Here is a 72089-nt window from a genome sequence, read left to right as displayed (position 1 = left end):
GACATGGACGTGGGGTTACCGCACACACTTCTCCTCCCTGCTAGCCTGATACCCTTCTTCCACCATGGTGCGGCGAAGAGGACGTGGACGACCTCCAACAGTGGCGACGAGGGCTTCTTCTCGACAACGCCTCCCTCCTCCAGCTGGGGACGCAAGAGCAGAGTCCAGCGCGCAAGGTGGCGCCGTTGGTCGTGGACGCAGCTGCTGTGGCGCACGGGGTCGAGGAGGCCGTGGTGGGGCTCTGATAGCCCCTCCTCCAGCCGTCCCTGCCCCGGACGAAGGCCACGTTGGGGACCAACCGTTGGAGTTCATCGTTCAGCTGCGCGGGCCTCCGCGCAGTCGTCTTCGGCTCCCAACTCCCTTTGTGAGGGTGATGTAGGAGGAACAACCACCCGGACTGAGGCTGCACATGAGGGGTTGCTGCAACGACAGTATACGGGCGAACGTGGAGTTCCCCGCCCCTCACGTCATGCTTCTCCGGCGTGGCTGGAAAACCTTTGCTCGTGCCCATAGCTTGGCGGAGGGGCATGTTCTCTATTTTAAGCTAATGGAGGCACACAAGATCTATCTAGGATATGCATAGCAACGAGAGGGGGAGAGTGTGTCCACGTACCCTCGTAGACCGAAAGCGGAAGCATTTGACAACGCGGTTGATGTAGTCGAACTTCTTCTCGTTCCGCCCGATCAAGCACCAAACGTACGACACCTCCGAGTTTTGCACGCGTTCAGCTCGATGACATCCCTCGAACTCTTGATCCAGCAAAGTGTCGAGGGAGAGTTCCGTCAGCACGACGGCATGGTGACGGTGATGGTGAAGTGATCCACGCAGGGCTTCGCCTAAGCACTACGTGAATATGACCGGAGGCTGATACGTCCGTTTTGCATCATGTTTTCCTACTGTTATTTATGATGTTTTTATGCATAATAATGCTTTCTGGAGTAATTCTAATGCCTTTTCTCTCATAATATGCAAGGTACACACAAAGAGGGAGAATTCCGGAAGCTGGAAATCTGGACCAGGAAAAGCTACGCTAGGCCACCTATTCTGCACAACTCCAAACAAGCTGAAACTTTACGGAGATTTTTTATTGAATATTTGAAGAATATTGGAGCAAATAACTACCAGAGGGGGCCCACCAGGTGGGCACAACCCACCTGGGCGCGCCAGGGAGCCCAAGCGCGCCCTGGTGGGTTGTGCTCACCCAGACCCACCTCCGGTGCCCATCTTCTGCTATATAGGTCATTTTGACCTAGAAAAAATAAGGATGACTTTCGGGACGGAGCGCCACCGTCTCGAGGAAGAACTTGGGCAGGAGCACTTTTGCCCTCCGGCGGAGCAATTCCGCCGGGGGAACTTCCCTCCCGGAGGGGGAAATCATCGTCATCATCATCACCAACAACTCTCCCATCTTGGAGAGGGCAATCTCCATCAACATCTTCAACAACACCATCTCATCTCAAACCCTAGTTCATCTCTTGTGTTCAATCTTGTTACCGAAACTATAAATTGGTGCGTGTGGGTGACTAGTAGTGTTGATTACATCTTGTAGTTGATTACTATATGGTTTATTTGGTGGATGATTAAATGTTTAGATCCAATATGCTATTTAATACCCCTCTTGTTGGGGATATTACCACTGGGCGTAAACCGGCCAGGAGAGGACGGGTTAACTTCATAAGTAGTTCATCTATATCTGAAGCCCATGAAGACAGACGGTGATGCTTCATGAAGGCCCAGGGCCCAAAGCCGGTTTAAGGCATGTAGACACAAACCGACATTGAGATGTAAACTTGTGTTGTAAGATATGCGTAGCAGAGACCGAGCCGGACACGATTATGAGCCGGCCTCGGAGTCTGTAAACCGACGGGCGTCAACCCATTTATATAAGGGGACGACCCTGCGGCGTTTCAAGGACAACAGACAACAACTCGAGACTCAGGCAAAGCGTATTCGCTCCCTGGTCATCGAAACCCCATCAATTCCATCACAACTAGATGTAGGCTTTTACCTTCATTGTAAGGGGCTGAACTAGTATAAAACTCTCTTGCGTCCCTTGTCCGCTTTAACCCCTTAAGGCTAACCCGTAGCGATGGCTCCACGACTAAGTCCTTTCTCTAGGACATCTGCCGTGACAAAACCACGACAGTTGGCACCCACCGTGGGGCTATCGCATGATGGTTTCAAGTTCTTGGAGGGCAACTTCAAAGGACTCAAGGGTTACGCTGTGGGCCGGATGACCAAGAGTCGTCGTGGCAAGCTCTACATCGACGATGCAGGCTGGGCCCCAAGGCCGGCTCAATCGAGTATGGGTACCGGGTCCCCTTTGGTAGCATACACGTTTTCATTGGCAAGATCGGCGAACCGGGCCCTGAGCCGAACATCTGCACCGACCTCGTCGAAACGGCTCAGCGTGCGAGGTCTGCCCGGGTCAAGCCTGTCATGAAGCGTGCCTTCGTGGGAGTTATCCATGGAGGGGAATCTGAGGATAGATCGGAATCTGGTGGTGAGACCGTCGTTTATTCCGGCGACGAGTCATCGACTGGAGAGACCGAGTCGTTATATCAGTTACAAGATGGCCGGATTGGGGGTTGTTCCGATGGCGACAGTATTCCGGACCCCTCTGATCTGCCAAGCCGGGTGGCGATCTTCATGGCCGGCACGCAACCAGCGCTCCACTCTTCGATCGCAGCGGCGATGATTTCCGGATCAGCAGCAGTGGCAGCGGCTGGGGCAGGAGGCCCTGTGCGACCGCCGGCTCAGGTTCTATCTGATTTGTTTGATATGTTGGCAACGCTGATGGCGGAGGTTAACCCGGCGGATCAGGATACACACAATGCGGAAATCGCGAAAGTGAAAGATCAGATCACCCAGGCAAAAGACGACTTAGCAGCAGAGGATACCAGGATAGCCGCGGAGCGGGCCGCTTTGGATGCACAAGCTTACCGGATTATGCTGGATCAGAGTGCGTCGAACGAAGTCCTGAAGAGGAGGCACCAATCTCGCCTGCCGCCGGTTTATGACGCTAGAAATCTCTTTAACACCCCAGGAGCAGGAACCAGTAATCCGCCGGTGGTAAACCGGGCAGAGGCACCCAGAGCAGGGGCGCCGGTTCAGCCACGTTTGGTGGATCCGCCTCGTCAGAACAACGTTGTGGTACCTCATGTCCCCACACCACCAGGTCATTATTCTAACCCAATGGACAACATTGTCGCTGTCGCTTCATGGCTGGCGGCCATCCCGATCGAAGGCGATTCTCCAGCAGCGGTCGAGATGCGTCGGGTTAAGGAGCTTCTTCAGACAACCTTGATTCAACAGGAGGCTTATTCATATTGTTGCGACCGGGTTCATTCCACTCCCCGTCCAAGCCGGAGTTACAACAGGCGTATGGATGAACCGACAGTATCAAGCAATGCGCGGAACCGTGATCCGCCCCGTGGCCATAACCCGGCGGGTGGTGCCGGTGATGCTTAGGAGGTGGTGGACCGGGCTCGGGCACGCAGAGAGGCCGAGTTAGCGGCACAGCATGAGGCCTGTCAGCTTACTCCAGTTCGTTCAACCACATCGGTGGAACCAGGAGTTACCTCTAGTTCCTTGGGAGTGCCATGTCTTGTCCCGGCGTTGCGCACTGTGCGCCTGCCCAAAGATTTCAAGGGCCCGCGCAAGGTGCCGAATTACACCGCCGATTTATCCCCTGAAACATGGGTCGAAAGCTACGAGATGGCCATGGAGATGCTGGACGTGGATGATGCGGCATGTGCGAAGTACTTCACCATGATGCTAGAAGGAACGGCCCGCACTTGGCTAAAGAGCTTACTGGCTAATTCTATCAGGTCATGGGCCGAGTTGAGGGCCCGGTTTATTCAGAATTTCAAGGATACATGCAAGCAGCCCATGTCAATTGTGGACCTAGCTGCCTGTGTCCAGGAGGAAGGAGAGTCAACAACCCATTGGGTGCGTCGGGTTTCGGAGATTTTGCATTCATCAGACCGCATCAACGCTGACACCGGAGTTTTAACATTGGAAGGCAATTGCCGGTTTGAACCATTGAAGTTGAAGTTGGGACGGCTTAAACGTCATTGTAATGGCATGGGAACCCTCATGGCTTCACTAGTGAAGTATGCCGACTCTGATAGTACCAAGGATCCCGAGTCTGACGATGATAAGACAGGGAAGGGAAAGAAGAGCGGCAACGCCAAGGGGCAGCACCACAACCCGGCGGGTCATGGAAACGGCGGCAAGCATAAAGCGGACCATGGTTTAGACTTTGTGGCTAACACTAATACACATGACAAGGGCCAGCGGCGTAAGGGTAAACCGCCCCGGCGCAATGGAATGCCAAATCCTAACCCGGACTGTTTGTCGTATCTGTTAAACCAGCCCTGTCCAAAGCATGGGACGAAGGAGGAACCATCCACACACCTCTGGAAAGATTGTTACATCATGCAAGAGTTCAAAAATTCTGACTCTTTTCGGTATGATCATGGATCAGGAGGCGTTTCAGGCGGAGGAAATTCCGGTTCAGGATTCCATGGCAATCAGGGTGGACATAACAATCAAAGCAATCAGGGTAATCAAAGTGGCTATAATCATCAGGGCAATCAGCAGCAGCAGCAGTCAGGTTACCAGAGCAACCCAAAGCAGTTGAACAGCGGACAGTATCATGTCTTCACCACAAGCTTGGACAAGCGCGATCAGAAGCTTCATAAAAGGGTAGTGAATGCCGTTGAACCGGCCGTGCCCCGTTATTTGCGCTGGTCCGAGCAGCCGATTGTGTGGAGTAGAGAAGATCATCCACCCCGGGTTGACAATCTGGGTCATCTGGCTCTGGTGGTGGCACCTCAGCTGGGAGGCTATAAGTTCACTAAGGTACTCATGGATGGAGGGAGTAGCATCAATATCCTTTATTATGAAACTTTCCGTCGCATGGGGTTAACAGATAAAAATATTAAACCGTCCAATACGGTGTTCCATGGTGTGGTGCCTGGTAAGTCGGCATATCCTGTTGGTAAGATAGCTTTGGAGGTGGCTTTTGGAGATGAGCATGACTCAAGATCAGAAACCTTGACCTTTGAAGTGGTGAAAATCAGCAGCCCATATCATGCCCTATTTGGACGGCCAGCTTATGCTAAGTTCATGGCACGGCCTTGTTATGTCTATCTGCGGCTCAAGATGCCGGGTCACAAGGGAACTATAACCGTGCATGGGAGCCGCAAGATTGCTCTGGAGTGTGAAGAAGGTGATGCGGCTTATGCTAAGTCGGTTTGTGCAACAGAAGAGTTGAAGTTTTACAAGGACAATGTTGATCCGGCAGATATGACTTCGTTGAAGAAACCAACTACGGAGGATGATCCGGCCCTGAAGTTTAAATCGGCTGATGAGACTAAACTTGTTGACTTCGTACCTAGTGATTCGTCCAAGCAGTTTAGCATCAGCGCTAACTTGGATCCGAAATAGGAAAGCGCGCTCATCGAGTTCATCCGTGAGAATCGAGACATCTTTGCATGGAAGCCTTCTGACATGCCTGGTGTACCGAGAGAACTCGCTGAGCACACTCTCAATGTTGATCCTAAGTATAAACCGGTCAAGCAGTTTCTCCGCCGGTTCAATGAAGAAAGACGCAAAGCTATTGGGGAAGAAGTAGCCAGGCTCTTGGCGACTGGATTTATCGTTGAAGTATTCCATCCTGAGTGGTTGGCTAATCCGGTGCTGGTCCTCAAGAAGAATGGCACTTGGCGTATGTGTGTGGACTACACAGATCTCAACAAAGCTTGTCCAGCAGATCCTTTTGCCCTCCCCCATATTGATCAAATTATTGATGCTACAGTGGGTTGTGAGCGTTTAAGTTTTTTGGATGCATATTCTGGTTATCATCAGATCAAAATGGCAGTTAAGGACCAGGAGAAGACAACCTTCATAACTCCCTTTGGAGCCTTCTGCTATGTGTCCATGCCCTTTGGGCTCAAGAGTGCACAAGCAACTTATCAACGGTGTGTACAGAATTATCTTCATAAACAGATCGGCCGCAATGTTCATGTCTATGTGGATGATATTGTGGTAAAATCAAGGAAGAAGGAGACATTGATTGATGACTTGAAGGAAACCTTTGATAACCTGCGGGTTTATAAAATGATGCTTAATTCGGCCAAATGTGTCTTTGGTGTGCCTGCAGGGAAGCTCCTGGGCTTTTTGGTGTCTAACAGGGGCATTGAAGCTAATCCGGAGAAGATCAAGGCCATCACCTCCTTGGCTAAACCAAAGTGTATCAATGATGTTCAATGCCTAGCAGGCCGGATTGCCGCGTTGAGCCGGTTTGTCAGTCGCCTTGGTGAGAAGGCCATCCCTTTGTATCAGATGCTGAAGAAAATAGATAACTTCATCTGGAGTGACGCCGCTAATGAAGCATTTGAGGACTTAAAGCGGCAGCTAGCTAATCCGCCGATTCTCGCTGCTCCGGTTGATAAAGAACCGTTGCTGCTATATGTGGCAGCTAACGCTCGGGCTGTTAGTGTGGCTATTGTGGTAGAGCGCAAAGAGGCAGGAAAGGAATATCCGGTTCAGCGGCCGGTTTACTATATCAGTGAGGTACTTATTGAGTCCAAGCAGAGGTACCCACATTGGCAAAAATTGGTGTATGGGGTTTTCATGGCAAGCCAGAAATTGAAGCAGTATTTTCAAGGTCATCCCATCACAGTGGTCAGCTCTGATCCTTTGGGAGATATAATCCAGAACAGGGAAGCAACCGGCCGGATTGCTAAGTGGGCTATTGAGCTCGGGCCTCACGGGTTGAAATACATGCCCCGAACGGCGATCAAATCTCAGGCACTTGTGGATTTCATCAATGATTGGACAGAGTTGCAAGCGCCAGAAGAGAAGCCGGACCATACTTATTAGACTATTCATGATGTAGGGTGGAACCCTATATAGTCGATCTTTCACGAAAGGAGCGGATCCCAACTAAGAACACGAAGAACACGAGGGGAAACACGAGGGGAAGACATGAGAGAATCACTCAAACCAACAAGAACAATCACACATGTGCTAGATCCTCGAAACACAAAGAGATACACGATCCAAATCCAACAAGGGACGATACATAGGTAACCGGTTCTTCTCCGAAAGGAGGTCTTGAGGGGGGGCCACCCAAGAGGGGGTCTTGAATCCAACGTGGATCGTCTCCGAAGAGGCGCCGCAGTCTCTCTCTCGAGGAGGAGATCCGTATGGATGAGAAATCCTCTATCTCACATATGAGCTAAACCAATGCTAACCCTAGAAAGATGGAGGAGAAGGAGTATATATAGTCTAGGGGGTCGAAGGGGTACACGGGCCTCGGCCCTTACTGTGCGCAGACAGGGGTGGCCGGATGTTCGGGTGACGGGCCGGATGTCCGGGGCTTCAGGAGGGGCCGGATGTCCGGGCTGGAGGGCAAAACTTCTGGATGTTCTGTAGCGTGGCGCCGGATGTCCGGGCTTTTGGCCGGATTTCCGAGCTGGGGCCGGATGTCCGGCTGGACCCCGGATGTCCGGGCCCTGTAGGCTTGGGCGTCTAGGCTGCTGCTGCTGTGGTTGCTGCAGGGGCCGGATGTCCGGGGACTTGGCCGGATGTCCGGGGCCTGGAAGGTGAACTTGCCCGTTTCCGTTGGTTCTCTTCATCCGTGAACTTGGCGGCTTGTCCGTCTTCACGTGCATCCTCGGGAGGCTCCTCTTGACACCTAATCATGCATAGCATATCGGACTTAGGTAGTAGCCATGTCTCGAGTGGATCATATGTGATATCACTAAGGAAGGAAGTCACCTCGTTCTCAAGAGCTCTAGCTCGTGCTCGTGTCATAGGTCCTCTTGGCTCTTGATGATACGATGGTAGGTCCATGGGGATGACCGTAGGATGCTCCGCATCATCTCCCCTCCCTTGGGAAAGATTCGACCTCGTATCATGGGGATGCCATAGTTTGCTCATCATCTTCTTTGACATTGGCTCGTATCATGGCAATCTCCATTTCCTTGTAGTACTCTTCAACGCTCTTGGTTCCTTGCTTGAGTTGTTGGAGTTTCTTGAAGAGGTCGCGGTTGTAGTAGTTTGGCACGAATCGTGCTCTCATGACATCCTTCATTTGTGCCCAAGTGGTGATGGGTGGTTCACCTCTTGCCGCATGGCTCTCAATGACTTGTTCCCACCAAATGAGGACGTAGTCTTGGAATTCGAGGGATGCCATTGCGATCTTCTTCTCTTCTTCGTAGTTGTGCAAGCGGAAGATTTTGTCAACCTTCAATGCCCATGATATGTACTCTTCGGGGTCATTGCTTCCGGTAAACTTGGGCATGGTGAACTTTAGCTTGCCATATCGTTGCTCTTCATTGTGTTGGGGTCAGGGATGATGACGCCCATGTCGGTGAGGATTGGCAATCTCATGTCGCTCTTGGCAAGGAGGGTTGTCTTCCTCATGTTGCTCTTGGTGAGGAGGATTGTCTTCCTCATGATGCTCTTGGCGAGGAGGTGGTCCATTGTCTTCTTGCTCTCGATGGACTTGACGTTCTTGTCTCGCATGAGGAGGAGCTTGTCGATCTTGACAAGGAACTTGTCGATCATGTCGAGGAGCTTGTCGATGCACACGTGCTTCGTAAGTCCTTTCTTGAGCTTCGTTGCGAAGTGCTTCTTGATGTAGTCGAGCTTGTCGGCCTTGGCTACGGCACGACTTGAGTCTTGAAGAGCACGTTGCGCCTCAAGTGCTTGAGCTTCATGTAGTTGTCGTTCTTGACGTTGCGCCTCGGCGTCTTGTGCATCTTGATGTTGTCGCGCTCGCTCCTCTTGTTCTTGTTGTCGTTGGCGTCGCCATTCTTGTGCTTGTGCGAAAGCAGCTTGGTTTGACGATGTCGATGCTCTTGAGAGTCGGTGTCGTGTAGAGGATTGCAGTTAGCTTGACGGTCTTGACGCGCGGCACGACGAAGAGTGTTCAATGTCGGTGTACTTGAACCGGAGATGGTGTCATCATAGTGTCGACTTGAGCGGCTCCGTCTTGACGAGGACGAAGTTGTAGAAGAGCGGACCATCATGGTTCGGATATCTTCTTTGAGGGAACTCATGGATGTGTCGAAGTAGTCTCTTGTACGTTGCTCAGATTGGCGTAGATCGGTGGCGAGGTTGTCGATGCGATCGCCCAAAGCAAGTTGTTCTTGATGCAAAGCTCGGTGTGCACCAAATAGTTGAGTCTTGGTGACGTAGGATGACATGTCGTCGTCTTGCTCCAAGAAGAGTGGATTGGTAGAAGTACTTGGCCTATCCATCATTCCAAACAAAGATATGTGAGTGGGAGAAAGAGAAGAACCAATACCAAATGTACCTTGACCGATGTTGAAAATGGATCAAAGATCACTCCAATGTGTAGCAAGGAAATAGCACAATTGGTACCAATTCTTGTCGGTTCTCGCACCTACACAAGTAAAAGCTTATGGTGGAGCTTGGTTAGGATGGTGGCACAAAATTTGATGCAATTGTAAGTGAGACTCAATAATGTTGGAAAAGATTCACAAATTTGCAAATGCAACAAGTAGACCAATAGCAAGATATGGTACACGGAAACACACACGCAAATAGATAAGTGGGGTTGGGCAACCAAGGGTGAGCCAAAATGTGGAATCCACCAAGATGCTCTTGTTGCACAACACTAGAGAGACGCTAGCACGATTGCACAATAGGCGGATACGAACTTGTGCACAACCTACTAAGCAAAAATGCAACGACTTCTATCCCAAGTATGCTATATGTATGATGTTTCTATGCTTTGATCCAAGATGATCGAGTATGACAATCTTAATGTTGTATGATGCTATGGTTCTTGCTTAAGCTCTTTGCTTATCTTTCTCCTTTTGCTTAAAAGCTTGTTTGGCTCTTTGTTGTTTGAGCTCTTTTCTCATGCAATGCTTCACGAACCAAGATAGCAATTGTGTATGCGAAGACAACTTTTGTGACACAAGAGATGATACCAAGATATGCAACTCAATGATGGTATGTATGCTATAGGAAGTATGAACACTAATGTGCACAAGTCACATTGCCGGCAATACTCAAAGGCTAGTCTCGATGGGTAAGCTACGCAAAAGTAAGGCCATGGGTTTATCAATGCAAATGCAAGAGAGTATGATGATATCGCTATACCAAGATGATATGAAGGTGAAGGTGATACCAATGTAGCCGTTCGTAGTAGTCCTTAGCGAAGATGAGCGGTGGTGATGTTGTTGCCGAACCGTACCTAGATAGCCGAAACACAATAGGATACGGAAACCACAACTCAAATTCTCAAAACAAAACGGGTCAAAATTGTCGGAGTTGGTAACGGGAAAGGCTATGGTGGTGCTATGCGGAAGTGGTGGTGGTATGCGGAAGTGTATGTGGGCACCGGGACAAAATTTGGTGAGAGTTAGGCGGAAAGCCGAGTGGAGGATGGAAGTGATGCTGCCAGGGGCCGGATGTCTGGGCTGATGGCCGGATGTCCGGGCTCGGGATCCGAAGAACACCACGTGGAGAGGTCAAATCCGGGGCAAAAATTCGGAAGAATTTGTGGATGGAATTTGGGGAAAAGATGGGGAAAAGCTAGATCTACCTACAACACACGAAATCCGCGGATCAAATCCAACAAAACTTCATCACACCAACAAATCACAAAAAAATTTGGGGCTATTTTTGTCGGGCAATTTTCGGGTTAGGACGAAAAACAATAAAATCAAGCTAGAAAACAAAGAGAGGGGGCTCCGAAATCGTGATCAACGTGGCTCATGATACCAAGATGATGTAGGGTGGAACCCTATATAGTCGATCTTTCACGAAAGGAGCGGATCCCAACTAAGAACACGAGGGGAAACATGAGGGGAAGACACGAGAGAATCACTCAAACCAACAAGAACAATCACACATGTGCTAGATCCTCGAAACACAAGGAGATACACGATCCAAATCCAACAAGGGACGATACATAGGTAACCGGTTCTTCTCCAAAAGTAGGTCTTGAGGGGGGCCACCCAAGAGGGGGTCTTGAATCCAACGTGGATCGTCTCCGAAGAGGGGCCGCAGTCTCTCTCGAGGAGGAGATCCGTATGGATGAGCAATGCTCTATCTCACATATGAGCTAAACCAATGCTAACCCTAGAAAGATGGAGGAGAAGGAGTATATATAGTCTAGGGGGTCGAAGGGGTACACGGGCCTCGGCCCTTACTGTGCGCAGACAGGGATGGCCGGATGTCCGGGCGATGGGCCGGATGTCCGGGGCTTCAGGAGGGGCCGGATGTCCGGGCTGGGGGGCCGGATGTCCGGGCTGGAGGGCAAAACTTCTGGATGTTCTGTAGCGTGGCGCCGGATGTCCGGGCTTTTGGCCGGATTTCCGGGCTGGGGCCGGATGTCCGGGCTGGACGCCGGATGTCCGGGCCCTGTAGGCTTGGGCGTCTGGGCTGCTGCTGCTGTGGTTGCTCCAGGGGCCGGATGTCCGGGGCCTGGAAGGTGAACTTGCCCGTTTTCGTTGGTTCTCTTCATCCGTGAACTTGGCGGCTTGTCCGTCTTCATGTGCATCCTCGGGAGGCTCCTCTTGACACCTAATCATGCATAGCATATCGGACTTAGGTAGTAGCCATGTCTCGAGTGGATCATATGTGATATCACTAAGGAAGGAAGTCACCTCGTTCTCGAGAGCTCTAGCTCGTGCTCGTGTCATAGGTCCTCTTGGCTCTTGATGATACGATAGTAGGTCCATGGGGATGACCGTAGGATGCTCCGCATCAATTCATTTTGATGGTTCCAGACAATTGGAGGGCTCGGGGGCTGGAGTCGTATTAACTTCCCCACGAGGTGATAAGTTTTGTTATGTTCTCCGTTTAATGTTCCCGTGCACTAACAATGCAGCTGAATATGAGGCTTTACTCCATGGTCTTCAGATGGCTAAGGAGATGAACTTAAGCCGAGTTAAGTGCTTCAGTGACTTGGATCTGGTGGCTCAACAAGTGTCCGGCACTTGGGATTCCAAGGACCCACTCATGGCAGCATATCGTCGTGAGGTGGATATTGTTGCAGGTCACTTTAAAGGTTATCAGGTTGATCATGTGGACCGGCGAAGGAATGAAGCGGCGGACGCTCTAAGCCGCCTGGGTTCCCAACGTAAACCGGTTCCACCTAATGTCTTCTTGGATGTTTTCCATAATCCGTCCATCAAGCTCCCTGGTGAAGAGGATTTGGCTGTTCCTGATCCGGAGGCCCAATTGGTGGCGGCTCTTCATGTTATCCCGGATTGGACGGTTCCATATTTGGCGTATATCAACCGGGGTGAGTTACCAGAAGATGAAACTTTGGCCAGGCAGATAACCCGGCGGTCCAAGTCCATGACTATTATCAATAGAGAGTTACATCATTGCAGTGTGACAGGGGCGTTTCAATGCTGTGTATCTCCTGAGGAAGGCCGTGAAATTTTGCGTGAGATCCATGAAGGAGATTGTGGACACCACGCCGGTTCAAAATCTTTGGTGGCCAAGGCGTTTCGTCATGGTTTCTATTGGTTGACAGCTCATGCTGATGCCGAGGACTTGGTTAAAAGATGTGATGGCTGTCAGAAATCCTCACGGCGTGCTCATGTACCAGCTCAAGAATTGAGGATGATTCCAATCACCTGGCCGTTTGCAACTTGGGGGCTGGATATGGTTGGGCCTTTCAAGAGGTCCAAGGACAAGAAGACCCACCTTTTGGTGGCGGTTGATAAGTTCACGAAGTGGGTGGAGGCAGAGCCAGTTAGTAAGTGTGACGCAGCCACGACAGTTCAATTCATCAAAAAGGTGATCTTCCGGTTTGGCTTTCCACACAGCATTATAACAGACAATGGTACCAATCTGTCAAAGGGTGCCATGAAGGAGTTCTGTCAACGTGAGCACATCCGGCTTGATGTGTCATCAGTGGCTCACCCCCAGTCCAATGGTTAAGCGGAGAGGGCCAATCAAGAGATCTTGAGAGGCATCAAACCCCGGCTTATGGTTCCTTTGCAACGGACGCCGGGTTGTTGGGTTGAGGAGTTACCTTCAGTGTTATGGAGCATCAATACCACACCCAACAGATCGACAGGCTACACGCCGTTCTTCATGGTTTATGGAGCGGAAGCGGTTCTTCCTAGTGACATCCGTCATGACTCGCCTCGTGTAGCGGCATATGTTGAAGCGGATAACGAGAAGGCACGGCAGGAAGCTCTTGACCTATTAGATGAGGAGCGTGACATGGCGGTAGCCCGTTCGGCGAATTATCAGCAAGATCTGCGTCGTTATCATAGCCGCCGGGTTAGAACCAGAACCTTTCAAGAAGGAGATTTGGTGCTTCGACTCATCCAGGATCAGACGGATATGCACAAGCTATCCCCCCTTGGGAAGGACCTTTTGTGGTCAGCAAGGATCTGCACAATGGGTCGTACTACCTAATCGATGTTCGAGAGCACAAAGACTCACGTAAATCGGAGGAGGAGACCAACCGGTCGTGGAATATTGCTCATCTTCGGCCCTACTATACTTGAGCTACAGGCTCTCCTTATGTACATATTATGACATTGTATATATTATGATCAATATAATAAACCGGAACCTCAGCTAAAGCGGGGTATCTATTGTTTTCTTACATCACGTGTGGTTACATGGAGCTTACAAAGCGGCGTCCGGTTTACCCCTTGATTTAGCTTCTTAAAGCTTGATATCAGATCACTTGGGGGCTTGGTCGTATCCGAACCATAGCTACACCTCTTGATCGACGCAATGCCACAGCATCACTTGGGGGCTTGGTCGTATCCGAACCATAGCCACGCCTCTTGATCGACGTAATGCCACAGCATCACTTGGGGGCTTGGTCGTATCCGAACCATAGCCATGCCTCTTGATCGGAGTAATGCCACAGCATCACTTGGGAGCTTGGTCGAACCCGAACCATAGCTACGCCTCTTGATCGACGAAAAGCCACAACATCACTTGGGGGCTTGGTCGAACCCGAACCATAGCAACGCCTCTTAATCGGCGTAATGCCACAGCATCACTTGGGGGCTTGGTCGAACCCGAACCATAGCAACACCTCTTGATCAAATTTGGGGCCTGGCAGCCCGTGAAAAGCCTCAACTACAATGGTTTTATTTGCCTTTTGCTAAGTTTCTTTTTCTTTTGCTAAGATTTGTGATGTTTTCAAACCAGTGTTTATCAACCCGGTTGGGCTGTCAACTACAAGTTGTCAGTACATGACCAAGTTATAATCCGGAGACTATCAGCCTGGTCTGGTTTTGACTCATAGTCACCAGTATGGAATAAGCCGGTGTTTATCACAACCCGGAATGGTTTTGTTGTAAACCGGCATTATATAACAGGAGATACTTTTACTCCGGATTAAGGTTATTACCTTCATTACAAGGTTGGTCAGCCAACACTATGCCTAAAGGTCGCAGGTATCATATATTTCCATATTTGGTTATCTTTTACAACCTTGGTTATAAAACTTGGTCATATATATAGTTGGGTATCATGACCCGCCCGGTGGTAAACCGCCAGGGCGCTTTAAACTTTTTATCTGCAGGAACAACTGGAATAAATAGCTATGGATTATGAACATCATATCTCAAGCATGGCGGATTAACACGCATCAGTTGCACATAAATATGCACGAAGGCATAACAGACCAATTGTTTTAACTAGCCTATTACAAGGCGTTTCAGTGCCCAAAGGAACAATTGTTTCTCAATAAACATTGCAGTATGGGAGATTAAACCGGCCCCCGGGTTATGATCACTGAGCAGCTTGACCTGACGGCTGTGGGTCATCTTGCACCGGTTCATCTTCTTCGTCCCTACCCAGCGGCTGGAAGTCAACAGTTGTCCAGTCGATCCCAGTTAAAGCTTGGAACACAGCTTCGTCGCTTATAAGGGTGGACGGTTCAATATCAGGGGCATAAGTGTGCTTACAGATTGGAGGGATCAGGACTTGAGCCTCAGGAGCTGGTGCAGCAACCTGCTTGTTATTGATATCATAACTCGCCTGATAATGTGAAAGATCAGCCTCTTCAGCAAGTTGACAAGCCCTTTCCATCAAAGCGGCTTTTTCAGTCTCCCAATCCGCCCGCTCTTTGTTGAAACCCTCTTTCATTTTCTCCATAGCGCTTAGAGCGCGGGTCAACTCTTCCTTCGCTTTGGAGGCTTCAGCTTGCTGGGTTTTGATGTTCTTTTGCAGATCAGCGGTTTGGCGTTCCTTCTTGCTCAGCTCCGCCTGTAAAGAGACAGATACATAATGAGTTGACAGTACATATTTGAAGTACCAAGCACATAACAAGTTATGCCCTTAGTACTTGGGGGCTAATGCATATTTGCTTTTACTCAGAAATTTTTACAAGTCCCAAGCACAATACAAGTATTAAGCTTGGCACTTGGGGGCTAATGTGTGTTTTCTCAAAAAGCTGTTGATATGGGAATTCTTCTACAGTCCTGGCTCATCTTTATAAAGTTAAACCGGCCCTTGGGGACTAACCGGCGAAAGAGCAGTATGGCAAATTTTAAGGAAGCGGTTCATCTTAACAAGGTAATCCGGTCCCTGGAGGCTAAATAGGCAAAGTTAAGTTATGACAAAAGTCCCGGTTTAGATTGGTATCATAAACCGTCACTTGGGGGCTACTAGGAGTCGATAAACTGCAATTAGACAAAGGAGAAAAACAGTAGTTACCTCATATCGCTCCTTCATCAAGTTTACCAAACTAGCTTCATAGTCACGGCTGGTATACAGACGGTTCAAGAAGCCAGAGTGAATATCTTGAACATTGAGGTGGGCGAAGCTTGATAAATTGGCATTCCATTTGCCTTTGCCGATAGCAGAGAGATCATCCTTGGCAGTATGCTTTGACAAAGCTACAGGGTTGCCTGGAGTGGAGTGGCCAGTGCCAGTAATCATAACATCGTCATCTTTTTCATCAGCAGCTCTTGCCGGAGTTGGCGGTTTATCAGTGTCCTTAGCTGGACTGACCGGTTTGTCACCAGTTCGGACAGGGCTGGCTGGCCGGTCTGCATGACTTGTAGTATCAACTTGCACTTGTTTAGCAAGGAAATAATGGTCTTGAAGCGGCAGATCATGAAGCATGGCGTCAACGTCGGTTTCTTCTAGATCTGGAGTTGTTTCCGATTCAGCAGCTACATTATCATCAACCGGTTTGTTCAACCGAGCTTTCTTGCTGGGTCTTGGCTTGGCGCTGCGAAAAGATAGACATAAGGATCAGTACAGTATGAAAAGATAACATATCAAGAATAAAGACATGTACACAACTCACCCAGGAACTATTTTGAGGGGTGGAAGCTGTGTGGCCGAAGACTCGCCAGAGGATGAGTGAGAAGTAGCCTGATAATTTGAATCAGACGGGTTAAGAGGCTGGCGAAAACAACCTGCTTTTGGGCATGAAGTATCAATGGGATAAGAGACCTCTGATCGGCGTTTCCGAACTGGACTGTTCGGTAAACCGGCGGAGGTAACTACCTGGCCGCTCTGCTGGGTTGTACGGCAAGCTTCGTGCTGCTGCATCTTCAAAAAAAGTTTGGGTCCAAGTAAGCAAGAGGGTGAGAAAATTTTACTTTCCGGTTTGCTTGACGGATTTTTGGTGTTGGCAGAGGATCTGAATCGGAGGAAAGAATGGTTACCTCTACGTCCTCAGCGTGACTACCTTCAGCGTCATCCTGATAATAATCATTGTCAATGAGATGTACGAAAAATGAACCAAGAGAGTCAAGTTCTACCTCTGGTTCCGGATTACGCACATCATCATCAGCGGGTAGATCGAAGGATGCGGTGGTCCTTCTTTTGGCAGGTTTCTTAACAACATTGGTCTTTGGACGAACTGGCTTGACCGGTTTGTCTTGCGGCTTCGCCGGTTTGTCTTGTGATGGTTTCTTGTTCCAGAACGGATCATCACCCTGTCAGAGAAATAATCGCACTTTCAGAGAGTATTTGGACAGAAGCAAATTCAGATACAAAGGATTATATGATTCTTACAACTGGTGGTTTATTGAAGGTGCAGAAAGGGAGTAGTCCAGTTTGGGCACAGACGGCCTCTGGTTCGTTCAGTATTTTCTTTACAGCCTCAGTGACTTCGTCATCTGTAAGCTGAATGTCAATGTGCCGCTGAGCATCCTTCAAACTCCCCATGTACTCACACATCAAACCGGGGCGCCGGTTTAAGGGCAGAATGCTCCAGCTTATCCAGCAACGAGCAAGATCAACTCCTGTCAAACCGTTCGCCATGAAGGCTCTAAGCTTTGATAGTTGGGGAGCACAGTTGGCCCGTTCTCTTGTTGTCAACCTCTGAGGAAACGGGTGTGTGTTGCTCAGGCGTTCAGGGCGGTGACCCGGCAGGGGTTTTTCGTCAGATGGAGAGGTATCCATGCAGTAAAACCAAGTTTGGTTCAACTCTTTGAGGTGACTGTGGAGTTTGGGATGGGGGAAGGTGACCTCTTTCCTCTTCTGAACCGCCATTCCGCCCAGTTCCGTATTGGGTCCATCTGAGAACTCGGTGCGACGGTTTAAGTGAAAGAAATCCCTAAACAGTTCGACTGTAGGTTCCTCTTGCAGATAAACTTCACAGAATACTTGGAAGTGGCAGATGTTGGTAACAGAGTTGGGACCGATGTCTTGAGGGCGCAACTGAAAATTGGCTAGCACATCTCGGAATTTTTTGAACCGGGAGGGCTAAAACCTCGTCCGAGATGATCAGCAAACACGATTGCCTCTCCATCCTTGGGTGTAGGAGGATTTTCCGGGCTAGGGACCCTCTAGTGGATTACATCTTTCTTGGCTAAAGCGCCCATTTTAACAAGGTTGTTTAATTGCTCCTCGGTTACTCGAGAGGGAGCCCAATTGCACTCATAGACTTGTTTAGCCATGACAAGGAAAATCTGAAACATGAGTATTACCGGTTTAAGATTTACAGTGGACAACTATACAGCGGTATGAGGATACTAGCATATTGGTAAATCAGATTTGGTTATTCGTAAACCGGAGTCTGGCAATGGAACGGTGTAATGCATTGGCGGTTCAACAAGGGACTAATGGTATCTACTGGGTCATCATTTTTCTGTGAGGTTAAACCGGCCAATCTGGTTTCAAAGGGTGTAAGAGAAGGAAGAAAGAAGTTTCCCATCTTGCTATGGTAATTTCAGATCTACCGTGCATAGGAAAAACAAAATATATTATGACCTAAATTCCAGTGTACTGAAGGTTCACCAAGATGAGATGAGTTGGATATCAAACAGGTGCTGAAACTGCTAAAGCGCGAGATCTATGTGGTTTAAACTACTACCGCACGAGACCTATATGGTTTTTGGATCTAACCCATGGATATAAATAAGGGAAAAGAAGGGCGGCGACGAACACTAATGAACGACAGAAACCCGAAGTGCAAATCTATGGTAAGATAAAGGGGAGACTTACGGGGGCTGTTGAGCAGCGGCGGCGTGCAGAGGAGCTCTGGTACGTTCAGGTCGATGCAGCGGCCAGGGTTGGTGCAGCAGTCGAAGGTTGAAGGCGGCGGCCGAGGTCGAAGGGTCGAGCATCGCGAGGATGACGATGAAGTGAAGAGGCACGAGGGGGAAAATGGAAAGACCCCCTGGCCCTATTTATAAGGGAGATAAACAACAGACGCGAAAATCGAGGAGCCGAGTTTTTGGATATGAGGCGATGCTGTCGCCTCGATTGTCGGAGGCTCGTTAAATGACAGGTGACATCACGGCGGTTTACCAAGATCCTAGAAGATGATGTCATGGCGGTTTACAAGATTGTGTGAAGATGTTGAAGAAGAAATTTTCTCAAGTATTGAGGATTGACATGAACCAGTTCAAATCAATCTGGGGCCTAATGTTGGGGATATTACCACTGGGCGTAAACCGGCCAGGAGGGGCCGGGTTAACTTCATAAGTAGTTCATCTGTATCGGAAGCCCATGAAGGCAACTGGCATTGAGATGTAAACTTGTGTTGTAAGATATGTGTAGCAGAGACCGAGCCGGACACGATTATGAGCCGGCCTCGGAGTCTGTAAACCGACGGGCGTCAACCCATGTATATAAGGGGACGACCCGGCGGCGGTTCAAGGACAACAGACAACAACTCGAGACTCAGGCAAAGTGTATTCGCTCCCTGGTCATTGAAATCCCATCAATTCCATCACAACTAGACGTAGGCTTTTACCTTCATCGTAAGGGGCCGAACTAGTATAAAACTCTCTTGCGTCCCTTGTCCGCTTTAACCCCTTCAAGCTAACCCGTAGCGATGGCTCCATGACTAAGTCCTTTCTCTAGGACATCTTCCATGACAAAACCACGACACCTCTGATCTTGAGCATGATTATAATTTGTGAGTAGTTACTTTGGTTCTTGAGGTCACGGGAGAAATCATGTTGCAAGTAATCATGTGCACTCGATATGTGTTCGATATTTTAGTAGTATGTATGTTGTTATTCCCTAAGTGGTGTCATGTGAACGTCGACTACATGACACTTCACCATATTTGGGCCTAAGGAAATGCATATTGGAGTAGCAATTATATGATGGGTTGTGAGAGTGAAAGAACCTTAAACCCTAGTTTATGCGCTATTCCGTAAGGGACCGATTGGATCCAAAAGTTTAATGCTACGGTTAGAATTTATTCTTAATACTTTTCTCGTAGTTGTGGATGCTTGCGGGAGGGTTAATAATAAGTAGGAGGTTTGTTCAAGTAATAGCAGCACCTAAGCACCGGACCACCCACATATCAAATTATCAAAGTAGCAAACACAAATCGAACCAACATGGTGAAAGTGACTAGATGAAATTCCCGTGTACCCTCAAGAACGCTTTGCTTATTATAAGAGACCGTTTTGTCCTGTCCTTTACCTCAAAAGTATTGGGCTACCTTGCTGAACTTTTCCTACTATTATCGTTACTTGCTCGTTACAAAATTATCTTGGCATCAAACTACTCTCTTACTTACAATTTCAGCACTTGCAGACATTTCCTTGCTGAAAACCACTTGTCATTTCCTTCTGCTCCTCGTTGGGTTCGACACTCTTACTTATCAAAAAGAGCTAAAATTGATCCCCTATACTTGTGGATCATCAAGGCTATTTTCTGGCGCCGTTGCCGGGGAGTGAAGCGCCTTTGGTAAGTGGAAGTTTGTAAGGAAACATTTATATAGTGTGCTGAAATTTATTGTCACTTGTTACTATGGAGAACAATCCTTTGAGGGGTTTGTTCGGGGTAACTTCACCTCAACTGGAACCACAATTAGCTGCCCCTCAACCTACTTCACCTACTGAAAATATTGAATATGAAATTCCTTCAGGTATGATAGAACAACTGCTAGCTAATCCTTATGCAGGAGATGGAACCGAACATCCTGATATGCACTTGATGTATGTGGAACAAATTTGTGGATTGTTTAAGCTTGCAGGTTTACCCGGAGATGAATTTATGAAAAAGGTTTTCCCTTTATCTTTGAAGGGAAAAGCATTGGCATGGTATAGGCTATGCGATGATATTGGATCTTGGAATTGGAATCGGTTGAAATTGGAGTTCCACCAAAAAAAATTTCCTATGCATGTAGTTCATCGTGATCGGAATTACATATATAATTTTTGGCCTCGTGAAGGAGAAAGTATCTCTCTAGCTCTGGGGAGGCTGAAGTCAATGTTATATTCATGCCCAATCATGATCTCTCAAGAGAAATTATTATCCAGTTCTTTTATGCTCGGCTTTCTCGTGATGATCAATCCATGCTTGGTAGTTCTTATACTAGTTCTTTTATGAAGGAGACTATTGAATTCTGGTGGGATCTTTTGGAAAGAATTAAACGCAACTCTGAAGATTGGGAACTCGAAGAAGGTAAAGAGTTAGGTATTAAGCTTAAGTATGATTGTGTTAAATCTTTTATGAATACCGATGCTTTTCAAAAGTTTAGCACTAAATATGAACTTGACACTGAGATAGTAGCCTCCTTTTGTGAATCATTTGCTATTCATGTTGATCTCCCTAAAGAGAAGTGGTTTAAATATCACCCACCTATTAAAGAAGAAATTAAAGAACCGGTACTAGCTAAAGAAGAAACTATACTTTATAATGTTGATCCAGTTGTTCCTACTGCTTATATTGAGAAACCACCTTTCCCTGTTAGGATAAAGGAACATGCTAAAGTTTCAACTGTGGTTAACAAAAGCTATATTAGAACACCTAAACCTGATGAACAAATCAAAGTAGAACCTAGTGTTGCTATGATTAAGGATCTCCTGGAAGAAAATGTAGATGGGCATGTTATTTACTTCTGTGAAGAAGCTGCTAGAATTGCCAAACCTGATAAAAAGGATAATCATAGACCGATTTTTGGCATTCCTGTTGTCTCAGTTAAAATAGGAGGTCAATGTTATCATGGTTTATGTGACATAGGTGCTAGCGTAAGTGCTATTCCTTACACCTTATGTCAAGAAATTATGAATGACATAGCACCCCCAGAGATAGAAGACATAGATGTTACTATTAAACTTGCTAATAGAGACACTATATCACCAATTGGGATTGTTAGAGATGTTGATGTCTTGTGTGGGAAAATAAAATACATTACTGATTTTCTTGTTCTTGGTTCCCCACAAGATGACTTCTGTCCCATTATCTTTGGTAGATCTTTCTTGAACACCGTTAATTCTAAAATAGATTGTGAGAAACAAACTATCGGTGTTAGCTTTGGTGATGAGTCTCATGAGTTTAATTTTCCAAGTTTAGTAGAAAGCTTCATGAAAAATAATTGCCTAGTAAGGATGAAATAATTGGTCTTGCTTCTATTGTTGTGCCTCCTACTGACCCTTTAGAACAATATTTGCTAGACCATGAAAATCATTTACATATGCATGAGAGAAATGAAATAGATAAGATTTTCTTTGAACAACGTCCTCTGCTTAAACATAATTTGCCTATTGAAACTCTAGGAGGTCCTCCTCCACCTAAAGGTGATCCTGTGTTTGAATTAAAACAACTGCCAGACACTTTGATAAATGCTTATCTTGATGAAAAGAAGATATATCCTGTTATTATTAGTGCTAATCTTTCAGAACATGAAGAAGAAAGATTATTGGAAGTTCTAAGGAAGCACCGAGCTGCTATTGGATATACTCTTGATGATTTAAAGGGCATTAGTCCCACTCTATGTCAGCACAAGATTAATATGGAACCTGATGCTAAACCCGTTGTTGATCACCAACGTCGGTTAAATCTAAAAATGAAGGAAGTGGTAAGAATGGAAATCATAAAACTTTTGGAAGCAGGTATAATCTATCCTATAGCTGATAGTAGATGGGTAAGTCATGTTCGTTGTGTCCCTAAGACAGGAGGTATTAATGTTGTTCCTAATGATAAGAATGAACTTATTCCATAAAGAATTGTTACAGGCTACTGAATGGTAATTGATTTTAGAAAATTAAACAAAGCAACTATAAAAGATCATTACCCTTTACCTTTTATTGATCAAATGCTAGAAAGATTATCTAAGCACACACACTTTTGCTTCCTTGATGGATATTCTGGTTTTTCACAAATACCTGTTTCTCAACCTGATCAAGAAAAGACCACTTTTACTTGTCCCTTTGGAACTTATGCTTATAGAAGAATGCCTTTTGGTTTATGCAATGCACCTGCTACCTTTCAAAGATGTATGACTGCTATATTCTCTAATTTTAGTGAAAATATTGTTGAGGTTTTCATGGATGACTTCTCTGTTTATGGGAGGTCTTTTGATGATTGTTTAAGCAATCTTGATCGAGTTTTGCAGAGATGCGAGCAAACAAATCTTGTCTTGAATTGGGAGAAGTTTAACTTTATGGATAATGAAGGCATTGTCTTGGGTCATAAAATTTCTAAAAGAGGTATTGAAGTGGACAAAGCTAAGGTTGATGCAATTGAGAAAATGCCATGTCCTAAAGATATCAAAGGTATTCATAGTTTCCTAGGTCATGCTGGTTTCTATAGGAGATTTATCAAAGACTTCTCTAAAATTTCTAGGCCTCTTGCGAATCTTTTTGCAAAAGGATGTTCCTTTTGTTTTTGATGATGATTGTTTAGAAGCCTTCGAAACACTCAAGAAAGCCTTACTTTCTGCACCTATTGTTCAACCACCTTATTGGAACTTGCCTTTTGAAATTATGTGTGATGCTAGTGATTATGTTGTTGGTGCTGTTCTAGGACAAAGAGTTGATAAGAAACTGAATGTTATTCATTATGCTAGTAAAACTCTAGACAGTGCTCAAAGAAATTATGCAACTACGGAAAAAGAATTCCTAGCGGTGGTGTTTGCTTGTGATAAATTTAGATCTTATACTGTTGATTCAAAAGTAATTGTTCACACCGATCATGCTGCTATTAAATATCTTATGGAAAAGACAGATGCTAAACCTAGACTTATTCGATGGGTTCTCTTGCTACAAGAATTTGATTTACATATCACTGATAGAAAAGGGGTTGAGAACCCCGTAGCTGATAACTTGTCTAGGCTTGAAAATGTGCTTGATGACCCACTACCTATTGATGATAGTTTTCCTAATGAGCAGTTAGCTACAATAAATGTTTGTAATAACACTCCTTGGTATGCTGACTATGCTAATTACATTGTTGCTAAATATTTACCACCTAGCTTTACGTACCAACAAAACAAAAATTTCTTCTTGATTTAAGACATTACTTTTGGGATGATCCACATCTTTATAAAGAAGGAGTAGATGGTATTATTAGACGTTGTGTACCTGAGCATGAACAGGGACCAATCCTATGGAAATGTCACTCTAAAGCTTATGGAGGGCATCATGCTGGAGATAGAACTGCTCACAAGGTATTGCAATCTGGATTTTATTGGCCTACTCTTTTCAAGGATGCCTGTAAGTTCGTCTTATCATGTGATGAATGCCAAAGAATAGGTAATATCGGTAAGCGTCAAGAAATGCCTATGAATTATTCACTTGCTGTTGAACCATTTGATGTTTGGGGATTTGATTACATGGGACCTTTTCCTTCCTCTAATGGGTATACACATATTTTGGTTGCTGTTGATTATGTTACTAAATGGGTTGAAGCTATTCCAACCAGTAGTGCTGATCACAACACCTCTATTAAAATGCTTAAGGAAGTTATTTTCCCAAGGTTTGGAGTCCCTAGATATTTAATGACTTATGGTGGTTCACACTTTATTCATGGTGCTTTCCGTAAAATGCTTGCCAAGTATGATGTTAACCATAGAATTGCATCCCCTTATCATCCTCGGTCTAGTGGTCAAGTTGAACTTAGCAATAGAGAAATAAAGTTGATTTTACAAAGACTGTCAATAGGTCCCGGAAGAATTGGTCTAAGAAATTAGATGATGCACTTTGGGCTTATAGAGCAGCATATAAAAATCCTATGGGTATGTCTCCTTATAAAATGGTTTATGGAAAAGCTTGTCATTTGCCTCTTGAGTTAGAACATAAAGCATTTTGGGAAATCAAAGAGCTCAACTACTATTTCAAAATTGCCGGTGGAAAGAGTTATTTGATATTAGCTCATTAGATGAATGGAGAACCCAAGCTTATGAAAATGCCAAGTTGTTTAAAGAAAAGGTTAAAAGATAGCACGATAAAAGAATCCAAAAGCATGAGTTAAAAGTCGGAGAATATGTTCTTTTGTACAACTCTTGTTTTAGGTTCTTTGCAAGAAAACTCCTCTCTAAGTGGGAAGGCCCCTATGTCATCGAGGAGGTTTATCAGTCTGGAGCTATCAAAATAAATAATGCCGAAGGCACTAACCCGAAGGTTGTAAACGGCCAACGAATAAAACATTATATCTCAGGTACGCCCATTAATGTTGAAAGTAATATTATCCAAACTCTGACACCGGAAGAACACATAAAGAGTCCTTCCGGAACACTCCAGAATCGTGAAAATAAGGAGGTACGTGATACGGTAAGTAAACGGACTCCGAAAAATCTGCAAAAACAATTTTTGTCAGTTTTGGAATATTTAGAAAATTAGGAAAATAAGAAACTTCGAGGAAGTGTACCCTCGTGGGCACAAGACACTGCCAGCCGCGCCCAGGTGGGTTGTGCCCACCTGGGACACCTTCCGGACTCCGTTTTTCCTTACGTTTGCTTGTCTCCCAAGATAAAAAATGTTTATATACCCACCGAACCTATTGACCGCTGTATCATGGAGAAATCTTCTGTTTTCTTTTCTTGCTGCTTTCCTGTCAGATCTGAAAATATGTCGTCCCAAGACTCTGAGGGTGAGCTCTATGTTGCTGATTTCATCGCAAACCGCAAGACTTATGGGGATGTGGAGCACTATAGCTGGACCTCCGAAGAGGATGAAGATGAATCAGTTCCTCCCCGTTTCAAAAACGAAAGCATGGAGCACTATAAAAAAAGACACATCTGTGACATTTTGGGCCGAATGAAAAAAAATTGTCATGCTTATGACACTTCTATGACAATAATTGTGACAAAACCTGGTATCATCATAGATGTGTTGGGCTCCTACTTCTATGACAAAAAATCATGACAGAAAACGGGCTTTTCGTCCTCAGCGGGCCGGAGACACAGCTGCATGACATTCTTTGGGCCGTCCATGACGGAAAATACCGTGGTAGAAGCGAGGGCGAGGAAAATATCAGGGAGTTCCCGGTTACGGTGGGTGGTCGGGGGCCGAGCGATGCGCGTTTCTCTCGTACAGGTACGCGCGTGGGTGCGAGGCGTTGGGCTCTAACCGAACCCGAGCGAGGCATTCGCCTACTGAACCCGAGCGATTGCACTGCTGGCTACGCGTTACTGAACCTGAGCGATCGATCGATCTGGCTGTTAACTAAACCCGATCGAGCGATTCCTTCGCTACTGCTGCTAACTGAAGCCGATTGAACCTGCGGCCTCTTGATGAACAGTGAGCGTTGTTGGGGGGGGTTGGATGAACAGTTCCCGATGGGGGGTTGGATGAACAGGACCCTGTGGTAGTAGAGGCCGTTGCCGCTGGATGAACAGGACCCTGATCGACCGAGCCGGTTGGGGGTGGATGAACAGGACCCCGTGGAGGGCTGGATGAATAGGACCCCGTGGAGGGATGGATGAACAGGACCCCGTAGAGGGCTGGTTGAACAGTAGCTGATGGAGGGTTGGATGAACAGTAGCCCATGGAGGGGTGGTTGAACAGGACCCCGTGGAGAGGGCTGGTTGAACAGTAGCCGGTGGAGGAGCAGTGGAGGCTGGATTAACAGGAGCCCGTGGATGAACAGTCGCAGGTGGAGGCTGGAGGAGGTCGACGGTGGATGAACAGTAGCCTGTGGAGGTGGAGGAGGTCGACGGTGGAGATGAATAGTAGCCCGTTGAGTCCCATTTTGCGGTACGCCACACCCCTCCTGATGAACAGGACCCCCGTTTCGACTGTAGCGCTCCAACACAAGTCCATTCCTCCATTTTGCGGTACGCCACACCCCTCCCGATCAACAGGACCCCGTTTCGACTGTAGAAGGTCCAAGAGAAGTCCGTTTCCTCCGTTTTGCGTTACGCCACACCCCTCCTGGTGAACAGGATCTCGTTTCCACCGTAGGTGGTCGAACACAAGGCCGTTTCCTCCGTTCTGCGGTACGCCAGGCCTCCTTCCGATCGACTGTTCCGTCCAAGCCGGTTGGTTCCCGATGAACATGACGGCACAATTTCTCCTTTCCGACCCAGCCGGTTGGCTGCCGATGAACACGATGCTATCGCTGCCTCTCCATGTACACGAGCTCTGGCCGTATGTATGCGCGAGTAGGCGTTCGAGACCCCGCCCGTATGTATGTACGTGGCCGTATATTTTGGCATCTAGCTATACGTACGTGTACACGGTTTTGACTGGACTACTTGAACTGCTATCGCTCCTTACTCGGCCACGGTTAATTGTGGCAGACAGACCGATCGACCGGTATGTACACAGATAATGCTACGTACGCTTCGACCGGGTGGGTCCCAGCTGTCAGGGAGGATAAGGACGCACTTCCTTGCGTGCGAAGATATAGCTGGTGGGTCCCAGCTGTCAGGGGGAAGAATCGTTTTTTTCGTAATAAGGACGCACTTCCTTGCATGCGAAGATGTAGCTGGTCGGTCCCAGCTCTCAGGGGAAGAAAACATTATTTTTAGTGTAAAAAGGATGCAGTTGCATGCATGCGTCCATGGGCGTGGTGCGTCCCCACTGTCAGCCTCTCCACGTACAGTCATCTTCCGATGACTCTTGTTTGTTGACCACGTTGACCACACCCCGCACCAAGCCGATGGACGACACCGAGGTCGCAGACTGGAACGCCCCGGAGATGGGGAAGATGCGGAAGTGGAGTCGCAGACGGAGAGGAGTGGTCAACGTGACTGGTTTGGGTGCGGGGTGGGCCTACACTCAGCAGAGAATAACAAGAGGTGCGGAGGAATGGAGGGATGGCCTGGCCATCGGCGGGGTAGCGTTTCGCTGCGAGGCGTGCAAAACACCGTCGCTAGACGCCGGAGGCTGAAGTAGGCGGTCCCGGCAGCGCTGGGGGAAGAAGACGAGAGATTGAAGAAGAATGCCGACCGTTGGATGTAAATCCAACGCCTTGCTTAGGCTTCAACCTTTGTATTTTTAGTTTTTGCGAAAGTGCTTAGGCTTCGACCTGCTGGCCCACATGTCAGCCAGTCCATTTGGTTTTTTAGTCCATTTGGAGGGCTGGGTGAAACAATGATGTAGCATCTATGCAGCCCGTTTATATATTATGGTAGTATTTAAAGCCCATTTGCATTTTTCTCGAAATCCGGACTTGCTGGATTGGGTGAAAATATCATGTTGGGCTGGACGGAGAAATGTTATAAAAACATAAACACATGATTGCACGTCTATTACTGCATTGGTCAGTAAAATCTTTGCAAGCTTATGTACACAATCACCAGGAGTTAACTTGCCAAGTTATATATAAACAATTATTATTATTATTTTGTAAGAACTTTCGATTTACGAAATAAAATATCATTTTAATTTGATTAGTTAATAGGACGTGGGGTATTATTATTTTTTAGGCTAGACGTGGGACAGTTGAGTTGGTTCTCGGGAAAAGTACTGGGAGAAAACTCAGATTACATCGAAAAAGAAAGTGGGAGAAAATTCAGATATAGGATTAATGAAAACAAAAATAAAGGAAGTGGGAAGGTCTATAAAATGGTTGGACGAACGACAGGTTTAACGGAACCTTATGTTGTCCACCAAAGTCCATACTTTGTTCTTATATACGGATCCTATCTCAGATTTCATGGCGTCAAGCCATCTGTCGGAATCTGGGCTTATCATAGCTTCTTCATAGTTCGTAGGTTCACCATGGTCCAATAACGTGACTTCCAAGACAGGATTACCATACCACTCTGGAGCGGAATGTGTTCTGGTTGACCTACGAAGTCCAGTAGTAACTTGATCTGAAGTTTCATGATCATCATCATTAGCTTCCTCTCTAGTTGGTGTAGGCATCATGGGAACGGTTTTCTGTGATGAGCTACTTTCCAATTCGAGAGAAGGTGCAATTACCTCATTAAGTTCTACTTTCCTCCCACTCACTTCCTTCGAGAGAAACTCCTTCTCTAGAAAGGATCTATTCTTAGCAACAAAGATCTTGCCTTCCGATTTGTGGTAGAAGGTGTACCCAACAGTTTCTTTTGGGTATCCTATGAAGACGCACTTCTCCGATTTGGGTTCGAGCTTGTTAGGCTGAAGCTTTTTCACATAAGCATCGCAACCCCAAACTTTAAGAAACGACAGCTTAGGTTTCTTGCCAAACCACAGTTCATACGGTCTCGTCTCAACGGATTTAGATGGTGCCCTATTTAACGTGAATGCAGTTGTCTCTAATGCATAACCCCAAAACGATAGTGGTAAATCGGTAAGAGACATCATAGACCGCACCATATCTAATAAAGTATGGTTACGATGTTCGGACACACCATTACGCTGTGGTGTTCCACGTGGCATGAGTTGCGAAACTATTCCACATTGTTTTAAATGAAGGCCAAACTTGTAACTCAAATATTCGCCTCCGCGATCACATCGTAGAAACTTTATTTTCTTGTTACGATGATTCTCCACTTCACTCTGAAATTCTTTGAACTTTTCAAATTTTTCAGACTTGTGTTTCATCAAGTAGATATACCCATATCTGCTCAAATCATCTGTGAAGGTCAGAAAATAACGATACCCGCTGCGAGCCTCAACACTCATCGGACCGCATACATCGGTATGTATTATTTCCAATAAGTCAGTGGCTCGCTCCATTGTTCCGGAGAACGGAGTTTTAGTCATCTTGCCCATGAGGCATGGTCCGCGAAATGGCTTGAAGCCATGAAATCTGAGATGGGATCCATGTATGAGAACAAAGTGTGGACTTTGGTTGACTTGCCCGATGATCGGCAAGCCATCAAGAATGAATGGATCTTCAAGAAGAAGACTGACGCTGACAGTAATGTTACTGTCTACAAAGCTCGACTTGTTGTGAAAGGTTTTCGACAAGTTCAAGGAGTTGACTACGATGAGACCTTCTCACCTGTAGCGATGCTTAAGTCCGTCCGAATCATGTTAGCAATTGCTACATTTTATGATTATGAAATTTGGCAAATGGATGTACAGACTGCATTCCTGAATGGATTTCTGGAAGAAGAGTTGTATATGATGCAACCTGAAGGTTTTATTGATCCAAAGGATGCTAACAAAGTGTGCAAGCTCCAGCGATCCATTTATGGACTGGTGCAAGCATCTCGGAGTTGGAATAAACGTTTTGATAGTGTGATCAAAGTATATGGTTTTATACAGACTTTTGGAGAAGCCTGTATTTACAAGAAAGTGAGTGAGAGCTCTGTAGTATTTCTAATATTATATGTGGATGACATATTGTTGATTGCAAATGATATAGAATTTCTGGATAGCATAAAAGGATACTTGAACAAGAGTTTTCCAATGAAAGAACTCGGTGAAGCTGCTTATATATTGGGCATCAAGATCTATAGAGATAGATCGAGACGCTTAATTGGACTTTCACAAAGCACATACCTTGATAAAGTTTTGAAGAAGTTCAAAATGGATCAAGCAAAGAAAGGGTTCTTGCCTGTGTTACAAGGTGTGAAGTTGAGTTAGACTCAATGCCCGACCACTATAGAAGATAGAGAGAAAATGAAAGGTGTTCCCTATGCTTCAACCATAGGCTTTATCATGTATGCAATGCTGTGTACCAGACCTGATGTGTGCCTTGCTATTAGTTTAGCAGGGAGGTACCAAAGTAATCCAGGAGTGGATCACTGCACAGCGGTCAAGAACATCCTAAAATACATGAAAAGGACTAAGGATATGTTTCTCGTTTATGGAGGTGACAAAGAGCTCGTTGTAAATGGTTACGTCGATGCAAGCTTTGACACTGATCCGGATGACTCTAAGTCACAAACCGGATACGTATTTATATTGAACGGTGGAGCTGTCAGTTGCTGCAGTTCTAAGCAAAGCGTCATGGCGGGATCTACGTGTGAAGCGGAGTACATAGCTGCTTCGGAAGCAGCAAATGAAGGAGTCTAGATGAAGGAGTTCATATCCGATCTAGGTGTCATACCTAGTGCATCGGGTCCAATGAAAATCTTTTGTGACAATACTGGTGCAATTTCCTTGGCAAAGGAATCCAGATTTCTCAAGAGAACCAAGCACATCAAGAGACGCTTCAATTCCATCCGCGATCAAGTCAAGGAGGGAGACATATAGATTGCAAGATACATACGGATCTGAATGTTGCAGCCCATTGACTAAGCTTCTCTCATGAGCACAACATGATCAACACCAAGACTCCATGGGTGTTAGAATCATTACTGTGTAATCTAGATTATTGACTCTAGTGCAAGTGGGAGACTGAAGGAAATATGCCCTAGAGGCAATAATAAAGTTGTTATTTATATTTCCTTATATCATGATAAATGTTTATTATTCATGCTAGAATTGTATTAACCGGAAACTTGATGCATGTGTGAATACATAGACAAACAGAGTGTCACTAGTATGCCTCTACTTGACTAGCTCGTTGAATCAAAGATGGTTAAGTTTCCTAGCCATAGACATGAGTTGTCATTTGATTAACGGGATCACATCAGTAGAGAATGATGTGATTGACTTGACCCATTCCGTTAGCTTAGCATTTGATCGTTTAGTATGTTGCTATTGCTTTCTTCATAACTTATACATGTTCCTATGACTATGAGATTATGCAACTCCCGAATACCGGAGGAACACTCTGTGTGCTACCAAACGTCACAACGTAACTGGGTGATTATAAAGGTGCTCTAAAGGTGTCTCCGTTGGTACTTGTTGAGTTGGCATAGATCGAGATTAGGATTTGTCACTCCGATTGTCGGAGAGGTATCTCTGGGCCCTCTCGGTAATGCACATCACTATAAGCCTTGCAAGCAATGTGACTAATGAGTTAGTTGCGGGATGATGCATTTCGGAACGAGTAAAGAGACTTGCCGGTAACGAGATTGAACTAGGTATTGAGATACCGACGATCGAATCTCGGGCAAGTAACATACCGATGACAAAGGGAACAACGTATGTTGTTATGCGGTTTGACCAATAAAGATCTTCGTAGAATATGTGGGAGCCAATATGAACATCCAGGTTCCACTATTGGTTATTGACCGGAGACGTGTCTCGGTCATGTCTACATAGTTCTCGAACCCGTAGGGTCCGCAGGCTTAACGTTCGGCGACGATCGGTATTAGGAGTTTATGTATTTTGATGTACCGAAGGTAGTTCGGAGTCCCGGATATGATCACGGACATGCCGAGGAGTCTCAAAATGTCTGAGACATAAAGATCGATATATTGGATGACTATATTTGGACATCGGAAAGGTTTCGAGAGAGTTCAGGCATATACCAGAGTACCGAGGGGTTACCGGAACCCCACGGGGAGTCAATGGGCCTTAATGGGCCATAGTGGAAAGGAGGAGGAGGCGGCCAAGGTGGGGGCGCCCCCCCAAGCCCAATCCGAATTGGGAGGGGGGCCGGCCCCCCTTTCCTTCTCTCCTTCTCCCCCTTCCTTCCCTCTCCTACTCCAACTTGGGAAGGGGGAATCCTACTCCCACCGGGAGTAGGACTCCCCCCTTGGGCGCGCCTAGGAGGCCGGCCCTCTCCCCCTCCTCCACTCCTTTATATACGGGGGAGGGGGCACCCCATAGACACACAAGTTGATCATTGATTTCTTAGCCATGTGCGGTGCCCCCCTCCACCATAATCCACCTCGATCATATCGTCATAGTGCTTAGGCGAAGCCCTGCGCCGGTAGCTTCATCATCACCGTCATCACGCCGTCGTGCTGACGAAGCTCTCCCTCGACACTCTGCTAGATCGTGAGTTCGTGGGACGTCACCCAGCCGAACGTGTGCAGATCGCGGAGGTGCCGTACTTTCGGTACTAGGATCGGTCGATCGTGAAGGCGTACGACTACATAAACCGCGTTGTCATAACGCTTCCGCTTACTTTCTACGAGGGTACGTGGACTACACTCCCCCCTCTCCTTGCTATGCATCACCATGATCTTGCGTGTGCGTAGGAATTTTTTTGAAATTACTACGTTCCCCGACAAGAACAATATAAGGTAAATTCGTAGGCATTGGATCGGTGACTTGTTGGGCGATATTTTTCATGAGATAGTTATAACCTAGGGTGATATGGCACTAGCTCCAGTTCGTCAATATAATGTAGGCATGTATTCCGTAAATAGTCATACGTGCTTATAGAAAGAACTTGCATGACATCTTCTGTCCTACCCTCCCGTGGCAGTGATAACCCACAAGTATAGGGGATCAATTGTAGCCTCTTTCGATAAGTAAGAGTGTCTAACCCAACGAGGAGCTAAAGGTAGAACAAATATTCCCTCAAGTTCTATCGACCACCGATACAACTCTACGCACGCTTAACGTTCGCTTTACCTAGAACAAGTATGAAACTAGAAGTACTCTGTAGGTGTTTTTGGATAGGTTTGCAAGATAATAAAGAGCGCGTAAATAAAAAGTAGGGGCTGTTTAGATAAAGAAGCAATAAAGTTAGTATAGCGAGTGTGGAAAAGTGGTGGTAGGAGTTGCGAAATTGTCCCTAAGCGATTGACTACTTTACTAGACCGATAGCAAGTTTTATGTGGGAGAGACCACTGCTAGCATGTCATCCCTGACTTGGAATTCTATGCACTTATGATTGGAACTATTAGCAAGCATCTGCAACTACTAACGTTCATTAAGGTAAAACCCAACCATAGCATTAAGATATATTGGTCCCCCTTCAATCTCGTATGCATCAATTTCTATGCTAGGTTGAAGCTTCTGTCACTCTTGCCCTCCAATACATAGTCCTATCAACATAAAACTAACCCTATGGTGTGATCCACGCGCGCGCTCATATGATGGGCACCAAAGGACAACAACATAACCACAAGCAAATTAAACCAATCATATCAATTCACCAATTACCGATAGGACAATGAAAATCTACTCAGACATCATAGGATGGCAACACATCATTGGATAATAATATGAAGCATAAAGCACCATGTTCAAGTAGAGGGTACACCGGGTTGCGGGAGAGTGGACCGCTGTAGATAGATGGGGGAAGGTGATGAAGATGTTGATGAAGATGACGGAGGTGTTGGTGTAGATCTCCGTCACACGATGATGGCCCCGGCGGCGTTCCGGCGCCACAGGGTGAGAGGGGGAGAGGGCCCCCCTCCTTCTTATTCTTCCTTGACCTTCCCCCTAGATGGGAGAAGGGTTTACCCCCTGGTCCATGGCTTCCATGGCAGCGGAGGGGCGAGAGCCCCTCTTATATTGGATATGTCTCTCTGTCTCTCTCTGTTTCCCCGCTCCCTGATTCTGGCCTTTCACCGTTTCTTATATTCCCGGAGATCCATAACTCCGATTGGATTGAAATTTGAACACGATTTTTATCCGAATATTGGCTTTCTTGCGGCAAAAGAAGGGCACCAACCGCCTTACGGGGTGGCCACGAGGGTCAGGGGCACGCCCACCCCCCTGGGGCGCGCCCCCTGCCTCGTGGCCCCCTCGGGCATCGTCTCGCGTTGATTTTTCTTCCCAAAAATCACATATATTCCAAAAAAATCTCCGTCAGTTTTTATCCCGTTTGGACGCTGTTTGATATGGATTTTCAGTGAAACAAAAAACATGCAACAAACAGGAACTGCATTGGGCACGGGATCAATATGTTAGTCCCAAAAATAGTATAAAAAGTTGCCAAAAGTATATGAAAGTTGTAGAATATTGGCATGGAACAATCAAAAATTATAGATATGACGGAGACGTATCAGCATCCCCAAGCTTAATTCCTGCTCGTCCTCGAGTAGGTAAATGATAAAAAAGATAATTTTTTATGTGGAATGCTACCAAACATAATCTTGATCACATAATCTAATTAGGGCACGAATATTAAGACACGAGTGATTCAAGGAAATAGTCTATCATTTGACATTAAGACAATAATACTTCAAGCATATTAATAAAGCAATCATGTCTTTTCAAAATAACATGGCCAAAGAAAGTTATCCCTACAAAATCATATGGTCTGGCTATGCTCCATCTTCACCACACAAAATATTCAAATCATGCACAACCCCGATGACAAGCCAAGCAATTGTTTCATACTTTTGACATTCTCAAACCTTTTCAACTTTCACGCAATACATGAGCGTGAGCCATGGACATAGCACTATAGGTGGAATAGAATATGATGGTGGAGGTTGTGTGGAGAAGACAAAAAGGAGAAAGTCTCACATCGACGCGGCTAATCAACGGGCTATGGAGATGCCCATCAATTGATATCAATGTGAGGAGTAGGGATTGCCGTGCAACGGATGCACTAGAGCTATAAGTGTATGAAAGCTCAAACTGAAACTAAGTGGGTGTGCATCCAACTTTCTTGCTCATGAAGACCTAGGGCATTTGAGGAAGCCCATTGTTGGAATATACAAGCACAGTTCTATAATGAAAATTCCCACTAGTATATGAAAGTGATAACTCAAGAGACTCTCTATATGAAGAACATGGTGCTACTCTGAAGCACAAGTGTGGTAAAAGGATAGTAACATTGTCCCTTCTCTCTTTTCTCTTATTTTTTCTCTTTTTTTAGGCTTCTTTGGCCTCTCCTTTTTTTCTGGGGCTTCTTTGGCCACTTTTATTTTGATAACCTCACATGGGACAATGTTCTGATAATGATGATCATCACACTTTTATTTACTAACAACTCAATATTACAACTCGATACTAGAACAAAAATATGACTCTATATGAATGCCTCCGGCGGTGTACCGGGATGTGCAATGATCTAGCGTAGCAATGACATCAAAAAACGGACAAGCGATGAAAACATCATGCTAGCTGTCTTATGATCATGCAAAGCAATATGACAATAAATGCTCAAGTCATGTATGTGAAGATGATGGAAGTTGCATGGCAATATATCTCGGAATGGCTATGGAAATGCCATGATAGGTAGGTATGGTGGTTGTTTTGGGGAAGATATAAGGAGGCTTATGTGTGATAGAGCGTATCGTATCACGGGGTTTGGATGCACCGGTGAAGTTTGCACCAACTCTCGAGGTGAGAAAGGGCAATGCACGGTACCGAAGAGGCTAGCAATGATGGAAGGGTGAGAGTGCGTATAATCCATGGACTCAACATTAGTCATTAAGTACTCACATACTTATTGCAAAAATCTGTTAGTCATCAAAACAAAGTACTACACGCATGCTCCTAGGGGGATAGATTGGTAGGAAAAGACCAGCGCTCGTCCCCGACCGCCACTCATAAGGAAGACAATCAATAAATACCTCATGCTCCAACTTCGTTACATAACGGTTCACCATACGTGCATGCTACGGGAATCACAAACTTCAACACAAGTATTTCTACAATCCACAACTACCCACTAGCATGACTCTAATATCACCATCTTTATATCGCAAAACTGTTGCAAGGAATCAAACATATCATATTCAGTGATCTACAAGTTTTATGTAGGATTTTATGACTAACCATGTGAATGACCAGTTCCTATCAACTCTCTAAATAGATATAAGTGAAGCAAGAGAGTTTAATTCTTTCTACAAAAGATGTGCCCACGCTCTAACAAATATAAGTGAAGCAAAAGAGCATTCTACAAATGGCGGTTTTCTATGTGAAGAGAAACAGGCAATCCAAACTTCAACTGATATAAGTGAAGCACATGAAGCATTCTATAAAGCCATACTCAAAAGATATAAGTGAAGTGCAAAGAGCATTCTATAAATTAACCATGGACTATCTCATACCAGCATGGTGCATAAAAGAAAAGTGAAAACTAAATGCAAAAGACGCTCCAAGATTTGCACATATCGCATGAACGAAACGAATCCGAAAACATATTCATACTTGTTGAAGAAAGATGGGATGCCTTCCGGCGCATCCCCAATCTTAGACGCCTGAGTCTCCTTAAATATTTACTTGGGGTGCCTTGGGAATCCCCAAGCTTGAGCTCTTGCCTCTCCTCCTTATCCTCATATCAAGATATCCTCGATCTTCGAACACTTCATCCTCACAAAACTCAATAGAAAGTTCGGTAAGATCCGTTAGTATAATAAAGCAAATCACTACTCTAAGTACTTTTGCCAACCAATTCATATTTTGTTTTTGCATTGTAGCTACTGTAATATAACTTTTCCATGCCTTAATCCACTGATAGAAATCGATAGTTTCATCAAAACAAGCAAACAATTCATCAAAAACAGAATTTGTCTTAAACAGGACAGTCTGTAGTAATCTGAACATTCACCATACTTCTGATACTCCAAAAATTCTGAAAAATAGGAAAAATAAACAATTTGTATAGAAAGACAGTGAAAAAAGTTTCAGAACCGTTCGATGTTCCAGTAAAAAAAATGTAAAATCACGCATTACAGCCAAAGTTTCTGTTTTGCACCATACAAACCAACAAGCAATGTAAACATCCTAAAGAAAAATCTTGGCACATTATTTTTGTTTTTAAACTTTATAAAGCCACACAACAGAAATAAATGAATCTCTAAAACTTCCAGGTTGTCTCCCTGGCAGCGCTTTCTTTAAAGCCATTAAGCTAGGCATATAGTGCTCAAGTAATGGATCCACCTGGATCCCAAGGTATATCAAAGCCAATTTTAATTAACAATGATTTGTGATTTAGTAGTGAGCACAAAGTAACATATATCATGCAACAACGAAGTCTAACTCTCTTCCTATGCATCAACATGTCATACAAGAACAATTCATGCACATCAAGTAAAGGCCAATGCATATCATAAGAAGTTTCTTGCAATTTTATCGTATTGGAAACATAGAGAGGCAGAGATGTAGTTCCTCTCTCATAATAATTGCAAGTAGGAGCAGCAAGCACATGCATATTATATCTATCAAAATCATCATGTGTAGTAGTAAAACGCAACCCATCAATATAATCCTTAATAACGGCAAACTTCTTCGATATAGTGTAGTTAGGAGAATTCAAAAATATAATAGGACTATCATGTGTGGGTGCAATAACAACAATTTAATGTTTAACATAAGGAACTATAGCAAGTTCATCTCCATAAGCATAATTCATATTGGCATCTTGGCCACAAGCATAGCAAGCATCATCAAAAAGGGATATTTCAAAAGAAACAATGGGATCATAACAATCATCATAGCATTCGTCCTTCGATAAGAATGAAGGGACATTAAACAATGTATGAGTTGAAGAGTTACTCTTATTAGAAGGTGGGAACGGGTAGCTAATCTGCTCTTCCTCCTTTTGTTCTTCGCTCTCCTCATCATCTTTTTCATCTAATGAGCCCACAGTTTCATCAATTCCTTCTTACATAGACTCCTGCAAAATATTAGTCTATCTTGGACAGCGGAGGAGTCCTCAATATATGGTTTAACATAGGCATTAGAAGCATAATTATCATAAAAATATTTAAGTATGGCAAAATTTTCAGATTTGAAAAGAGTAGCATCATACGTTTCAATCAAAGAAGCAATTTCATAAGCACCCTTAAAAGCAACAAATTCTTCAATTTATTGAACATCATAGTAATTATAAACACCCTTAGCATACGAAGATACGATTCCATTATCACTAAACTTACATTGGTAGGGAAGGTGTTTCTTAGGGTCTTCAGAACAACAAGTAAAATCATATATTTAACATAAATTCCAAGCATAGCATTGCAAACGATGAATTTGATCCAGTAAAAGTTTCCCTTTTTGAGATAAGCGGTGTCGCACATAACAAGCATGCTCATCTAAAGATTTTCCCTCAACTAAGCTAGCTGGGGTTTCAGCACGAGCACAAGGGGATCGAAGATGATCCAAGTAAAAAGGTTCAAGAGTGTGATAGATTTTGAGTGGTTCTTCAACCATTGGTTCAGTATGTACCACTAATTTTTTTGGTATTTTGCATTTCCTACCCATAACTAAAGATAGAAAACAAGAGCACAAAATAAAAACTACTTAGTGATAAAGCAAACAAGCACACACGAGAATATTCACCCCACGCTATAACTCCCCGGCAACGGCGCCAGAAAAAGGTCTTGATAACCCACAAGTATAGGGGATCACTAGCACATATGCCCGTGCGTTGCAACGGGGTAAACAATGATCATATGACCAACCCAATTAGCAGCATCCAATCATGAAAAGAAAAGGTGTTGGACGGTACCTACAGGTTGTGAGGCTGGCCGGCGAATGGGAAGGGCCATCACCCTTAGCCGTGCCGCAAACTCCACCTCTGCGGTGGCCGCCGAAGCTGCTAGAGCGGTGGTGTCTCCTCGCATGCCCCCACCCCCTTCACTGTCACCTAGTTGGGATGAGTCTATTTGAACGTGTTGCACATGCCCAGGGAAAAGGAACATTTGAGCTCAGACTCCAACTGGTGGTCCACACAACAAATAGTAGTAGCAAAGAATAACAGGAAAGGATCTTATAATAGCACCATAAATAATATTTATGCATATGCTATATCAACCACAATGCAACAAGAAAGCATAGAAATAACCTTGCAAATATAATAATTAAAAACAACTTAAGGCTAAGAGAGATAATAAGACTATTACTAAATGGAGTGAAAATGATAAAGTGAGATCATTAACTCAGCCTGGCAAACATATTGGACCAGTGACCAAGAGAGTACCTCGCATTGTTATGTGTAGGATGGAAAAGGGACAACACAAACAAAACAAATGGACATGTAAGATGGTTTGGTCCATAGACTACATAGATACCTATATAGGCTATGTTCACCTTCCGAGATAGCTACATGGATATGTTCAAACAGAAGAAAGGTAAGGCAAAACGCACCGGTGTAAAAGCAAAAATGCACTTATTATCCAAAGTTCTAACAGCCATCTAGTTGATTGTGTTATTTGTGTAAATAATGGATGGAATGATGACAATGATGGACTAACCTCACGATGATCGAACTTTGCTTCATGCCTAGATTCATCATTTTGCCATGAGGTCTGATGTTGCACTAAAAAAATTCTTCTCATTCTCCTCATTTTTTTCTTCTGAGAATGGTTCTTCTCCGTATTTCATTTTATGTATGTATCTAAAAGGTATTATGTATTCTTCTACTCCAAGTGCAATTACTTCATAGGATTTTGGAACAAAGTATTTGCGCCTTGGAAATTTGGAATCAACTTCAGTAACTTATCCTCAAATAGTGCAACATGTGTCCTATCACTTATCCCTTTTATCTACTAAGGTGTTGCAAACATTTTGCATGAGACAAAAGCAAAGTAGTAGTACAGTACATAAAATATGCCAAAAACTGTGCGCACACTGAAGTACCTGTCATCAAGTTTCAGGTTAAGTAAATTCACATGTTGATTCATGAATTTTCAATCTTGGAAAATCAATGTACCTTGTTCATCTCAGACTTGCACAAAGGCCGTGAATTAGATCGAGGTCTCAGATTTTATTTACTTCACTACAACTTCCATTCTCTAAATTTGCATACACATGCAATGGACTTCCAACAAAATCTAGCATGATAGAAGTACATAAAATACACCAACGATTTGGACTGCGATACTTGAAATAAATTATATGAGTAAATGATCTATAGCAGATAATTGAAGGATTGAAAGTAACTTGCCTGTGAGTTTCCTTAGGAGTGACTGGTGAGGAAGTTGAATGGTGTCGAGGTAGCGAATGGCTGCAGCGCCAGACCGCCACTGTATTCCTCGTGGGAGCCTCGCAGAGAGAGGCGGCCACCTGATCTGCTTCAAACAACAAGGTACAACTCCTTTCCTAAATTAACAACCATGAGATAAAATCATGTACTAGGACTTTACATGATGGATTGAAACTGAGGCTCAATGATTGGAGAGGAACATGGTCATGAGAGTTGGACATCCTTGATTAGATCGTACCTATTAAATACACAATCATCGAATAAAATCATGTACTGGAATATAAATGCTGGATTTCTAAATTAGTAAACTGAGTTTCAAAGGTTGGAGATGAACATGAGGAGAGCTCAGCACATTTGCTTTGATCATACTACTAAATCAACCATCATTGAATAAAATCATGGTTCTAGTCTTCTCCTTTTATTTCAGATTAACGTGCGGAATCTTCGGAGTGGGTAATCGTCATAGATATAGAGATAAACAAAAGATGTGCAACAGATACAATTTTACGGAAATAAAGTATGTATGACAAATAACTGCATGGAACTACAAAATAGAAAATTAAAGTTAATAAAAGTTATCTACATATAAGTTGTAATTTTATTTACTAATCAAAGTCTTGATTTAATCAGCCAAACTAAAATGGCCTATAATTAATAGCAAACAATCTGCTTGAACTACACTAATTATGATTTATGAATGAATGAAGATCAATTTCCTATTGTGTAGCCGTGAAAAACCATCTGTACTTCCGTTGTGCTCTAGCTCTTGGAAAGCACTGCAATACTGCATCATAGTTGACTGATTCTCATGAGTAACAGCAAAAGCGAAGAACAACCGGAGAGTATGAAATAGTTGCCAGAAACCTGCTAGTACACATCCCCAAATCAAGTGTAGCACACCACTCCCAACTGCCAAGTATTGATCCAGTTTATATCTAATTAATCAAGCAGCCCTGATCTCTGAAAAGTCCTAATCAACCGTAGCACACTAGTCCACCGATCCAGTTTCTCTCTGATAATCAAGGAGCCCTAATCTCTCTGAAAAATCCTGAATTTACCTATTCTCCTTCCTCACCCAGCCATGGCCAGGACTGCAAGATGCAGCGCCGGCTCCTCTACCCATCCCCTTACCCACGCATCTACAAGCTGGTGATGTTGCCCCCTGCCACCTGAGCAAAGCCTTCAACATCGTGCACGCCTCGCTAGACCGCGTCGGTCTCACCTCCCACCCCCTCCCGGCCGTTGCCTCCTCCTCCATGACGAGCTGCTCCTCTTCTCCATGGTTTTGGCACAAACCATTGCATAGGAGATGGTGCCATCTATCGACAAGCAAGAGCAGCGACGACGGCTACATGAGGAAGGGATGGATGCGGGAGAGGAGCACCTTGGCGACCCCTAATTATCGAGGGAGGTGGAAGAACACCACGCAAGAATTGGATCAGAGTTTTGGTCGGCCCCGGCTGTTTATCTCCCGATGTAGCCTTGTTTTTTTGAGCGGCTGTAGCGTCCGTTTTTTTAGGGGTGGCTGTAGCGTCTAATAAATCTCAACTGTTACTTTTTATGATTAACACAAGATCAATGGATATAAAAGGATGACTTATGGAGAACTATGAAAGGCTTCTCCCTTTAATATTAGGTAAAGAATTGTAGCCTCTTTCAATAAGTAAGAGTGTCGAACCCAACAAGGAGCTAAAGGTAGAACAAATATTCTCTCAAGTTCTATCAGCCACCGATATAACTCTACGCATGCTTAACGTTCGCTTTACCTAGAACAAGTATGAAACTAGAAGTACTTTGTAGGTGTTTTTGGATAGGTTTGCAAGATAATAAAGAGTGCGTAAATCAAAAGTAGGGGTTGTTTAGATAAAGAAGCAATAAAGTTAGTATAGCGAGTGTGGAAAAGTGGTGGTAGGAGTTACGAAATTGTCCCTAAGCAATTGACTACTTTACTAGACCAATAGCAAGTTTTATGTGGGAGAGGCCACTGCTAGCATGTCATCCCTGACTTGGAATTCTATGCACTTATGATTGGAACTATTAGCAAGCATCCGCAACTACTAACATTCATTAAGGTAAAACCCAACCATAGCATTAAGATATATTGGCCCCCCTTCAATCCCGTATGCATCAATTTCTATGCTAGGTTGAAGCTTCTGTCACTCTTGCCCTCCAATACATAGTCCTATCAACATACAACTAACCCTATGGTGTGATCCATGCGCGCGCTCATATGATGGGCACCAAAAGATAGCAACATAACCACAAGCAAATTAAACCAATCATAGCAATTCACCGATTACCGATAGAACAACGAAAATCTACTCAGACATCATAGGATGGCAACACATCATTGGATAATAATATGAAGCATAAAGCACCATGTTCAAGTAGAGGGTACACCGGGTTGCAGGAGAGTGGACCACTATAGATAGATGGGGGAAGGTGATGAAGATGTTGGTGAAGATGACGGAGGTGTTGGTGTAGATCGCCGTCACACGATGATGGCCCCGGCGGTGTTCCGGCGCCACCGGGAGAGAGGGGGAGAGGGCCCCCCTCCTTCTTCTTCTTCCTTGACCTTCCCCCTAGATGGGAGAAGGGTTTACCCCCTGGTCCATGGTTTCCATGGCGACGGAGGGGCGAGAGCCCCTCCGAGATTGGATCTGTCTTCTGTCTCTCTCTGTTTCTGCGCTCCTTGATTCTGGCCTTTCACCGTTTCTTATATTCCCGGAGATCCGTAACTCCGATGGGATTGAAATTTGAACACGATTTTTATCCGGATATTGGCTTTCTTGTGGCGAAAGAAGGGCACCAACCGCCTTATGGGGTGGACACGAGGGTCAGGGGCGCGCCCCCTGCCTCGTGGCCCCCTCGGGCATCGTCTTGCATTGATTCTTCTTCCGAAAAATCACATATATTCCAAAAAAAATCTCCGTTAGTTTTTATCCCGATTGGACTCCGTTTGATATGGATTTTCCGCGAAACAAAAAACATGCAACAAACAGGAACTGGCACTTGGCACTGGATCAATATGTTAGTCCCAAAAATAGTATAAAAAGATGCCAAAAGTGTATGAAAGTTGTAGAATATTGGCATGGAACAATAAAAAATTATAGATACGACGGAGACGTATCAGGCAACGGGGTCCATATTGGAAAGTAAGGGATATTAAGGCCTCCTTTTAATATAGAACCGGAACAAAGCATTAACACATAGTGAATACATGAACTCCTCAAACTACGCTCATCACCGGGAGTGGTCCCGACTATTGTCACTCCGGGGTTGCCGGATCGTAACACGTAGTAGGTGACTATAACTTGCAAGATCGGATCTAAAACATGGATATAATTATGATAACAAACGGTTCAGATCTGAGTGCATGGCACCCGGGCGCAAAGTTACAAGCTTTAAGCATGGCAAAGTCATAGCAACATCAATCTTAGAACATAGTGGATACTAGGGACCAAGCCCTAACAAAACTAATCGATTACATGATGAATCTCATCCAACTCCTCACCGACCAGTGAGCCTACGAAGGAATTACTCACTCCCAGTGGGGAGCATCATGGAATTGGCGATGGAGAAGGGTTGGTGATGATGAAGAACGAAGACTCCCCTCTCCGGAGCCCCCAAACGAACTCCAGATATGGCCTCCCGATGAAGAACAGGAGGTGACGACAGCCCCGTCTCGTGGATCGCGATAATTCTTTCTCCTTGATTTTTTTGGAATAAAGTTATTTTGTAGCATCAGTTTCATGGTCAGCGGGGCCACCAGGTGGGGACAACCCACTTGGGCGCGCCAGGAGAGGGGGCGCGCCCTGGTGGGTTGTGCCCACCCAGGTGCCCCGCTCCAGTAGGTCTTGACTCTAGAAATTCTTATTAATTACATAAAAATTCCTCGCAAAGTTTCGTTCCATTCCGAGAACTTTTATTTCTGCACAAAAACAACACCATGGTAGTTCTGCTGAAAATAGCGTCAGTCTGGGGTTAGTTTCATTCAAATCATGCAAATTAGAGTCCAAAACAAGAGGAAAAGCATTAGGAAAAGTAGATACGTTGGAGATGTATCAACTCCCCCAAGCTTAAACCTTTGCTTGTCCTCAAGCAATTCAATTGATAAACTAAAAGTGAAAAAGAAAAACTTTTAAGAACTCTTTTGCTCTTGTTTGCATAAATAAGCTTAAAAAGCACCCAGGTTTCCAGCCAAAATTATAACTAACCATGTCAACAATAACTCTTAAATATTATATTGACTCATATCAATGACATAATCAGCTAGCGAGCAATAATAAGATATCTCAAACAGCAACACGTTGTCAAAGCAACCATGATATAATATGACAATAGTGGTATCTCGCTAGCCCTTTCTGAGACCGCAAAACATAAATGCAGAGCACCTCCAAAGTTCAAGCAGTGACTAAACATTGTAATTCATGGTAGAAAAGATCCAGTCATGATGCACCCAACATTAGCTACACACAATGCATAAGTCATGACAGTTGTGCTCTCAGGTTCTAGCACTTGTTTTAGAAGGTGATGACACAACATAAAAGTAAATAGATAGACCCTTCGCAGAGGGAAGCAGTGATTTGCAGAGGTGCCACAGCTCAAGTTTTAAAACAGAGGTAAATGATATTTTGAGACATGCACCTTTCTCATTTACTTCACGACCATCAGTTATCAATATCTTCCATGCTAAGCACGCTAGTGGTGGTTCCCAAGCGATAAAAGTAAAGGTTTTGACTCCATTGGGAGTTTTTGTTTGATTATTTGAGAGATCATTTCTTTTGCAGTTTGGGACTGGGCATCCCTATTACCGCCCTTTTCTCGTGCGATGGCGAGTGAATAAACACTCAACCTGAGAATAACCCGCTTAGCATGGAAGATACCGACCACCTCCTGTCGTTCCATGAACGATCCAGGCACACAAAAAGGATATTTATTTGAAGATTTTAGAGGTGGCACATGCAAATTTACTTAGGACGGCAGGGTAATACCGCATATAGGTAGGTATGGTGGACCCACCTGGAATAACTTTGGGTTCAAGGTTTTTGATGTACAAGCAGAATTTCCACTTAGTACAGGCGAAGGCTAGCAAATAGATTGAGATGCGGCCAGCTAGAGAGCAACAACGGTCATAAACATGCATTATGCATAAGTAACATTGGACAGTATCATGAGTAGGATATGGACACCATGAACATAAATATCATAGAGGCTATGTTGGTTTTGATTCAACTACATGCATGAACATGTGCCAAGTCAAGCCACTCAAACATTCAGAGGAGGATACCATATCCTCATACTACATCACAATCATTTTAATGCAATGTTGATATCCAAGATAAATCATTATCCAGTCCTAGCTATTTATGCATGGCATGAGAAACTATAATCTCTAATTGTCATTGCAAACATGTTTAATCATAATGGCCTGAATCATGGATACTAGGTTAAACATATTTACACAAATAGAACAAGTCGAGTTCATACCCATTTCTCTCTGCCACGGCCAGTTCATTGAATGTCGTCATTATTGCCTTTCACTTGCACGACCGAACGATATGAAAATAATAATAGTGCAAGAGTGCCGTGGACTAAGCTGGAATCTGCAAACATTTTATTCAATGGGAGGAGACAAGGTAAAACGAGCTCTTTATTAGATTAACATTTTTTCATATGAGAGCCACTCAACATTTTCATCGTGGTCTTCTCCTCTGTAATACTCGAATAAAAAGAAAAGAAATTCGGAGAAATGCACTGAAATATTTTTGGAGTTTTTGGTTTTCTTGAACAAGCAAATAAAAGGGAAAAGCAAGAACGAGAAAGACTATTTACACAGGAAAGCTCCCAACAAGCAAAAGAAGAACAAGGAAATCTTTTTGGGTTTTCTTTTTAGTGCTACTACTAAGCATGCATAGAAAGTAAACTACTACAACTAATTTTTTTGGTTTTTCTGAGGTTTTTCAAACACACAAAAAGAAAGCAAGAAAAATAAATCTAAGCATGGATGATACAATGAAAAAGTGTGAACACCGACAAATGAAAATGAGTGGACATGAATATAATGTCGGTGAGAACACATACTCCCCCAAGCTTAGGCTTTTGGCCTAGCTTGGTAGTCGATCAGTAGCCTGGATGGTAGTAGGGGTACTGAGGAGCGGGCATCCAATCGTCCCATTGCTGAGGTTCCTTTGCTGCCTCTGCAGCAGCCTGAGCGTTTCGGTAGGCGATGATGTCTGCAGGCATAATCCTAAATCCGCCCCTACCAACAGAATCAAACAAAGCAGGAGCAGGCAACGGGATAATATCACGAGTTTCAATGCTAAAAACCAGGTTATAAGGAATAGGAATGTCAGGAGAATCTTTATCAGTGAAATGGTGGTGATCCATGGCTGTGTGGTCTAGGTAAACCTTGGTCAGGGGGTAATCATGAGGGCGTATCTCAACATTAAAGTGAGCCGCTAAATGAGTAGCAAAGATCCCACCATGTATTTTACCCTTGGATTTATTAATATGGAGACGACGAGCCACAATAGCTCCCAAGCTATAAGTGATGTCGCCCTCTAATGCACGACGTAAAACAGCAAGGTCTGGTGAACTGAGTGCACCCACCTTCTCTCTAGCAAGCAAGCATTTTGCAATGAAAAGAGCAAAGTAATGAACAGCAGGAAAATGCAAGCCAGCGGCAATGATAGCTGACACCCCTCTCTCATCTCTCACTGTCAAAGTGCGACAAAAGGCCTCAAACTCAGCCGACCTAGGCTCGGCTAAGCTCCCATCAGAAGGGATCATCCATATGTTACAAAATTCAGTAAGTGGTATCTGATGGTTTTCAGCATATAAATCAAAACTCACTTCACAAGGATTATTCCTAGGAAGGAAAGTAAAACTTTGAACAAAGATGTTTGTGAGGATTTGATGTTGTTCACACTCATCTGCGATGAAGTCGGTGAGGCCGGCATTAGCAGCATATTGTGTGAACTCTTGAAGAATTCCAGCCTCTTCCATGAACTGGGTATGCGGCCATTCGCACGGCCGTACCCCGCCAACCTCCGAGGATGGATATCACTGTCAGATGACTCCCCAATAACACCCTTGGAGTTCTTCTTAGAAGCAAACTTCCTAAAGATATTCATCTTTTTCCTATGAACAAAAATTCTGAAATTTATAGTCCACAAATTTTTCTCAACAAAACTTCACAAAATTGATGCCAACTACTCATAGGGATACATAGAGGCCATAGCAAGCATTCAAACTACTTAGAACTCTAAGAATTTAACATGCAAGCTCATCTACAGCAGCACCAAGAGTAGCTAATTATTCAAAATATAAACCACTAAAACAGAAACTAATTGGACAAACGGTGGAGTCACATACCAAGCAACAATCCCCCAAAACAGTTTCGGAAATGGAGCTTCGAGCAAAGAGATCGAAATCCGCGGGTTTGAGAGCAAGAAGACGGGATAGAGAGCAATGCAGATTTTTTTTCTGGAGGTAAGTGATGATGTGGGATGAAGAGATAAGTGAGGGGGCCCACGTGGGGACCACACCCACCAGGGCATGCCTAGGGGTCCTGGCGCGCCCAGGTGGGTTGTGCCCACCTGGTGCACCTCCCTCTGATATTATTTGCACCAGAAATTCAGAAATATTCAGAACAAAATCGTATTAAATTTTTAGAGCATTCTGAGAACTTTTATTTTTTGGGTCATTTTTTATTGCATGGGAAATTCAGAAAACAGACAAAACATGGCATTTTATTCTATTTAACTAATAAAAACAGAAAACAAAAAGTAGGGACAGAAGGTAGTGCTTACTAAATTCATCAACTTCATACCTCTCAAAAATGATTCATTAATAAGGTTGTTCAGGTCTTATTAACAACCACTTCCGATTAGCATGAAACCGAAGAACTTTCGTAAATCACTAAGTTACCTCAATGGGGATATGAATGAACCCAACAATAAGCATTTCATATTTCTTTTTGACAGTAGGTAGAGGTATTTGAAAACTTCCAATAGTGATTGTCGGAGATTTTTCAATGACATTAATACCATTCACTTGGAATTGTTTCTTCGGAAAGTGCACCGTATGCTCATGACCATTGATATGAAAAGTGACGTAGCTTTTATTGCAATCAATGACAGCCCCTGCAGTATTCAAGAAGGTTCTACCAAGGATAATCGACATGTTGTTGTCCACAGGCATCTCAAGTATAACAATGTCAGTCAAAATAGTAACATTAGCAACAACAACGGGCACGTCCTCACAGATACCGATAGGTATGGCAGTTGATTTGTCAGCCATTTGCAAAGATATTTCAGTAGGTGTGAGTTTATTCAAATCAAGTCTTTTATATAAAGAGAAAGGCATAACACTAACACCAGCTCCTAAATCACACAAAGCAGTTTTCACATAATTCTTTTTGATGGAGCAAGGTATAGTTGGTATTCCCGGATCTCCAAGTTTTTTAGGTACTCCATCCTTAAAAGTATAGTTAGCAAGCATAGTGGAGATTTCAGCTTCCGGTATTTTTCTCGTATTAGTGATGATATCTTTCATATACTTTGCATAAGGAGGCATTTTCAAGATATCAGTCAAGCGAGTGCGCAAAAAGACTGGCCTCAGCATTTCAGCAAAGCGTTCAAATTCTTCATCATCATTCTTTTTAGTTAACTTTGGTGGAAAGGGAATAGGTTTTTGAACCCACGGTTCTCTTTCCTTACCGTGTTTTCTAACCACAAAGTCTCTTTTATCATATCTTTTATTCTTAGGTTGTGGGTTATCAAGATCAACAGGTCGTTCTATTTCAACATCATTATCTGGTTCTTTTTCATTGTTTGGTTGGGTATCTTCATGAACATCAATATTATATTTTTCATTATCACTAGGTGAATGTTCATTACCAGACTGAGTTTCAGCATGAGAGATAGAAACATCATTATCATTATCAGGAGGTTTTTCTATTTCAGGTTCCCTAGAAGCATGCAAAGTCCTATCATTTTTCTTCTTCTTTTTCTATTTAGAAGGACCAGGTGCATCAATGTTAACTCTTTGTGAATCTTGTTATATTCTTTTTGGGTGTCCCTCAGGATAAAGGGGTTCCTGAGTCATTGTACCTCCTCTAGTTGCAACTCTAACAGCAAAGTCATGTATGTTATTATTCATTTCATTAAGCAACTCTCTTTGGGATTTAGCAACTTGTTCTAACTGAGTTTGAACCATAGAAGCATGTTTTCCAACACCTCTAACATCATTCGATATTCTAAATAACAAGTCAGTCAAGCAAGCAATCATATCAGAATTGTATTTCAATTGTTTCATAAGATTTGCATTGAAGTGATCTTGTTTTCTAATATAGTTTTCAAACTCATAAAGGCATTGGCTAGGATGCATATTGTGAGGATTATCATCATCACTGGACTTCATTAAAGAATTTACCTCTACCACCTTAGGTAGTGGTGGTGTATTAAGCCCATGTATTTCTTCAATAGGAGGTAAAAAATTTACATCCTCAGCTTTAATACCTTTTTCCTTCATAGATTTCTTTGCCTCTTGCATATCTTCAGGACTGAGATATAATATACCCCTCTTCTTCGGAGTGGGTTTAGGCGGTGGTTTAGGAAGAGTCCAATCATCATAATTTTTCAATATGTCATTCAATAATTCTTCCGCTTGTCCAACAGTTTGTTCCCTGAAAACACAACCAGCACAACTATCTAGGAAATCCCTAGAAGCATCGGTTAGTCCATTATAGAAGATATCAAGTATTTCATTTTTCTTAAGAGGATGATCAAGCAAAGTATTAAGTAATTGGCAAAGCCTCCCCCAAGCTTGTGGGAGACTCTCTTCTTTAGTTTGCACAGAGTTAAATATTTCCTGTAAAGCAGCTTGTTTCTTATGAGCAGGGAAATATTTTTCAGAGAAGTAATAAATCATATCCTGAGGACTACGCACACAACTAGTAGCAAGAGTATTGTACCAAGCTTTAGCATCACCCTTTAATGAGAACGGAAATAATTTGAGAATAAAGTAATAGCGAGTCTTCTCATCATGAGTAAAAAGGGTGGCTATGTCATTCAACTTAGTAAGAAGTGCCACAGCAGTTTCAGTTTCATAACCATGGAAAGGATCAGATTCAACCAAAGTAATTAACTCTGGGTCGACAGAGAATTCATAATCCTTATCATCAATAAAGATAGGTGAAGTAGCAAACTTAGGATCATATTTCATTCTAGCATTCAGAGATTTTTCTTTATACTTGCATGATAATTTCTCTAGATCATCTCTATCCTTATAAGCAAGAATATCTCCAGTTGTCTCCTCATTCATAACATAACCTTCCGGTACCTTAGGCAATTCATATCTAGGAAGGCTAGTTCTAGTAGGTGTTTCAGGAGTTTCAGTTTCAAGCTCATCATCAGATTCAACAACATCATGCTGTATTACTCTAGCAATTTGTTCATCAAGAAATTCACCAAGTGGCACATCATCATCAAGCAAGGTACTAGCATCATCATAAGCATCATTCATAGTAGAAGTAGCATCATCAATAACTTGTGACATATTAGAATTGATAGCATGTGGTGGTGTTGCAAGTTTACTTATAACAAAAGGTGAATCTAAAGCAGAACTGGATGGCAGTTCCTTACCTCCCCTCATCTTTGAGGGAAAAATATTAGTCTTAGCATCCTTCAGATTCTTCATAGTGATAAATTGATAATAATCCCAAGTGACTCAGAAATATAGCTATGCTCCCCGGCAACGGCGCCAGAAAAGTGTCTTGATAACCCACAAGTATAGGGGATCGCAACAGTTTTCAAGGGTAGAGTATTCAACCCAAATTTATATATTCGACACAAGGGGAGCCAAAGAATATTTGAAGGTATTAGCAGCTGAGTTGTCAATTCAACCACACCTGAAGATTAATTATCTACAGCCAAGTGATCAGTAGCAAAGTAGTATGATAGTTTTGATAATAGTAGCAGCAGCAATGGTAATGGTAAAAGTGATAGCAGTAATTTTGTAGCAAGTGCAGCAGTAACGATAGCATTAGTAACTTAGCAAGAACAATATAAGGTAAATTCATAGGCATTGGATCGGTGACTTGTTGGATCATATTCATCATGAGACAGTTATAACCTAGGGTGATACGGCACTAGCTCCAGTTCGTCAATATAATGTAGGCATGTATTCCGTAAATAGTCATACGTGCTTATGGAAAGAACTTGCATGACATCTTCTGTCCTACCCTCCTGTGGCAGCGGAGTCCATATTGGAAACTAAAGGATATTAAGGCCTCCTTTTAATAGAGAACCGGAACAAAGCATTAACACATAGTGAATACATGAACTCCTCAAACTACGGTCATCACCGGGACTGGTCCCGACTATTGTCACTCCGGGGTTGCCGGATCATAACACGTAGTAAGTGACTATAACTTGCAAGATCAGATCTAAAACATGGATATAATTATGATAACATAAACGGTTCAGATCTGAGTTCATGGCACCCGGGCCCAAAGTGACAAGCATTAAGCATGGCAAAGCCATATCAACATCAATCTTAGAACATAGTGGATACTAGGGAACAAGCCCTAACAAAACTAACTCGATTACATGATGAATCTCATCCAACTCCTCACCGACCAGTGAGCCTACCAAGGAATTACTCACTCCCGGTGGGGAGCATCATGGAATTGGCGATGGAGATGGGTTGGGGATGATGAATAATGAAGACCCCCCCTCTCCGAAGCCCCAAACGGACTCCAGATTTGGCCTCCCGATGAAGAATAGGAGGTGAAGGCGGCTCCGTCTCATGGATCGCGATAATTCTTTCTCCCTGATTTTTTTCTGGAATAAAGTGATTTTATAGCGTCGGGTTCAGGGTCAGCGGGGCCACCAGGTGGGGACAACCCACCTGGGCGCGCTAGGAGAGGGGGCATGCCTTGGTGGGTTGTGCCCACCCAGGTGCGCCTCTCCTGTAGGTCTTGGCTCCAGAAATTCTTATTTATTATATAAAAATTCCACGCAAAGTTTCGTTCCATTCCGAGAGCTTTTATTTCTGCACAAAAACAACACCATGGTAGTTCTGCTGAAAACAACATCAGTCCGGGGTTAGTTTCATTCAAATCATGCAAATTACAGTCTAAAACAAGAGGAAAAGCATTAGGAAAAGTAGATATGTTGGAGATGTATCAAGTACCACCAAGCTACTAGAACTTCGTGATGAACTATAATATGCAAGGGATGACGAAAACGATTCTCGAGCTCTTCGCGATGCTGAAATCGGCGAAGGTAGAAATCAAGAAAGATCATCAAATGTTGATGGTTAACAAGATCACTAGTTTCAAGAAAAAGGGAAAATGGGGAAGAAAGGTAACTTCAAGAAGAATGGCAAGCAAGTTGCCACTCCCGTGAAGAAACCCAAAGCTGGACCTAAGCCTAAAACTGAGTGCTTCTACTGCAAAGGGAATGGTCACTGGAAGCGGAACTGCCCCAAATACTTGGCGGATAAGCAGGATGGCAAAGTGAACAAAGGTATATTTCATATACATGTTATTGATGTGTACTTTACTAGTGTTCATAGTAGCCCATGGGTATTTGATATCGGTTCAGTTGCTAAGATTAGTAACTCAAAATAGGAGTTGCAAAAATGAACAGAGACTAGTTAAGGGTGAGGTGACGATGTGTGTTGGAAGTGATTCCAAGGTTGATAAGATCACCATCGCATACTCCCTCTACCTTCGGGAATAGTGTTGAACCTAAATAAATGTTATTTGGTGTTTGCGTTGAGCATGGATAGGATTGGATCATGTTTATTGCAATACGGTTATTCATTTAAATCAGAGAATAATTGTTGTTCTGTTTACATGAATAAAACCTTCTATGGTCATACACCCAATATAAATGGTTTACTGAATCTTGATCGTAGTGATACACATATTCATAATATTGATGCCAAAAGATGGAAAGTTGATAATGATAGTGCAACATACTTGTGGCAATGTCGTTTTGGTCATATTGGTATAAAGCGCATGAAGAAACTCAATGCAGATGGGCTTTGGGAATTACTTGATTATGAATCATTTGATACTTGCGAACCATGCCTCATGGGCAAGATGACTAAAACTCCGTTCTACAGAAAAATGGAGCAAGCTAATGACTTATTGGAAATAATACATACCGATGTATGCGGTCCGATAAGTGTTGAATCTCGCGGCAGGTATCATTATTTTCTGACCTTCACAGATGATTTGAGTAGATATGGGTATATCTACTTGATGAAACACAAGTCAGAAACATTTGAAAAGTTCAAAGAATTTCAGAGTGAAGTGGAGAATCATCGTAACAAGAAAATAAATTTTCTATGATCAGATCGCGGAGGCGAATATTTGAGTTACGAGTTTGGCCTTCATTTAAAACAATGTGGAATAGTTTCACAACTCACGCCACCTGGAACACCACAGCGTAATGGTGTGTCCGAACGTCGTAACCGTACTTTATTAGATATGGTGCGATCTATGATGTCTCTTACCGATTTACCACTATCGTTTTGGGGTTATGCATCAGAGACGGCTGCATTCACGTTAAATAGGGCACCATCTAAATCTGTTGAGATGACACCATATGAACTGTGGTTTGCCAAGAAACCTAAGCTGTCATTTCTTAAAGTTTGGGGTTGTGATGTTTATGTGAAAAAGCTTCAGCCTGATAAGCTTGAACCCAAAGCGGAGAAGTGTGTCTTCATAGGATACCCAAGAGAAACCATTGGGTACACCTTCTACCACAGATCCGAAGGCAAGATCTTTGTTGCTAAGAATGGATCCTTTCTAGAGAAGGAGCTTCTCTCGAAACAAGTGAGTGGGAGGAAAGTAGAACTTGATGAGGTAATTGTACCTTCTCTCAAATTGGAAAGTAGCTCATCACAGAAAACTGTTCCAGTGATACCTACACCAACTAGAGAGGAAGCTAATGATAATGATCATGAAACTTTAGATCAAGTTACTACCGAACCTCATAGGTCAACCAGAGCACGTTCCGCACTAGAGTGGTACGGTAATCCTGTTCTAGAGGTCATGTTACTAGACCATGATGAATCTACGAACTATGAAGAAGCCATGATGAGCCCAGATTCCGATAAATGGCTTGAGGCTATGAAATCTAAGATAGGATCCATGTATGAGAACAAAGTGTGGACTTGGTTGACTTGCCCATGATCGGTGAGCCATAGAGAATAAATGGATCTTCGAGAAGAAGACTGACGCTGATGGTAATGTTACTGTCTACAAATCTCGACTTGTCGCGAAAGGTTTTTGACAAGTTCAAGGAGCTGACTACGATGAGACTTTCTCACCCGTAGCGATGCTTAAGTCTGTCGGAATCATGTTAGCAATTGCCACATTTTATGATTATGAAATCTGGCAAATGGACGTCAAAACTGATTTCCTTAATGGATTTCTTAAAGAAGAGTTGTATATGATGCAACCAGAAGGTTTTGTCGATCCTAAAGGTGCTAACAAAGTGTGCAAGCTCCAGCGATCCATTTATGGACTGGTGCAAGCATCTCGGAGTTGGAATATACGCTATGATGAGGTGATCAAAGCATATGGTTTTATACTGACTTTCGAAGAAGCCTGTATTTACAAGAAAGTGAGTGGGAGCTTTGTATCATTTCTAATATTATATGTGGATGACATATTGTTGATTGGAAATGATATAGAATTTCTGGATAGCATAAAAGGATATTTGAATAAGAGTTTTTCAATGAAAGACCTCGGTGAAGCTGCTTACATATTGGGCATCAAGATCTATAGAGATAGATCAAGACGCTTGATAAGACTTTCGATGAGTACATACCTTGATAAGATTTTGAAGGAGTTCATGTATCTGTCGGATTACGGGTTCCAGCAAACCCTTGTGAGGTTCGAACTCTGGGGTGCGCACGAAGAACTCTCTCTTCCTAGCTCGCCCGCTCAACGATCCCACGGCCTAGCTCGATGAACCCAAAGAACAAGAGACACAGAGGTTTATACTGGTTCAGGCCACCGCGTGGTGTAATACCCTACTCCAGTGTGGTGGTGGATTGCCTCGAGGGCTAAGGATGAACTAGTATATTCGACGAACAGCCTCAGGAGGTGAGGTGTTCTTGAGCTCGATGAGCTGGTGTGTGTGAGGGTGAACCGAATAATCCATCCCCCTCTATGGTGGTGGCTAAGTCCTATTTATAATGACCTCTGTCCTCTTCCCAAATGTTAGGCGGGAAGGGATCCCACAACGGCCAAGTTTAAAGGGGTACAAATAGTACAAGCTATCCTGACAAAAGGTGGTCTTCGCCTGCCAAAGGCTCTGGTGGTGACGCCACTGTGGGCTCCGCGATGACCTCCTTCCTGCCGTCATGTCGGTCTTGGTCTTGTTGCACCGATATGGAAACCTTTGCCTGATGCCTCGGGACTCCTCGCCTGTGCTTGCCTCTCTAGCACCAAAGAGGAAACTGGTACCCTGCGCCCGCTGGTGCCCGCCTGGCCTTGGTCGTCACGGCTCACGAGGTGCCCCTTGCATAGATATCTCTGCTCCTCGGGAGCCAGCCTAGTGAGGACACCCCCAGGGAGGTCCTGGTGTCGTCTGCCTCGTGAGGCTTGGCCCCTCGCGAGGGTCTTGAGTTGTTGCTGCCGAAGCTGGGCCATACCGAGCCGCTAGTGGAGCCACGCCGTGGGCCGCAGGCAGGCAAGTCTGGGCACCCCCATTCCCAGGATGCCGACAATAGCCCCCGGGACCAAGGCGCGCTCTAACTTGGCTTCGAGGCGAAGCCAAAGGGCAAGTGCGAAGCGCCGCAGGCCCCAACCACCTGCGGCCTTCATTGACGCGTGGCGATTGGTGGGATGCGGGCGCCTTCGCTTCCCCATGCGGCCTCGGCAACCGCTCGACTTGACGAGACCCTGCTGCATGCAGAAGGAAACCATCATTACCTGCGATCGTGGAGGCCGGCCGTTGGTCTCCTTCTGGCTATAAATGGAGGGGGGCAGAGCCCCCATTGCTCATCTCCTTCTCCACGCCGCCTGCTTCTTCTTCTTCTTCCTCCTCGTCTCTCCGTCTTGCCGTGACACTTATGGCGCCGATAAGGAGATTCTCCGCCGCTGAGAAAGGGAAAGCCCCCATCGAAGAGCAGGGGCCACTTCCGCCGAAGAAGAGGTTGGTCCGCTCCCGCGACGTCGTCGTGAGGCAGGAGGTGACGAGGCCTTGGTACGAGCGGCCTCCTCCTGGGTACCCGATGCCCTTGTACGCCCAAGCACAAGGCTCCGGAGGAGGAGGCAGCGCCCTGCACCGCTCGCGCCATGGCCGTGGTGGCCAGGCTGTGGTGGCACGTGCCGCTGGCCCATGAACTCATGCCAGGGGCTCCTCGCGCGAGCTCGTGGTGTGGGCGGCGATGCCACCGCACACATGGATCAGATTCCCGCAGTTCTTCGCCAAAGAGATGCCGCCGAGAGGGCTGCTCGAGCTGTGGTTGCAGCATGCCGAGTGCAGCACCCCGGCAACGGAAGCGGAGGTCGAGGTCGTCTCCCCGGGCAAGATCTTCATGACCCGTGGATGGGGCAAGGTCGCCCGTGCTTGCCGCATGGAGGGGGCCCTCCCCATCCACTTCGAGTACGACGGCGCCTCCACGATGTTCTTCAAGGTCTTCTACGAGGAAGGCCGCCGCCTGGAGTGCTGCCCTGGAGGGGGGCGCCAGGATGGCGCTGCAGCGGGCGTCGAGCCCGCCCCCGGCCCTGCCTACAGTTCCTCCAGCAGCAGCGATGGCTCCTGGGAGTCCAACGACTCTCCTGAGCTTGACGAGACTCTGGAGACGAGCGACGACAGCTATGTGCCCCCAAGCTCCCGCCATGCCCGTAGTGCAGCGATGGCATCTGCTCGTCGTCATTGGTGATCTGGATGGGGTTGGTGTCCGCCCTGTGTGGCCCATTGTTGATGATGGCGTCGGCGGCGACGTCTGTAGATATGACCCCTGGAAAGCTTCTTCTTTTGTTCCCTGTGAGGAATCAATATGAACCCCGTGGGGGTGTGTAAAGAATCTGTAGTGCTTTTGCACCGATATTATTCCCATTATGATGTTCGCGGCTGCGTGTCTTGCTTCGGCATTGTCCCCCCTTTTCGTCCTTGTGGTAGCTTAGCGCTCTACACTGACAGGTCCCAATCCCCAGGCAGGCTTTTGCCGTCGCTGGTATGCCAGATCACGATGCCGTGGTCAAGGCCAGGAGGTGAGCGGCCCGAGGTCCGGTAAGAGCTCCTGAGGCGCGATGCTCAAGAGGTCCCCTTTAGCGTGCAAGCAGCTCCCTGAAGGCAGAAAAGGAAGGCGGCATTGCCGGAGCAAGGCTGCAAGAGTCGAAAATCCTGAGTCACAACGCTGGGCTAACTTGAATGCGCGACTTATCTTAGCGAGCCTGAGGCGATTCCTTGTGCAGCGCCCGATTTGTGCGTCAGCGATGGTGGTACGGCTAGGTTAGGCCCGCGCCAGCCCCCCCTTTTCACGTTCTTCTAAGTGCTCTGCGTCCTCGGGTCCCGACCCTTGAGCGAAGCTCAGCCGCCGCTGGTATGCCAGGTCGCGATGTCGTGGTCAAGCCCAGGGGGTGAAGGCTGGAGAGTCAGTAAGAGCTCCTGAGACGCGATGCTTAGGAGCTCCCCCTTTAACACGCAAGCGAATTGCATGAGAAAAGGAAGGAGCTGGCGGGGCCACCCATAGTTAGGCTCCGGAGATTCCTGCAGGTTAGTGTGAGGGGAGAATACATCTTGTAATCGCGCTTGCTGCCCTGCCGCTGGTCTTTCCGCAAGAGGATGAAGGCACTGAGGGTTTGGTGAGGTGACGTGCGTGGGGGCGTGCTGCGAGCCAGAGCTCGACCACTCAGGTTTGTCAGCGTTGCAGGGACGAACCCGAGCACAAGCGTCGTGCCAGCATGTGTAGCCCCCATTGTGGGATGAGCAGGAGGCCGGTCAGCAACGCGGGTGGCCGCGAAGGGCAACAGCCAAGCAGGTGATAATCATAAGGTAACTCATGCAATGAGGCAAGCTAGTTTAGATAAATGCAAGGACGATACATGCCACAGGGACGGACCCATGCGGCCTGGGGATGATGCAGCCCGAGGGGCGCCTCCAATAGAGTAAGCTAAAGATGCAAAAGGATACACGCTGCAGGGACAGGCCCGTGCGACTTGGGGATAATGCTGTCCGAGGGGCGCCCCCAACTAAATGAACCAGAAAGAGTCACCTGGTACCGTTGCTGGAGAGGTGTTGACGTGGCTAAAGACGCATGCTGAAGGGGTTGCTCCTCACGAGTCGCTTGGGTCCTGAGCCTCAGGAGGCTTCGGGGGCCCGGGCGGCTCATGAAGAATCGTCGCCATCTCTGCCAGGACAGCGTGATGCCTGGCCTCCTGAGCCGCCAGAATGCTTCGCAAGTGGCGCTGGAAGGTGACAGCCATGTTCGGCAAGCCGAATGGCATGCGAACATAGCTGTGAGGTGGACCCTCGCACCGACCAACGCGTGAAAGCCAGAAACGCTCCTGAGATGCCGCCCTGTTGAGTCCTGGGATGTCGACGCAGACGCGCAACTCGTCGTCCTCGCCAGGACGCGGGGCTGCGCCAGATGGTGGGCGGTGGTCGCCACGCATGGTTTTCGCCTCTTGGAGCTCCTCGGTCGCCTTGGTGATGAACTCCTGAGCACCAGGCACTCCACGCCTTGTTCCCTCTTGAGGGAAGTGTGCGGTGAAGCATGCCTCCACGTGGTGCCCGAGCGCCTCCCTCGTGACATGGGCTAGGTCAGAGGCCCTCCAGAAGAGAGCTCCCGAGCCCAGCCTGAGGAGGGCGCCGGGCGCGCCTTCCTATGCGAGGGAGGGAGGTGCCCCATCCGTGGGACGTAGGTCCTGGGGTGGTGCCGCTGGAGACACCGCTCTCCTGAGGCCCTTGGCAGAGCAACTGCTTCTTCTTCTTGGGGACAGCCTCAGGAGGGTAGACAGTGCCTTCATTATCTGGGTCTTCGGTCGCTGCAGCCTGGTAGGCCCGCTCAAGAGAGCACACCGCGTCCTTTTCCTCGCAGGCGACCATGATGACGCTGAAGCTCCCTAGCATCTTGAGGACGTTGTGGCCGTGATGAGTCACTGCCATAAACTTTGGCCAGGGCTAGATACCCAAGAATGTCATTGTATGGCAGGCGGATGTGGGCGACGTCGAAGTCGATGAGCTCGGTGCGGTAGTTGTCACGCTTGCCTGAGGTGACAGGGAGGCGGATTTGCCCGATCGGGGTGGTGGAGCCGTTGGTCACTCCTGAAAAGGGCTTGGTCGGCTGCAGCTGATCATATGGCACTTGGAGACGGTCGAATGTTTCGACGGAAAGGACATTGAGCCCTGCGCCGCCGTCGATGAGGGTCTTGCTGACGAGGACGTTGCTGATGATGGGCGACCAGAGCATCGGGAGGGCGCCGGCAGTTGCCACGCACTTGAGCTGGTCGGATGAGCTGAAGGTAATGGTGCACTTGGACCACCTGAGCGGGCGCGTGGCCTCGAGCCTGGGGAGAGCCGCGTTCACCTCACGCGCAAACTGCTTGAAGATGCGCTGGGAGGCTGGGGCCTGAGCGCCACCCAAGATGCAGGCGATGGCGCGCGGCTCCTGGAAGCCCCCAGCCCCCTCGTCCTGGTGATGGTCGTCGTTCCTCCTCAGCCGTAGCCCCGGTTGTTGCGCTCGGGGCGTCGACCGAAGCGCCCATCACGCATGGCCCTGAGTTCCTGACATTCGTTGGTGTTGTGGCTGTGTACATTGTGGAAGGCGTAGAATGGACGACTGCTCTTGGACGACTCCGGGTGGTTGCAGCCGCGCTTCACCTCAGGCTCAGCCGCGAGCACGACCGCTCCCTTGTGCTTCACATCCTTGGTCTTGGCCTTCTTGTCTTCTGGGTCGGCAGCTGGAAGCTCGAGGAGGCAGAGGCGCCCCTCCTCAGCTCTCGCGCACTTGGTCGCCATGTTGAACATCTCCAGAGCCGTGCATAGGTCCTCGTGGATGGTGAGCTCCTCCTTCATCTTGACATCACGGACGCCATCAGAGAATGCTGAGATGATGGCCTCGTCCGTTACCTTGGGGATCTTGAGGCGAACGCTGTTGAAGCGTTGGATGTACTTCTATAGGGTCCCCCCCCCCCCGCTGCTGCTTGATGCGCCGCAGGTCACCAGCGGCAGGCGGGCGGTCGCGAGTGCCCTGGAAGTTGGCGACGAAACGCTCACGCATCTCGCCCCAGGAGGAGATCGATCCCGCGGGCAAGTTCAGGAGACACGAGCGCGCACCATCTTTGAGGGCCATGGGAAACCAGCTCACCATGACTTTCTCATCGCCGTTGGCTGCCTCGATGCTCAGCTCGTAAAGCTGCAGGAACTCAGCGGGGTCAGGTGTGCTGTCGTAGCGCGGAGGCAGGTCGGGCTTGAACTTGCCGGGCCAGACGACATTGCGCAGCTCGGGAGTGAAGGCACGATAGCCTGTTGTAGTCACTGGAGCCCGTCGTGGGAGTGGAGCCTGGTCTTGGTACCCACGCGCCGCCACCGCGGGCGGCGCGCGGTCTTGACGTGGTGGTGCTGGGAGTGTAGGAGCGTCTTCTTGCGGCCGCGGTATTTCTTGGCAGCTTCCTTCTTCACGCGCGGGCGCCCTGCGCGGTGCGTCGCGCCGCGGGGCCGCGTGTCTTGGTGCGAGGGTGACGTCTTGATGCAGAGGTGGTGGAGGCGCTCCATGGGCTACGTCGCCCGTAGCAGGAGGTGGACGAGGAAGCAAGAGAGACGGTGTGGGAGAGCCCCCAGCGGCGCTGACGAGCTCGGCGATGCGGTCCAGCCAGTCTTCGTAGAGGTCGTCGATGGGGCGGTTGTTGGGGAACGCCGTAATTTCAAAAAAAATCCTACGCACACTCAAGATCCATCTAGGTGATGCATAGCAACGAGCGGGGAGACTGTGTCCACGTACCTTTGTAGACAGAAAGCGGAAGCGTTATGTAACGCGGTTGATGTAGTCGAACGTCTTCGCGATCCAACCGATCAAGTATCGAACGCACGACACCTCCGCGATCTGCACACGTTTAGCTCAGTGACGTCCCTCGTACTCTTGATCCAGCTGAGGCTGAGGGAGAGTTTCGTCAGCACGACGGCGTGATGACGGTGATGATGAAGTTACCGACGCAGGGCTTCGCCTAAGCACTACAACAATATGACTGAGGTGGAAATCTGTGGAATGGGGCACCGCACACGGCTAAGACAACTGTCAACTTGTCTTTCTATGGGGTGCCCCCCTCCCCCGTATATAAAGGAGTGGAGGAGGGGAGGGTCGGCCCTCTCTATGGCGCGCCCAAGGGGGAGTCCTACTCCCAGTAGGAGTAGGTCCCCCCCCCCCCCCGTTCCCTAGTTGGAGTGGGAGAAGAAGGAAGAGGGAGAAGGAGAGAAGGAAAAGGGGGCCCGCCCCCCACCCCAATTCGTATTGGGCTTGGGGGGGCGCGCCCTCCACCTGGCCTCCTCCTCCTCTCTTTCCCACTAAGGCCCAATAAGGCCCATTGACTCCCCGGGGGTTCCGGTAACCTCCCGGTACTCCAGAAAATGCCCGAACTCATCCGGAACCATTCCGGTCTCCAAACATAGCCTTCCAATATATCGATCTTTATGTCTCGACCATTTCGAGACTCCTTGTCATGTCCGTGATCACATTCGGGACTCCTAACTACCTTCAGTACATCAAAACACATAAACTCATAATACCGATTGTCATCGAACGTTAAGCGTGCGGACCCTACGGGTTTGAGAACTATGTAGACATGACCGAGACTCATCTCCGGTTAATAACCAATAGCGGAACCTGGATGCTCATATTGGTTCCCACATATTCTACGAAGATCTTTATCGGTCAAACCGCATAACAACATACATTTTTCCCTTTGTCATCGGTATGTTACTTCCCGAGATTCGATCGTCGGTATCACCATACCTAATTCAATCTCGTTACCGGCAAGTCCCTTTACTCGTTCCGTAAGGCATCATCCCGCAACTAACTCATTAGTCATATTGCTTGCAAGGCTTATAGTGATGTGCATTACCGAGAGGGCCCAGAGATACCTTTCCGATACACAGAGTGACAAATCCTAATCTTGATCTATGCCAACTCAACAAACACCATCGGAGACACCTGTAGAGCATCTTTATAATCACCCAGTTACGTTGTGACGTTTGATAGCACACAAGGTGTTCCTCCGGTAGTCGGGAGTTGCATAATCTCATAGTCAGAGGAACATGTATAAGTCATGATGAAAGCAATAGCAATAAAACTAAACGATCATTTATGCTAAGCTAATGGATGGGTCTTGTCCATCACATCATTCTCTAATGATGTGATCTCGTTCATCAAATGACAACACATGTGTATGGTCAGGAAACTTAACCATCCTTGATTAACGAGCTAGTCAAGTAGAGGCATACTATGGACACTCTGTTTGTCTATGTATACACACATGTACTAAGTTTTTGGTTAATACAATTCTAGCATGAATAATAAACATTTATCATGATATAAGGAAATATAAATAATAACTTTATTATTGCCTCTAGGGCATATTTCCTTCAGTCTCCCACTTGCACTAGAGTCAATAATCTAGTTCACATCGCCATGTGATTTAACACCAATAGTTCACATCGTCATGTGATTTAACACTCTATAGTTCACATCGTCATGTGACCAATACCCAAAGGGTTTGACTAGAATCAATAATTTAGTTCACATGGCTATGTGATTAACACCCAAAGAGTACTAAGCTGTGATCATGTTTTGCTTATGAAAGAAGCTTAGTCAATGGTTCTGTCATATTCAGAGCCGTATGTATTTTGCAAATTTCTATGTCTACAATGCTCTCCATGGTGCTACTCTAGCTAATTGCTCCCACTTTCAATATGTATCCAGATTGAGACTTAGAGTCATCCGGATCAGTGTCAAAGCTTGCATCGGCGTAACTCTTTGCGACAAACTCTTTATCACCTCCATAACCAAGAAATATCTCCTTATTCCACTAAGGATAATTTTGACCGCTGTCCAGTGATCCACTCCTGGATCACTATTGTACCCTCTTGCCAAACTCATGGTGAGGTTCACAGTAGGTTTGGTACACAGCATAGCATACTTCATAGAACCTATGACTGAGGAATAGGGAATGAATTTTCATTCTCTTTCTATTTTCTGTCGTGGTCGGGTTTTGAGTCTTTACTCAACTTCATACCTTGTAACACAGACAAGAACTCCTTTGACTGTTCCATTTTGAACTACTTCAAAATTTTGTCAAGGTATGAACTCATTGAAAAAAAACTTATCAAGCATCTTGTTCTATCTCTATAGATCTTGATGCTTAATATGTAACCAGCTTCACCGAGCTCTTTCTTTGAAAAACTCCTTTCAAATACTCCTTTATGCTTTCCACAAAAATTCTACATTATTTCCAATCAACAATATGTCATTCACATATACTTATCAGAAATGCTGTAGTGCTCCCACTCACTTTCTTGTAAATACAGGCTTCTCAAAAAGTCTGTATAAAACCATATGCTTTGGTCACACTATCAAAGCGTAATATTCCAACTCCAAGATGCTTGCACCAGTCCATAAATGGATCGCTGGAGCTTGCACACTTTGTTAGCACCTTTAGGATTGACAAAACCTTATTGTTGCATCATATACAACTCTTCTTTAAGAAATACATTAAGGAATACAGTTTTGACATCCATTTGCCAGATTTCATAAAATGTGGCAATTGCTAACATGATTCGGACAGACTTAAGCATCGCTACGAGTGAGAAAATCTCATCGTAGTCAACAGCTTGAACTTGTCGAAAACCTTTTGCGACAGCGTCCATCTTCCTCTTGAAGATCCATTTATTCTCAATGGCTTGCCGATCATCGGGCAAGTCAACCAAAGTCCACACTTTGTTCTCATACATGGATCCCATCTCAAATTTTATGGCCTCAAGTCATTTCGCGGAATCTGGGCTCATCATCGCTTCCTCATAGTTCGCAGGTTCGTCATGTTCTAGTAACATGACTTCCAGAACAGGATTGCCGTACCACTCTAGTGCGGAACATACTCTGGTTGACCTACGATGGTCGGTAGTAACTTGATCTGAAATTTCATGATCATCATCATTAACTTCCTCACTGATTGGTGTAGGCATCACTAGAACTGATTTCAGTGATGAGCTACTTTCCAATTCGAGAGAAGGTACAATAACCTCATCAGGTTCTACTTTCCTCCCACTCACTTCTTTCGAGAGAAACTCCTTCTCTAGAAAGGATCCATTTTTAGCAACAAAGATCTTGCCTTCGGATCTGTGATAGAAGGTGTACCCAATAGTTTCCTTTGGGTATTCTATGAAGACACATTTCTCCGATTGGGTTCGAGCTTATCAGGTTGAAACTTTTTCACATAAGCATCGCCGCCCCAAACTTTAAGAAATGACAGTTTGGGTTTCTTGCCAAACCATAGTTCATATGGTGTCGTCTCAACGGATTTAGATGGTGCCCTATTTAACATCAATGCAGCTGTCTCTAATGCATAACCCCAAAACGATAGTGGTAAATCGGCAAGAGACATTATAAATCGCACCATATCTAATAAAGCACGGTTATGACGTTCGGACACACCATTACGCTGTGGTGCTCCAGGTGGCGTGAGTTGCGACACTATTCCACATTGTTTCAAATGAAGACCAAACTCGTAACTCAAATATTCGTCTCTGCGATCATATGTAGAAACTTTATTTTCTTGTTACGATGATTTTCCACTTCACTCTGAAATTCTTTGAACTTTTCAAATGTTTCAGACTTATGTTTCATCAAGTAGATATACCCATCTCTACTCAAATCATCTATGTAGGTCAGAAAATAACGATACCCGCCGCAAGCCTCAACACTCATCGGATCGTATACATCAGTATGTATTATTTCCAATAAGTCAGTTACTCACTCCATTGTTCCGGATAACGGAATCTTAGTCATCTTGCCCATGAGGCATGGTTCGCAAGCATCAAGTGATTCATAATGAAGTGATTCCCAAATCCCATCAGCATGGAGTTTCCTCATGCGCTTTACACCAATATGACCTAAACGGCAGTTCCACAAATATGTTGCACTGTCATTATCAACTTTGCATCTTTTGGCCTCAATATTATGAATATGTGTATCACTACGATCGAGATTCAATAAACCATTCACCTTGGGTGTATGACCACAGAAGGTTTTATTCATGTAAACAGAGTAACAATTATTCTTTGACTTAAATGAATAATCGTATTGCAATAAACATGATCCAATCATATTATGCTCAACGCAAACACCAAATAACATTTATTTTAGGTTCAACACTAATCCGGAAGGTAAAGGGAGTGTGCGATGGTGATCTTATCAACCTTGTAATCACTTCCAACACACATCGTCACCTTGCCCTCAACTAGTCTTTGTTCATTTTGTAACTCCTGTTTCGAGTTAATAATCATAGCAACTGAACCAATATCAAATACCCAGGGGCTACTATGAACACTAGTAAAGTACACATCAATAACATGTATATCATATATACTTTTGTTCACTTTGCCATCCTTCTTATCCGCCAAGTATTTGGGGCAGTTCCGCTTCCAGTGACCATTTCCTTCACGGTAGATGGGGCAGTTCCGCTTCCAGTGACCATTTCCTTCACGGTAGAAGCACTCAGTTTCAGGCTTGGGTCTAGCTTTGGGCTTCTTCATGGGAGTGGCAACTTGCTTGCCATTCTACTTGAAGTTCCTTTTCTTTCCCTTGCCCTTTTACTTGAAACTAGTGGTCTTGTCAACCATCAACATTTGATGCTTTTCTTGATTTCTACCTTCGTCAATTTCAGCATCACGAAGAGCTCGGGAATCGTTTTCGTCATCCCTTGCATATTATAGTTCATCACGAAGTTCCAGTAACTTGGTGATAGTGACTAGAGAACTCTGTCAATCACTATTTTATCTGGAAGATTAACTCCCACTTGATTCAAGCGATTGTAGTATTCAGACATTCTGAGCACATGTTCACTGGTTGAGCTATTCTCCTCCATCTTGTAGGAAAAATATTTGTCAGAGGTCTCATACCTCTTGACTCAGGCATGAGTCTGAAATACAAATTTGAACTCTTGGAATATCTTATATGTTCCGTGGCGTTCAAAACATTTTTGAAGTCCCGGTTCTAAGCCGTAAAGCATGGGGCACTAAAATATCAAGTAGTCATCATAACGAGCTTTGCTAAACGTTCATAATGTCTGCATCTGCTCCTGCAATAGGTCCGTCACCTAGCAGTGCATCAAGGACATAATTCTTCTGTGCAGCAATGAGGACAATCCTCAGATCACGGAGCTAGTCCACATCATTGCTACTAACATCTTTCAACTTATTTTTCCCTAGGAACATATCAAGAACAAAACAGGGGAGCTATACGCGAGCTATTGATCTACAACATAGACATGCAAAATACTATCAGGTACTTAGTTCATGATAAATTAAAGTTCAATTAATTATATTACTTAAAAACTCCCACTTAGATAGACATCCCTCTAATCATCTAAGTGATCATGTGATCCAAATCAACTAAACCATGTCCGATCATCACGTGAGATGGAGTAGTTTTCAATGGTGAACATCACTTTGTTGATCATATCTACTATATGATTCACGCTCGACCTTTCGGTCTCAGTGTTCCGAGGCCATATCTTCATATGCTAGGCTCGTCAAGTTTAACCCAAGTATTCTGCGTGTGCAAAACTGGCTTGCACCCGTTGTATGTGAACGTAGAGCTTATCACACCCGATCATCACGTGGTGTCTCGACACGGCGAACTATAGCAATGGTGCATACTCAGGGAGAACACTTATACCTTGAAATTTAGTGAGAGATCATCTGATAATGCTACCGCCATACTAAGCAAAATAAGATGCATAAAGGATAAACATCACATGCAATCAATATAAGTGATATGATATGGCCATCATCATCTTGTGCCTTTGATCTCCATCTCCAAAGCACCGTCCTGATCACCATCGTCACCGGCTTGACACCTTGATCTCCATCGAAGCATCATTGTCATCTCGCCAACTATTGCTTCTACAACTATCGCTACCGCTTAGTGATAAAGTAAAGCAATCACATGGCAATTGAATTTCATACAATAAAGCTACAAGCATATGGCTCCTGCCAGTTACCGATAACTGTGTTACAAAACATGGTCAACTCATACAACAATTTATATAATCACGTCTTGACCATATCACATCACAACATGCCCTGCAAAAACAAGTTAGACGTCCTCTACTTTGTTCACTACAGGAATCAACTACTTTGCCGTCTGCCACGGCAGACGGCAAAGGCAAGGATGGCGGACGGCAAAGGCCTTTGCCGTCTGCCATGGACGGCAAAAGGCTCCGGCAAAGTAGGCTACGGTAAAGAGCTTCTTTGCCTTCTGCTTTCTGAAGCGGACGGCAAAGGGGCCTTTGCCATCAGCAGCTGACGGCAAAGAAAGCGGACGGCAATAAATGTGCTGTTAGTCCGTTAGGCGGCTAACGGCGGCCTTTGCCGTCCGCCGCTGACGGCAAAGAGCATCCGGCCTTTGCCGTCCGCCGAATGACGTCAGCTGGACGTCACTGCGGGACAAGCCTCTACCGTCTGCCACTATAGGCAAAGCCTTTGACATCCGCCGTTGTAGGCAAACTGACCAAATGGGTCAGCTCCCAGGGAGCACAGGTGGCCGCCGCATGGCTTCTTTGCCGTCCGCGGCAGACGGCAAAGACGCCTTTGCCATCAGCGGCTGACGGCAAAGGTGCCTCTTTTTTTCTTTGTTTTTAATCCAGCAATTTTCATAGCAAATATATGACATATATATATATATTTCACAGGGCTATTTAACAGCAAACATATGACATATCCAGCACATAAGTTTCATCGTGCATACATATATAGTTCCATCCATTCATACATGGCAAGTTGGACATACACATTGTTCCATCCATACATATTACAATGCAAAGTTTCATCAAGATAGCAAGTTCCATCATAGCAAGCTAGAAGAATACTAGAGGAGAATGATAGAAAAAACAAGCACTCCATCACAGCAAGCTAGCTTCCATGAAGTGAATGAAATCTGCAAAAAGGCAAATAAGAAAGTTAGAAAAAAGTGACTAGAAGAAGAAGTATATGCCATTTATGAGCTAACTTAGGTGAAATGGATCATTTATGAGCTAACTTAGTTGAAATGGATCGTTTATGAGCTAACCTAGGTGAAATAGATCGTTTATGAGCTAACTTAGGTATAATGCATCATTTTAGAGCTAACCTAGGTAAGATGGGTCAGTTTGGAGCTAACCTAGGTGAAATGGATCGTTTTTAGCTAAGTTAGGTGAAATGGATCGTTTATGAGCTAACCTAGGTGAAATAGATCGTTTATGAGCTAACTTTGGTAAAATGCATCATTTTAGAGCTAACCTAGGTGTGATGGGTCATTTTGGAGCTAAACTAGGTAAAATGGATCGTTTGTGAGCTAACCTAGGTGAAATGGATCGTTTATGAGCTAATCTAGGTAAAATGGGTCATTTTAGAGCTAACTTGGGTAAAATGCATCATTTTGGAGCTAACCTAGGTAAGATGGATCATTTTGGAGCTAACCTAGGTAAAATGGGTCATTTTAGAGCTAACATAGGTAAAATGGATCATTTTGGAGTTAGTCTAGGTAAAATGGGTCATTTTAGAGCTAACTTGGGTAAAATTGATCATTTATGAGCTAACTAAGGTATAATGGGTCATTTTAGAGCTAACTTAGGTAAAATGGATTATTTATGAGCTAACTAAGCTAATTATGCCATTTTTGACATAAGTAAGCTAAGTACATGTCATTATTGAGCAAACCTAGTTAACTAAGCATACTAGAGCTAACTTAGGTCATTTTGGAGGAAACAAAGCTAAGTATAGATCGTTTTAGAGCTAACTTAGGTAAAATGGATGGTTTTGGAGGTTAGTAAGCTTATTAAGTCATTTTGGAGGAAAAGAAGCTAACTCTAGGTCATTGTGGTAAGCATATTGGAGGAAATAAGGCTAAGTCTAGGTCTTTATGCATTTGTTAAGCAAAACACTAGAAGAAACTTACCAGCGCCCACCATCTTTCAACACCTGCCATGACAAAGAGTAAACGAAATTAGTACAACATAAAAAAAATACCGACATGAATAATAATATGTATATCACTTAAGTGTATCATCATCAAGTACAACATAAAAAAATTGAATACCTGACACTACTAATAATCTCGATCACTATCATCAATAAATGCATAATCATCACCATCACTATAATCAATGACGGGCTCATAGGGTTCAGTGGCATCAACATGTGGAAGGCCACCTTGACGTAATCGGTCAAGCATTGACAGGTCATCCGCAGCAGTAACCTCTTCTTGTTCCGGCTCTTCTTGTTCCTCCTCTGGGTTGATGTCGGATTCACTGTCGCTGTCTACTTCAATGTTTTGGGGTGAAGTATAGCGGTTCTTGAAACGCTTTTTGGAAAGACGTGTCTCTTGGAAGAATTCTCCTTCATATGTGTCTGGGTTAATGTGTCATAATCCTCTTCCTTTGGGGAGATAGTCTAGCACGTGGCGGCACTTCATAAATGACATCCCAACCTTTCAGATTTGGATTAGTTTGGCAGGCCCACGGTAGATAGAATACTTGGGTCGCCTGTTGAGCCGTAATATAGACATCAGGAACATCTAAATGGGTGCTTTGTTTGATTTCAACTAGCCCTATATGTTCATGAGTCCTTCTAGTCTCCTTCGGCTGAAACCAATAACATTTGAAGAGTACGACATTCGGTGGGTTGTCACCATAGAATAGAAGTTCATCAATTGCTTCAACTCTCCCATAATACTCGGTACCTCCTTCGCCGATAGCAGATACACAACAATTTGTAGACTGTCGGTCGGCCATAGATAGCTCTTTGCCATAGGTACGAAAATGATACCCGTTGATGTCGTATTTGTCAAATGAACGGACCTTATAGTCAAAACCATTAGCGACTTGTCTCAATTCGGCGTCCATAGACTCTGAATTAGCCTACAAGTTTAATACGAAAGGATTGTTGCATTAGGCAGAAATTAGCGAATGAAATGAAATGGTCTAATAGAAATTACCGTTTGTTTGAACCAAGAGATGAAACCGGGATAGCCGCCTCCTTGCTTTGCGAGAAGCTCATACTCTTCGACGGAATCCTTTTGGATCACCGCTCCATACGAGAATATGGTGACGTATCGACTGTATGAAATATCCAGGAATAAGAGCAGTTCAAAGGAAATAGAAGTTGCAAAACAATGTACCGAGAACTTACTCGATGTACGGCCGCACTTCTGTCAGGTTGTTGAAGATATACAACATAATGATCCGCCATTCTTCGTTATCCAAAGATACTGGTTTCGAACCACTAGCTGGTGCGAGATTCCCTTTGAATAGGCTGAGGTTGGATCCACCCTTTTGAGGTTCGCCAGCATTGTACCGAGGCTTCGGATTATGCAAATGACGATTTTGGCTTCGTAGTGTGCTGTCACGAAGTTTGCCGCCTCCTCAGTGATGAATGCCTCAGCCATCGATGCTTCAATTCTACGTTTATTTTGTACATTTTTGTCGAAGCATCTTCTGTATCCTCTCAGTTGGGTAGCACCAACGATTTTGCACGGGCCCCCCCAATCTTGCCTCGGTCGGGAGATGCAAAATCAAATGCTGCATTGGATTAAAGAAGCCCGGTGTAAATATCTTCTCTAACTTGCAGATCAACTCTGGCGCCAACTCTTCCATTTCTTCTAGCACGCCAGGCGATAGTTCTTTCGCACAAAGAACACGGAAGAAATAGCTGAGTTCTGCCAGTACTAGCCATTCATCCTCAGGGATGAAGCCATGCAACAGCACCGGCATTACTCGCTCAATCCATATGTGCCAATCATGACTCTTGAGACCAAATATGTTCAATTTATCAAGACTCGCTCCCCTCTTTAGATTCGCTGCATACCCATCGGGGAACATCAACTGCATTTTCACCCATAAGATAATTTCCCTCATAGCTGGCCTTCCAAGATTGAACCATGCCTTTGGCTTCGTCCAGTTCTGCTTTCCTTTCGGTTCTTTCATGTTTTGTAACGGCCTATCACATAGCGCCTCTAGATCGACTCTAGCCTTAGTATTATCCTTTGACTTCCCATCTATGCCGAACAATGTACCAAAAAGTGCCTCGGCGATATTCTTCTCAGTGTGCATCACGTCGATGTTGTGTGGGCAAAGGAGGTCTTTGAAGTAAGGCAGATCCCATAAGCATGTTTTGTGAGTCCAGGCATGCTTAGAATTATACCCCTTGAAGTACCCTGGACGCTCTAGATCTGGCTCAAGAGCGTTTAACTGATCCAGGGTCTGTTGGCCTGTCAACGCAGGTGGTGCAGAGTTTTTGACAACTCTACCTCTGATGAAGTTCTTCTTGTCTTTCCTGAACTTATGGTGAGGATCCAGGAACTGTCTATGCATGTCGAAGCAAGAAAACTTGCGACCGGCCTGAAGCCAACGAAACTCAAGAGCTCCCTTGCATGTGGGGCACGAGAACCTTCCATGCACACACCAGCCAACGAATAGCGCATACGCTAGCAAGTCATGCGTCGAGTACATGTACCAGACACGCATTATGAAGTTCCGTTTGCTATAGGCGTCGTATGTCTTGAACCCATTATCCCAGACTTCTTGCAATTCGTCCTTAAGCGGCTGCATGTA

The sequence above is a fragment of the Triticum aestivum genome, chromosome 6D, assembly GCF_018294505.1.
Source record: "Triticum aestivum cultivar Chinese Spring chromosome 6D, IWGSC CS RefSeq v2.1, whole genome shotgun sequence".
NCBI classification, from domain to species: domain Eukaryota; kingdom Viridiplantae; phylum Streptophyta; class Magnoliopsida; order Poales; family Poaceae; genus Triticum; species Triticum aestivum.
This window is presented reverse-complemented; position numbering follows the sequence as displayed.